The following is a 60,164-nucleotide window of genomic DNA, read 5'->3' as shown; positions in this document are numbered from 1 at the left end:
GGCGACCCCAAAATTCCCGCCGCGACTCCGCGCAGCCCGGGCGGAGCTCCAGGTGGTCTTGGGTCCGCGCCCCTTCTCCGGACCCCCAACCCTCCCAGCCCCACCCCGCTCTCTTCTTCGTGTCCAATGGGCCGCCGAGTTACAAGCCACTCCCTGATCCGACTTGGCTCCCACCGCCCGGACCCCCGCCCATCCTCGGCTTTCCCAGCTCGCAGCTACAGCGCGCCGCGGCCTCCTGTGCGAGGCCCACGCCTGCGGCCCCAGCTGATCATCGGGCGCAAGCTAGGGTTTTGCAATCCCGCCCCCGTACCCCTCACCCTGGGACAGCGCTGCCCCCTGCAAAGCCCGGCCCTGCCCTGCCCTGTGGCTTCCTCCCTCCGCCTCCCTGCGGCGGGCCCGGGCTCCCACGGTCCGGGGCACACAGCCCCATTGTCCCGGTTATCTGCACTTTGTTATACTGTATTTGATTATGCAGGACCAGATCCGGGACGCAGAGCTCCGGGAGGGCCGGGCTGGCGTGACTCAGCCGGGTGCTGCGGCCCAGCCCCAACTGCCTTTAGGTAGATGCTGCAGGGTGTTTGATGATGCAAGGAGGCCTTGAGGCCGGGCGCGGTGGCTCACACCTGTAATCCCAGCATTTTGGGAGGCCGAAGCGGGCGGATCACGAGATCAGGAGATCGAAACCATCCTGGCCAACATGGTGAAATCCCGTCTCTACTAAAAATACAAAAAAATTAGCTGGGCGTGGTGGCGTGCGCCTTTAGTCCCAGCTACTCAGGAGGCTGAGGCAAGAGAATCGCTTGAACGCGGGAGGCAGAGGTTGCAGTGAGCCGAGATTGCACCACTGTACTCCAGCCTGGGCGACAGAGAAAGACTCTGTCTCAAAAAAAAAAAAAAAAAAAAAGAGGTCTTTCCCCCGGTAAAACGGGGGAAAGGAGTGCTGCCCGTGCTGGCCTCTCCCCTAGCAGAGATGCACCCAAGGGCATACAGGACAGAGTTTATTAGAGGCCATCAGACCCCAGGCACCACCAGGATGTGGAGTCTGAGCTGCCCACCTCCTCCAGGAAGGTCACTTCGAGTCCACGAAGGGGGCAGGCAGGTGTGGGGGAGTGACCACAACCAAAGTAGCAAAAGCACCCCTGTCCCAGAGGTGGGAGACTAGGGTAAACCCCCAGGATCTCATAACCTGTATTGACCCTGAGTATTGACTCTGAGTGACCTCTGAGCCTGAGTGGCCCTGATGCTTGGCAGTGACCTGTGTCCAGTTGGGGGATTCCAGGACATTGCCCCCGAAAGGGTTTTAGGCCTCCCATAGGCCATGTATTAAACAGTTTTCTCCCAGTATTGAACTCCTGGCAGGCTGTTTGGCCACCAGGTGGTGGGAGGTAGGGAGATTGCATCCGTCTTCACAATCTGGGCTTCTTCCTTATTTAGCGTGCCAGGGTGGTCAGAGATGGTCCTCGGTTTCCTCAGGCTGGACGTCCGGGCAGCAGGTGGCCCTGGGTACAGCCTCACTGTCCAGTTTGGAGAGTAGCCGGGCTGTCTCCTGGGTGATCTCAAAATGCTTGGGCAGCGGGGTGCGGCGCAGGGGGCTGCCCTCAGGGGAGGCAGCTGCAGGGCTAGGCCTCCGCCCCCGCAAACTCCCTCTGGGCACTGATGTGATGGGGGTCTCCTCGCACAGCTTGGAAGCCACCAGGGCCAGACTGGACAACTGGTGGGTTACAGGCCTCACACCGCCCCGGGGATACTTCACTGGCTGGCGGCTGAAGTGGCCACGAGACTGTGTCCCCAGGAGTGAGTCCTCTGGGCCTTGGCTGGACACTGTGTGTGGGGTGGGTGGTCAGTGCAGAGTACCCCCAAGTTCTCTGGATATCCCCCCCAGGAGTCATCTTTTAGCCAAGTCACCCTGGGGCCAAGGCACCCCCAGAACTCCTGAGCCTCTCCCTAACATACTCACCTTCCCCTCCCCCATCTTTGGTGTCTTCAGCCACGTCCTCTCTCTGATCACTCTGTGGAGTTGGGATCTGCAGGGAGAAACCGACCCCAACACTAAAATCCCAGTTCTTTGAGATTCCTAGAGAGCTGAGGGCTTGTTCCTGCACATGCAAAGGGAACAGCCAGTGCAAAGGCCCTGAGGTAGGAGTGTGCCTGGTGTGTTCGGACGCAGCCCCACCCTGTAATGAATGAGGGAAGGGTGGTAGGAAGTGAGACCAAAGAGGAGTGGGCTCAGGTGGCTCTGCCAGCCACCCCTGACTTCGCACCTACTATGCACTGGGTATGGACCACCACTGAACTCCTCCTATGCACAGGGCATGGACCAGCACTGAATGTGTGCCTGTCATCCTTTGCAGTGTTGGTGTTTGGGGATAGACGATGCCCTTATAAGTGTACTGCTTGGCCAGGCATAGTGGTGCATGCCTGTAATCCCAGCACTGGTGGATTATCTGAGGTCAGGAGTTCGATACCAGCCTGGCCAACATGGTGAAATCCCGTCTCTACTAGAAATACAAAATTTAGCCGGGTGTGGTGGTGCATGCCTGTAATCCCAGCTACTAGGGAGGCTGAGGCAGGAGAATCACTTGGACCTGGGAGGTGGAGATTGCAGTGAGCTCAGATCATGCCCCTGCACTCCAGTCTGGGCAACAGAATGAGACTCCATCTCAAAAATAATAATAAGTGTACTGCTTGCCCTTCCAGCACAGAGCAGTGTCATTCACTGAGTCTGGACCGTGGGCTCCATGAGGGTGGGAAAATCGTTTTTTAGCAAACAGCCAGCCCAGGGAGTGGCTCAGCCCTCTCCACATTAGGACCAGATAGTACCTCTGAACTACCATCCTGGGCTGCTCTCTGCAACCTTACCAACCTTACTGTTCCATCCTTAGCTAAATGGTTGGCAGTGTCTACACATCAGACACTATGCCGAGCACTTCATGAGCCATTCCAGCTCTCAGACACCCACAGTTCACCAGCAGCTGCTTCCCAGCTCCGGGCTGCTGCAGGATAGATCCTTGCTCTCAGGAATGGCAGATGCAGCAAGATACCAGCAGCACAGGCCTTGGGCATGGACTGTTCTAGCAATCCGGAGCAGCGGGTGCTGCTGTCTTCCTGGTTCACAGCTGAGCTCTGAATCCAGACTGGTGACCTTTATTAAAGATTCCAGGCCGGGCACGGTGGCTCATGCCTGTAATCCCAGCACTTTGGGAGGCTGAGGTGGGCGGATCACCTGAGGTCAGGAGTTTGAGACCAGCCTGACCAACATGGAAAAACCTCGTCTGTACTAAAAATACAAAGCTGGGTGCAGTGGCTCAAGCCTGTAATCCCAGCACTTTGGGAGGCCGAGACGGGCGGATCACGAGGTCAGGAGATCAAGACCATCCTGGCTAACATGGTGAAAGCCCGTCTCTACTAAAAAAAGAAAAATACAAAAAACTAGCTGGGTGTAGTGGCGGGTGCCTGTAGTCCCAGCTACTCGGGAGGCTGAGGCAGGAGAATGGCGTAAACTCGAGAGGCGGAGCTTGCAGTGAGCCGAGATCGCGCCACTGCACTCCAGCCTGGGCGACAGAGCGAGACGCCGTCTCAAAAAAAATTATAAATAAAATAAAAATAAAAATACAAAAAAAATTAGCCGGGTGTAGTGGTGCATGCCTGTAATCCCAGCTACTCAAGAGGCTGAGGCAAGGGAATCGCTTGAACCCAGGAGGCGGAGGTGCCATTGCACTCCAACTTGGGCAACAAGAATGAAACTCTGTCTAAAAAAATAAAGGATTCCAACTGCGGCCAGGTGCGGTGGCTCACGCCTATAATCGCAGCACTTTAGGAGGCTGAGGTGGGTGGATTACTTGAGGTCAGGAGTTTGAGACCAGCCTGGCTAACGTGGCAAAACCTTGTCTCTGAGGCATGAGAATCGCTTGAACCCAGGAGGCGGAGGTTGTGGTGAGCCGAGATCGCACCACCGCACTCCAGTTGGGCGACACAGTGAGATTCTGTCTCCAAAAAAAAAAAAACAAAACAAAAAAGATTCCAACTGCTTACAGTCCCCTTTTAGGGTCATTAACTGCTCAGAACCTTCGTTGTTTCATCTGTAAAGGATTTTCACTAATACTATCTACCTCTCAGGACTGTGGAGAGGACAACAGGAAGTCTCTATAGTGTCCCCTGCATAGCAGGTGCGCATTCAGTGGTGGTCTGTGCCCTATGCATAGGAGGTGCTCTGTGGTGGTCCACATCCTGTGAATAGCAGATGCAAGGTCGGGGTAGCTGGCAGAGCCACCTGGGCCCACTCCTCTTTGGTATCACTTCATACCACCTTCCCCTCATTCATTACAGGGTGGGGCTGCGCCCTAAGACACCAGGCACGCTCCTACCTCGGGGCCTTTGCACTGGCTGTTCCCTTTGCCTGGAACACCCTTCATCTGAGCTCCATGTGGCCAGCTCACTCCTTCACGTCCTTCCAGTCTTTGCTCAAGTCCATCTGCTCTCTAAGACCTGCCCCCACCATCCTACTTAGTGCTACAAACTGCCCTCCACCTCCCACTGTGCTGCTCCCTGGTGTCATGTGTCTTACTCCACTTTTTTTTTTCTTTTTTTGAGACAGTCTTGCTCTGTTGCCCAGGCCAGAGTGCAGTGGCGTGGTCTCGGCTCACTACAACCTCTGCTTCATGGGCTCAAGCGATTCTCCTGCCTCAGCCTCCTGAGTAGCTGGGATTACAGGTACACACCACCACACCTGGCTAATTTTTGTATTTTTAGTAGAGACAGATTTCTCTTTGTTGGTCGGGCTAGTCTCGAATTCCTGACCTCAGGTGATCCGCCTGCCTCAGCCTCCCAAAGTGCTGGGATTACAGGCGTGAGCCACCACACCCGGCCATTACTCCACCTTTGCATGATCCATTACCCTTATCATCATCACCTCATCACATTTCAGATAACTGACTGTGTCATGTTTATGGTTTGTCTTTCCCCACTGAAACACAGGCACTGAGAGGGCAGGGTCTTTGGATATTTAGCTCATGGATGTATCTGCAGTGCCTATGACAATGCTTGGCCCATAGTATGTGTTCAATAAATATTCTGGGGCCGGGCACGGTGGCTCACTCCTGTAATCCCAGCACTTTGGGAGGCCGAGGCGGGCAGATCATGAGGTCAGGAGATCGAGACCATTCTGGCTAACACGGTGAAACCCTATCTCTACTAAAAATACAAAAAAATTGGCCGGGTGCGGTGGCAGGCACCTGTAGTCCCAGCTACTTGGGAGGGTGAGGCAGGAGAATGGCGTGAACCTGGGAGGCAGAGCTTGCGGTAAGCCGAAATCGTGCCACTGCACTCCAGCCTGGGTGACAGAGCGAGACTCCATCTCAAAAAAATAAATTAATTAAAAATAAATAAATAAATAAATAAATAAATATTCTGTTGGAGGAATGAATGATCACCCATGTTAGTACCTGTGCAGGGCTGTTCCCTCTTGTTACATCATCACTGCCCACTGCTCATTCCTCACTATTCCTTCCAGAATGAACACAAGTTAAATGAGGAAGGGAGGAAGAGAATGAAGGAAATTTTTAAAGGAAAGGAAGGAAGATGAAAGAGAAGGTAAGAGAATTGAACAGAGATAAGACCCTTTCCATGGCTGTGGGCCCAGTGGGTTCCTACCTCGGTGGGTGTGGCTGTGGGATGCTGCTCCAGGGCACTGTGGGGCTGGGGGTCTGGGCCGGGGTCCAGGCCAGGGTCCGAGGCTAGGACTGGGGGCTGGGAGTCCGGGTCAAGGTCCAGGGGTGGCGGTTGGGAGCTGGCTGTGAGGGGCCCAGGGGCTGGGCTGGAGTCTTGGGGCGGGGGCTCAGTGGCCTGGGGGAGCTCATCCATCCCAAAGATCTGCTCGTAGTGCACAATGAGGAACTCCACAAGCTGGGCCTGATGCCCAGAGTCCAGCAGGCAGGTGACAGGGATGGCACCGGCTGCCCGTGGGTTGTCCAGCGGCCGCAGCAGTGTTGGCCCAAACACAATGCCCAGGTTGTTGGCAGACATCTTGTTTTCCATAAACCGTGCAGCCACCCTGGGGATGGTGTGAAGAGAAAGGTCAGGGTACAGGGTGCAAGGTCATTGGTCTGAGGGTAAGGGTGGGACCCACAGGCCAGCCTAGTGGTGACTTGCCCATGTCACAGGTGTAAGTCGTCTGAGACCAGCAACCACATATCCAGAGCTGGAGGTCAGGGATTAGTACCCAAGGTTATGAATCATGGATTATGGTTGAGAGTTCAGAAAACACAGGTCAAAGGCCAGAGGTCAGTGTCAGGGGTCAGCCAAGGTAGTCAGTAGTCACATGTCCAGGGAAGAGGGTCGTGTTTCAAGGCTCAGGGACCCATGCACACCTGAACAGATGGGCCACCAGGTGCCGCAGGGTGTTGTAGTTAGAGTCAGGCAGCTGTATCAAGAGGGTCTTCAGCGAGCAGATAACCTCAGGGCTGGGGCTGGGGGTCCCAGGGTCGTCCCCAGGGTCTGCATGCAAGGTCTTAGCCAGAGAGATGAAGGCGTCGTAGAGGTGGAAGGGGATCACGGGGTCGGTGAGCTGGGGGTGGAACGGAGGGCGCAACACGAGTGTGGGTGGGCTGTGGAGGGCCCCTGCCCACGTTCCCCTCAGTGTCCTGAGCACCCACCTCCTGAAGAAATCGCTTGAGGACACTCGAGACATCATGAGGCGAGTTCCCTGACAGCTCCACCAACGCTCGGCCATTCTCGAAAGCCTGGCATAGCCGCTCCACGCGGACCCGGGACCCACTGACCCGGTAAATGCCCTGCAGGGTGAGGGTGAGAAACAGACGCCTGGTTCGTGATCAGGCCATTGATTCAGTCAGGTCACTTCTGCGGATGATAAAGGGTCAGGGCAGCACCTGCACATCCAGGGCGCGGTGTTCTATCTCAGCCGTGCACTTCGTGACCACAAAGGGTACCTCCTCCGGGAAGTCCCTGGGTAGCTGCAGGAAGTCGACCCCAAAGAGGGGTGTCCGTGCTGGTAGCCGCCTGTGTCCACAGAGGATCAGGAGAGTCTCCAGGCAGCGCTTGTGGCAGGTCAGAAAGCACTGCAGGGAAGGTCACAGGGACAGGGAGGTCATTAGGGACCAGTAGGGGAAGAGAAGGTTACAGGGATCCTCAAGGAATGGGGGCTCATGGGAGACATCAGGTTAGGGTCCTGGGGGCAGAAAGGCTGTAGGAAGCTCAGGTCAGGGAGATGATCAGGGATCAGCAAAGGTCATTTGGTCATTAGCCCGGGCCACACCTCCTCACACTCCGTCCCGCTGACCATGAAGGCTTCGCATTCGCGGCACTTGGCCGGGCCCCGCAGTCGCCGCAGCCGGTGGGTCTGAGCCGCGCTGGACAGCGTCCACTTCCTGAAGGGGCTGCCCAGCCCATTCTCCAGCCCGTCTCCCAGGTCTGCAGGGAGACAGGGTCAGGGGTGCCTGGTCCACCTCCTGCCCTGCCCTGTCCCATCCTGCCCTACCCTGCTTCAGCCTCACCAGGGTCTCGCTCCTCAAAGTCATCTGAGGACTCAGTGCCTGTGGACGAAGCCTTCACCAGCCGCCTCGTGCCAGCGCCTGGGGTCAGAGGAATCATGGGAGATTCCTGGGCTGTGGAGGCACTCTTAGTTTTTAGGGCTTCCAGAACTACCCACTAATTCCTAAGGGGTCAGAGGCCAGGAGGGGGATTGGACAGGTCAGTGGTTAAGGGTTGGAGAATTGGGTCAGCAGCCTGGGGCGTGGTTCATAAGCTGGATCAAGAGGTTGAGGAAATAGGCCGGATGCGGTAGCTCACCCCTGTAATCCCAGCACTTTGGGAAGCCAAGGCAGGAGGATCACATGAGGCAAGGAGTTTGAGACCAGCCTGGCCAACATGGCAAAACCTTGTCTCTACTAAAAATACAAAAATTAACCAGGCATGGGGGCAGGCACCTGTAGTCCCAGCTACTCGGGAGGCTAAGGCACAAGAATCGCTTGAACCTGGGAGGCGGAGGTTGCAGTGAGCCAAGATCGTACCACTGCACTCCAGCCTGGGCAACAGAGCAAGACCCTGTCTCAAAAAAAAAAAAAAAAGAAAAGGCCGGGCGCAGTGGCACACACCTGTAATCAATGCACTTTGGAAGACCTGGATCACCTGAGGTCAGGAGTTCGAGATCAGCCTGGCCAACATGGTGAAACCCCATCTCTACTAAAAATACAAAAATTAGCCAGTGTGGTGGTGCACACCTATAATCCCAGCTATTCCAGAGGCTGAGACAGGAGAATCGCTTGAATCTGGGAGGTGGAGGTTGCAGGGAGATCATGCCACTGCACTCCAGGCTGGGCGACAGAATGAGACTCTGTCTCAAATAAACAAATAAATAATTTTTAAAAAGATAAAAAAAGAGGTTGAGGAAATAGGTCAGGGGTGTCAGGTAGGTCAGAGGTGAAATGATAAAGATTGAGGGTCAGAGCTTGACCAGGGGCTGGAGGATGGTCACAGGTGGAGTGTGGGTCAGGACCAGGTCCTATCCCTACCTGGGCTGGAAGTGGGAGAGTCCAGGGACCGAGACTCGCTGCTGCCACCCACGCTGTCCACATCACTGCCCGGAGTGGGGCCTGGAGTCCCTAGGTGGGACAGGTCAATAAGGATGGTCCCTTGCTCCCAAACCCCACTCCTGTAGCCCACCTATGTGTGGGTGGAATGAACTCCTGGCACCACTCCCACCCAGCCCTCATTGCACTCACCTTGCCAGCGCCAGCCTGTGCCCGGATCCTCCCAAGGGCCTGGCTCAGCTGAATTCTCATCTAGCCTTGGAGGTAGAGGCCCAGAGAGCTTCTTTCTGATGTCCAGAGGGGAGCTGAGAAAACAGAGGTTTGAAGGTTTGAATCCCAGGAAACTGGCCTGTGGTGATGGCACCCAGGCATCATGTCTAGGTACCAACTCCAAGCACTTGGGTCTGCAGGCCCTGACACCCACGGGTATTGTGGCCCCTGCAGTACAGTAGCCCCAAATTCCTGCCCCTGCCCCTAGGACTGGGACAACCCATTTAACCTCCTAAGACCCCGGAGAGCCTGGAGTACTAAATTCCACTAAGGCTTTGCGTTCTCTGACCTCGAGTACCCAGCCTGCGGTGCCAACAGCCTGGCATCGCGATTCCAGGGCTCGTTCCCAACTCCCTGCTCCAGTGACCCACCTGTTCACGGAGGGAACGAACTCCTGGAAAGAGAAGGCGGGCGGAGGGGGCGGCGGGGCCTCGGGCCGCAGCGCCCGTACGAACTCCTGGTAGCGCTGGCCGGGCTCAAAGGGCGCACAGCACTCGGCCAGGGCCGCGAAGATACGGGGGCCATGCTCCGCCTGCGTGCCACGCAGCCCAAAGAGACCCAGGGTCACCTGCCGGGTGGAGACACCAGGTTGCGGAGGGGCGGGGCCTGGGAGCCTGGGGGCAGGGCCAGAGCTGGGGCGGGGTCAGGGTTTGGGACGCACCTGGGCGGCTTAGGAACTAGGGCAGTCGGCCAGGGGACCCAGGCGTGGTCAGAGCAGGGGCTGGTCATCCAGGGGACAGGATCTCATGGGGTGGAGCGGAGACAATGGGTCTGGGGGCGGGAACTGGCTGTCGAGGGAAATGGCCTAGTCCTGGTGTTCCCAGGGTGGCTTAGGGGCGAGGAGCGGGGTACTCAGTCGGGGCCCCAACGGGGTGAGGGGGGGATGGCCTTGGAGATGGGCCTCACCCGCCTCAGCACTTCATCCCCCTGAAACACCAGCTTGCGCACGTGCGACACGATTCGCTGCTTGGCGATCTCCAGGTCCTGCTGCCGCGCGTTGGCCTCGCGGACACAGGCCTGGTACAGCGCCTCGGCCTCCAGCGCCTGGGGAAACCGGAGGCCAGGGGCGGGGTGGGGCGCGTGTGGGCGAGAGCAGAGGGCAGGGGGAGCCAAAGCGCTACAGAGGCTCGGGGCCGGGTGCCCACCTTGGCCTGGGCCTCCTCCCGCGAGCGCCGCCTCCGCTCCTGCTGCTTGCTAGGTCCCGGCGAGGCCTGGGGGGACGGGTCCTCAGGGGACCCCTGGGAGCGCGCCCGCAGGTCCTCGCTGCGTTGCACATACTGCAGCTGGGCGCGCCGCAGTGCCTGCACCGCCTCATTCTGGGGGATCATCGATGAGGAGAACGTCAGCGTCCAGGCCTCTCTCTTAGCCTACCCCTCCACCCATTCCAAGCCTCACCATCCGCTTCTGCTCCTTCATCCACTGCTCCTTGAACTCCTTCCGCCACTTCTCAATCTCAGTCCGTTTGGCGGCGAGGGGCTGGCAAGGGTTGGGGATGGGGATGGAGACGCTGCCTTAGGGCGACCCCAGAAGCAGCCACCCAGTCCTTCCATTCCTGCGCCATGTGCTTTGCCGCCTCTGGACTCTTTTTTGTTTTTTTTTTTTGAGACAGAGTTTTGCTCTTGTTGCCCAGGCTGGAGTGCAAGTGGGCAATCACGGCTCACTGCAGCATTGAACTTGAACTCTTGAGTTCAAGCAATCCTCCTGCCTCAGCCTCTCAGATAGTTAGGACTACAGGCATGTGCACTAGGCCTAGTTAATTCAAAAAACAATTTTTTTTTTTTTTTTGGTTAGCCAGGTGTGTTCATTCATGCCTTTAATCCCAGCATTTGGGAGGCCAAAGTGGGCAGATCACCTGAGGTAAGGAGTTGAGTTCGAGACCAGTCTGACCAACATGGTGAAACCCCATCTCTACAAAAACACAAAAATTATACAGATGTGATGGCACACTCCTGTGGTCCCAGCTACTTGGGAGGCTGAGGCAGGAGAATCGCTTGAACCCGGGAGGTGGAGGTTGCAGTGAGCTGAGATCATGCCACTGCACTCTAGCCTGGATGATAAAGTGAGATTCTGTCTCAAAAAATAAAATAAAATAAAATAAAATAAAATAAAATAAAATAAAATAAATAAATAAAATTTTTTTGGTAGATAAAGACAGGGATCTCACTGTGTTGCCCAGGTTAGTCGAACTCCTGGACTCAAGCAATCCTCCAGCCTCAGCCTCCTAGTAGCTAGCACTACAGACATGTGTACCAGGCCCAGCTAATTAAAAAACTTTTTTTTCTTTTTTTGTAGAGACGGGAGTGGGGGGGTCTCACTGTGTTGCCTAGGTTGGTCTCAAACTCCTGGGCTCAAGCAATCCTCCCTCCTTGGCCTCCAGAAGTGCTGACATTACAGGCGTGAGCCACTGTGCCTGGCTGGACCCTTTTTCTGAGTCAGTATTCTCCTCCTGGGGTCTCCTCCAGACCTGCTCTCCCCAACCCCTGTGTCCAGAAGTCTCAAGTCACCCCATCCTTTCTGCTTGGAAGCAGAGATACCAAGGCTTTCCTCCTGAGAACACTCAGCACGTCGTGCCCCTCCCCACAAACAAAAACGAAGTTTTTGGCTGGGCGTGGTGGCTCACACCCGTAATCCCACCACTTTGGGAGGCCAAGGTAGGTGGATTACCTGAGGTCAGGAGTTGGAGACCAGCCTGACCAACACGGTGAAACCCCATCTCTGCTAAAAATACAAAAATTAGCCGGGTGTGGTGGCAGGCGCCTGTAATCCCAGCTACTCAGGAGGCTGAGGCAGGTGAATTGCTTGAATCCAGGAAGCGGAGGTTGCAGTGAGCTGAGATCGCACCATTGCACCCCAGCCTGGGCAAAAGAGCAAGAGACTGTGTCTCAAGAAAAAAAGTAAAGTGAAGTTTTGCAATTACACAGGAAGCCCAGCTTGAATCTTTGCTGGGTAACCTTGGGCAAGTTCCCGAGCATCCCTGGGCCTCAGCTTCCTCATCAGTGAAATGGTGATGTTGGTAGTGGTGCCTTCCTCCCAGCTTGCTGGGAGGAAGGACAGCAGGGTACTCTCTGTAACATTCCGTCCCGCCCCTTCACCTGGTAGTAGTCTCTTTTCTGCTGGGCCAGTGTCTCCATGGCCAGGGTTCCCAGGCTGAGATCATGCTCCAGAAACAGGGTGTAGATGTACTGCAGAGGCATGTGGCTCTGGGGGAGACAGAGTGGTGTAGGAGGATACTGAAGATCTGTGGGGGGCAAGGGTGAGGTTCTAGTGGGGGTTGGGCTCTCTGGGGGGTCTAGTGATGACTACCTGCTGTTGAATGGACACCTTGCCAGCTTCAGCGATCTTCATGGTGCTCTTAGCAAACTCCAGCTCTGGGGGAAGAGAGAGCAGGGCTCTAGGTCTAGCTGGGGTCTGGGGACTGCCTGGTGCCTGGGGCTGGATGGAAGGGGTCCTCACCATAGCTGGCTCTCTTTTCAGTCCAGGCAAGCAGTTCCTTCGCATAGCGGCTCCAGGTCTTGGCATATTCCAGGGCTGCGTCCACACCCCCCTTGGTCCGAATGAGCCGCAAGTCCAGTTCCTCCCCTGGGGAAAATGGATGGACCTCTGACCTTTGCACCCTAGTCTGCTATGGATGTCTTCCCTAAGCCCCCAGACCAGACCAGTGGCCCCTGTCCTATAGCCTCACAGCTCCCGAAATGCTGCTTTGGGATCACTTGTCCTGGTTGCAATTTTACAGATTCACTGTTTTTTGGTTTTGATTTTTGATTTTATTTATTTATTTTTTTGAGACAGTGTTTTGCTCTTGTTGCCCAGGCTAGAGTGCAATGGCGTGATTTCGGCTCACCACAACCTCCGCCTCCCAGGTTCAAGTGATTCTCCTGCCTCAGCCTCCTGAATAGCTGGGATTACAGGCATGCACCACTACGCCTGGCTAATTTTCTGTAATTTTAGTAGAGACGAGCTCTCTCCATGTTGGTCAGTGTGGTCTCGAACTCCCAATCTCAGGTGATCTGCCCACCTCAGCCTCCCAAAGTGCGGGGATTACAGGCGTGAGCCACTGCACCCAGCCTGTGTTTGATTTTTTTGGACAGGGTCTTGCTCTGTCATCCAGGCTGCAGTGCAGTGGCACGATCATATCTCACTGCAGCCTCAAAGTCCTAGGCTTAATCAGTCCTCCAGCCTCAGCTTCCAAAGTAGCTGGGACTACAGGCACACATTACCACATCCAGCTAATTAAAACATTTTTTTTTTTTCTTTTGGTAGGGATGGTGTCTCACTGTTGCCCAGCATGGTCACAAATTCCTGGCTTCAAGTGATCCTCCTACCTCAGCCTCCACCCTGCCTGGGGTCTCCTTGAGGGCTGGGACTGAGATCTGTTGTGTGTACTGCCATGTTCCCAAAACCTAAACAATGCCTCGCATGGAAGAGGGGGTCAGTGGTGATTTGTTGAAGGAAAGACTGCTTTCTGTCCCCACTGTCCTGGCCTCCAGACCCCCCTACCTGTGAGGGGTACAGGACCCTCTGGGGAGGGGCCGCTCCAACAGCTGGCTTCGTTGGTCTGTGGGGGAGGGAGACAGTATTCAGAAGCAAACAGGGCAGGGACCTGGCCTTCCTAAGGCCCCCTCTGCCTGAGGCCTTCCTCCCTATTCCCCTACTCCCCACTCACAGCAGTGGCTGTGGGGGTCTTGTCAGGTTCTGGGTCTTCTGAGAGTAGAGGGTCTCCAGCCAGCATCTCAAGGGTCCTGGGGGATAAAGATGTGTCAGGATGCCACCTTACACCCAGTCTGTCCTGCCAAGGGGTGCTGGGGACCTTAGGGTTGTTTGTGGCAAACATCACCTCTGTGGCATCTCTTGTATCTAGGAGGTCTGAAGAATGGTGTTTTGGGGGAATCAGGTGAGTTTTTTTAAAATGGGACTTGAAAAAGGGTCTGAAGGGCCCTGGTAACTTTGGGGTTCATAGAGTGGGATTATAGGGATTGCAAATGTATTAAGGGGTTACAAGAATATGTAGGGTTCTAGGACCACTTTGGGGATTTCCAGTCTATTTAGGGAGACACTTTTGGGATACCCAGGCATTTTGGAGGCTCCCATCCTAGATTTCTCTGGTTATTAGGTATGTAGGTCCAGATGTTACAGGTTCCAAATGGGACTTCAGGGCACCTAAGCGGTTAGGGGCTTGGGGCATCTTGGCAGGATTTGGGGGCGATCCAGGCTCAGACTCACACGTTCCCCAGTGAGATTTCGAGGTTGTCCAGGCTCCGGAAGATGTCACTGTACCTCTTCCTGCCCTCAGGAGCCGGGGGGAGCCCTGGGGGAGGGGAGTGTAATACATGGGCTAACCACTGCCTCCCTCCACCCACGGCACCTCAACCAGTCTCATTTGGAGGGGGTGGAAGAGAAAGGGAAAGAGAGAGAGAAAGAGAGGAGTAGGAGGGCTTGGTTGGGGCCAACTTGAGGAAGGCAGATGGACTCACACACCACCAGAGACCAGAGACAGCTGCTCGGGGAACAGAGACACCCACACCCTAGGTCTGCCTGCACCCAGAAGCAAACCAACAAAACAGATGCCCCAGATGCAACCAGGCTGTTCCGAGAAGAGAGCCGGCCTCACAATGGAACCACATGGACCCAGGCTAGACAGATGGAAATACACAAGGGACAGCCAGGCAGAGCCTGAGGCAGAAACACACATGGAGAGACTGAAGCCATGAGGGACATAAAGACCGAATGACACTCCACATACACAACACAGACACAAAGACGGCCGGAAACACCAAGTCGGACCCTGCCACATATCTGCTGCTGCCCCCCTGCCCCCTCTCCTAGGGGGCCCAGACCAGCACTGCCCGCTCCCCAGGGCTATAGAACAGCTCTGTGGGGATCCTACCGCGTTGCCCTCTCCCTCAGCACCCTGCCCCCATCACAAAAATCAGAAGCAGAAGCAGCCACTTCCCCTTCCTGGGCCCCCTCCCCCAGGCGTCTGGGTGAGGGATCAAAAGCGGGAGGGGGAATCAAGGGCTGGCGTCCCGAACCCCTCCAGGCATAGGGCTCCCCACAATGGAGGATCCCTGGGTCCTTCCCATTCAGGAACTCCTCTCCTGGCTTTCGGGACGGAGCGGGACAAGCGTGTCCCCTCAATGTAGGAAGCAGGGGATAGTTGGGGGAGACCCCTCCCGGATCCGCAACCCCCTACCCGGCTCTGCTGCGTCCATGTCTGGGCCCGGGGATCGCTCTGCGGGGACCGGGATGGGGATGGGGTCGCGCGCCGGCGGGGCCGAGCCCCGATTTCCTGCCGCCGCAGCTGCCGCCACCCGGGTTCCGCGTCGCCCCGCCCAGCAGAGACCACGCCCCCATACCGGACCACGCCCCCGTAGCCCGGAAGCCTTGATAGTGACCTCCTCTACCTGAGCCGCCTGAAACTGGGTCGGGCCAGGGCCCCCTAAGCGACCACTAGAGGCTGCAGTGCCCCTGAACTGGGCATCCTAAGACTTCATCTAGGCCATAGTTTCCCTCCCAGGTATTTGTGCTACCCCGAATCCCACGGAACCCCAGCTCCCTCCTCCCTGAATGGTTACAGAATCCACCCGTCCCGGAGAGCCCCTCTCAGGAGCTCCCACAACCCGCGACCCCGCTGATTCCCTTGCCCAGATTGTCTCTCAGAGCCCTGAAACCACCTGGGCCCCGCTGGAGCCATGGTGCCCCCTAGTGGAGGCCTGATATTCTGTCCGATTCCAACCAAAATTCTAATACTCTGGGGCTGACGAACCAGAGGCCAGGGGCCTGGGGGATGCTCCCTCCTCAAAGCTGGATCAGGTTCAAGGCCCCAATTCCAGCACACCAGGGAGCAGCCCTTTTAGGTAGAGGGTGGAGGTTTGTCCAGAAGCACCAGCTCTGGGGTTGCCACAAGCCGCTTGTCAGTTATAAAAATGTTCCCACACCCAGCACACTGGAATTTTGGGGCTGGAAAGAGACTTTAAAGTATGTTTATAACTTTGCGTCCTAAAGGCTTTGGCTGTTAAGGAGGCAAAGATTCTCTGACTGGCTCCGCGCTGCCTACTCTGCAATTCTCGAGTTGTGATGAGTGAGTCCATTGAAAGGAACAACACTATCAACCTAAGAGCCAAGCCAGGTTTCCAGGTCACATCCTGGCTGATGCTCAGCCAGAGCTCCCTGACTGTGACAGGAGATGGTAGAGCAGCGCAGGACCCCAAAGAGCGTGACAGAGTCAGGACTTGTAATGATGCACATCATATTCCTCAAGTCTCAGACACCACCCGAGAGGAAGGCATGCTGTTACGCATCACGGGAAAGAAAAAAATAACCACACATCCTAAGGCTTCTCTCAGCACCTGAGTTGTTAAAATGTGAAACAGACCACAGAAATGTGGGGGTTCTTGTTAAACTAGAAAATATGCACTGAATTCTCTGGGCAGGGACAAGTCCATGTTCAAGTGCCGAAAGTGCTTGAGAGATTCACCAACATCACAAGGCCTGTGGGGAGGGTGACCTTCCTCAGTGACCCTCTGTCCCCGAGCCCCCAGCAAACACAGTGTGGCACAGACGAAGTGGAGGCAGGGCTTTTTAAAATCTCAGATGCTGCTTTATTTACCAAAGGTGCTGGCTCGGGGCTGGTTCTGCTGGCCAAGTCAGCCAATGGCTCTGGGGGTCCCAGCTCAGTCTTCCAAGGGCAAGACTGTACAGCCTTGCTGTGGGGGGTTGGGGGCAGGGTTCCCTCCCGGGGCCCTGGTGGGGTTCCCGCCCAGCGGCAGCCAGGGTGGGCAGTGGGTACCAGCACTGCCGTCTCAGGAAGGCACTTTCAGCTTCGGGGTCCCCAGGAAGAACTGCAGGACACGGTCGGCCAGGAGCGCCAGGCAGAAGTCCAGGAGTAGGACCTGGGCGATGACCAGCTTGAACTGTCGGGGCAGGGAGGGATGGTGAACTGGAGACCTGCAGCCCAGCCCAGGGTCACTGCCACAGGAGGGACCCATCAAGCTGAGCCCCAGGGTCACCTCCACAGGGCCACTGACCTCCACAGGGATGTCCACGAGGCCAAACTGGCTGTTGAAGTCGGGCGAGGAGCCGAGGAGCAGGCCGACGATGGCCAGGAGTGAAACTGCCAGACTCCACACCAGGGGCTTGTTCTCCGGCAGGCTCTCCATGAAGGGCGGGCCCTGTGGGGATGAGGGACAGATGGCTTCATGGGGTGGGGCTGGGTGGGCACACACGGAGTGTTTGGGTGGGGCCCAGGCCTTACTTTGTAGTTGATGGCAAAGGTGGCCATCTGCATGGCCATGGCCATGATGTAGACAGTGCTGTTGACCAGGCTTGGCTCAAACTCCTTGTACAAGTCCACGAACTGCTCCTGCCTACAAGGATACACAGGAGTCAGGGCCCTCTCTCCTGCTCCAGCTCACAAACACTCTGTGGCTTCCTGCTACTCTGGCACAGAGCTAGTGATCTGCCTGGCCTAGTGCCTCTCCCTGGACTCCCTGGACAACCCCCAGGCTCTCCTGCTGATGTCTGTAGAGTCATTCTCCTGCTACTCTCAGCTGCAGGGACATCACCTCCTCCAAGGCAGCACTTACTTCTCGGGGCTCCGGGCCTGGGCCTCACGGTACAAGTAGACGAGGCTCAGGAAGTGCACAAAGAACTGGAGCATGACGGTGAGGATGGTGTACAGGTTGAAGATGTTAGGCAGGGGCCGTTCTCGGGAGAGGGTCTTGAGGGGCTGCAGCAGCAAGGCAGGTGGGGGAGTCAGGACCTGGCTCACTCAGGGCCACCCGGCCCACTCAACAGGCAATAACCTCCTGGGAGAGCTTGTGTAGAGCCGCCACCAAATCCTGGGGGATTCCATGGGTCGGCAGCAGTCCCCAGAGCCCTGCCTGCCTCTCACCCGAGCCCAGGGCTGCCTCCCTAGCCCTGGCTCCGCCATCCAGGCTCCCCGTGGCAGCCACAGGGGCCTGACAATCATGAAGCCCTCCCTGCCCTCCCTGGGACAGGCACAGTCCCGCCCAGCCAATCTCCTACCCCCTCCAGCCACCGGCGTCAGCCCATGCCTGTTTGGAGCCTGTATGCCCAGTTCCCGGCAGCTGGCCCCCCTGGTTCTTTACACCTCAGCCTGAGTGTTGGTGTCACACAGGCCTCCCCAGCTGTCCACCAGCCTGTCCTGTGTAGCCTGTGACCCGCTTTGTTGTTTTTTTACCCTCTTGATGATTGTTCATTGCTGGTGGGGCTCTGTGGGGCCCACCCCTGGGAACCCTGCCTGTGGACAGGTGTGGGACCCCAAGCTGTGCCACCTGGAGGGGTCTGGGTGCCTCAGTCCGCACCTGCCCTGCCGGCATTTCCTGAGCCATCCGAGCTACAGCCACCACCTCTGGGGCCCCGGGTCCTGTAACTTGGGGATGACAATTCCCATGCCTGTAACAGCCTGGCCCTGGCTGGCCCATGCATCCCTGGCCTTCCAGCACCTCTGGGGCCCACCTTGGAACGGGAGATGAAGAGGAAGCAGCCGGCCAGCAGCAGCCCCTGTAGAGTGGCCTGGAAGTCACTGAACTTGACCCCTTCCAGGTAGAGGACGCTCTGGCTGTAGGCCAGGATGAGGGCATTGAGCGCCAGGATCTTGAACATCTGTAGCGTGGTCACCAGTGTGCAGCGGCCCTGCTTGATCACGTGGCAGACTGCAGGGTGGTAGGGAGGCAGGTGTGGGTGTGGGTATGGGTATCAAGGGGGGAACGAAGGGAGGGGGAGCGGGGGCAGGCAACTCACTGCACTGGATGGACGAGAGCTTGGAGGTGAAGGGTGCTGCGATGCTGGCATCCCCCAGTTTCACAATGGGCGTGCTCTCGTCCTCGAGGTCTCGCAGCACCTGGCTCAGGCGGTCCTGTAGGGTAGGCAGTAGGCTGTCAGCCCTGGCCAGGATGGGGTGCAGCACCTTCCGTCTTGGGACTCACCCTCTGGGAGGTTGGCTGCTCCTCGGAGGGAGGGAGCCCCGACCGCTGCTTGGCTGTCCTGGAGGTGGCTCTGATGCCACTGCTGCTCAGGGTTGGGCTGTCCCGGGGCCGCCGTCGCCGCTCGACAACCCGCTCAGGGGCGTTGGCCAAGAGCGCCACACCTGGGGGGCAGGAGGGCATCAGACGCAGAAGAGCGGGCTCCACGGAGGAGCAGATTGGTGGCTTCAGAGCCACTGCTCCTGAAGCCCCCCAGCTGGCTCCCATGAGGACAGTTCCCAGACTTCCCATTTCACCTGACACCCTAAGGAGACCTCAGAGAGCGTCCATGTTGCTTTCTACAAACTACTTTAAGAAAACAAACCACCAACAACAAACGCCCACAAAAAATGCAATGAAAATACACACAACACTAGATGGCGCATCACCTGAGGTCAGGAGTCCGAGACCAGCCTGGCCAACATGGTGAAATCCCGTCTCTACTAAAAATACAAAAGTTAGATGGGCATGGTGGCTGGCGCCTGTAATTCTAGCTACTTGGGAGGCTGAGGCAGGAGAATTGCTTGAACCTGGGAAGTAGAGGTTGCAGTGAGCTGAGACTGTACTATTGTACTCCAGCCTGGGCAACAAGCAAGAAACTGTCTCAAAAAAAAAAAAAAAAGGGTTGGGTGGGATGCAGTGGTTCACACCTGTAATTCTAGCGCTTTGGGAGGCCAAGGTGGGTGGATCACTTGAGGTCAGGAGTTGGAGACCAGCCTGACCGACATGGTGAAACTCCATCTCTACTAAAAATACAAAAATTAGCCGGGCGTGGTGGCACGTGCCTGTAATCCCAGCTACTTGGGAGGCTGAGGCAAGAGAATTGCTTGCCTGAACCCGGGAGGTGGAGGTTGCAGTGAGCCGAGATCGTGCCATTGTACTCCAGTCTGGGCGACAGAGCAAGGCTCTGTCAAAAAAAAAAAACAACAAAAAACGACAGGGTCTTGCACTGTCACTTAGGTTAGAGTGGATCACACCACTGCCTTGAACTCCCAGACTCAAGTGATCCTCTCACCTCAGCCTCCCAAAGCACTGTGATTCCAGGCAGGAGCCACAGTACTCAGCCATGTGTGTGCTTTTGACAGACATCTGGGGCTATGAACCATCTTTACGGCTTCAGCTCTGGGTTTTCTGAGTCACTCTTCCAACTTGTTGCCTCTCTCTTGGCCTCTGGCCTCCACCCTGCTCTGTTCCTGGGATACTCGAATCCCTTCCTGCCCTCAAAGCCCCTGACCTTGCCACCCCCTCCCATCCCCTGCACTGCTTCCTCATAGGAATTAGCGCCCCCATGGCTGTCACCAAGGGCTGGGTCTGTTTTTCTAGCTCAGTGACATGTCCTCAACACCTGGCCCACAAAGGAAGGAACCACCCGAGCCCACAGCACTCACCCACATCAGCATGCTTCAGGGCGCCCACATCGTTGGTGCCATCCCCACACATGAGGGTCACGTAGCCCAGCTCCTTCAGGCTGGTGATGACAAACTCCTGTGTCGGCGGAAACAGGCTGAGCAGGGGCTGCGTGCCTACCTCTGTGCCCCGACCCCTAGGGCTGTACACATACCTTCTGCTTGGGGGCCACGCGGGCGAACACCTGCACATGGGGGATGAGGCGGAGCAGCTGCTGGGGGTCGGTGGCCTGCAGGTGGGCCAAGCCGTCGCCTGTGAGGCACAGTGCGTGCTCCAGGGCCAGTGCCCTTGGGGAGCCCCGGGCCAGGGGCAGCACGATGCTGCCGTCAATGGAGCGCCACTCGCACTGCCGGCCTGCGGGCAGCACCTAGGGTTAGGGCTGGGGGCTTGGCTTCCCTGGGCTCAGAAGCGCCCTCCCTCCACTCGGACCCCAGCACTGGCTAGTCTCTCTTCTCCGGAGCCCCCACCTCCCTAACCACGCAGGTGACCCCCAGCCCTGCTCTGGGCACTCCACAAAGAACGTCCCTCAGGTGTGCAGGGTGAAACTAAGAGCCTGGGGCCTGAGCTACTTGCCTGAGAGCATGGGACAGAGCCAGATTAGAACCCAGGCAGTCTGACCCCAGCTAAGCCATGCGCCCACCTCATGCAAGGCCCCCCAACCTGAAACACACAGAACAGGGCTATGGCGTTCTCCTTGGGAAACTCCACACCAGGCCCTCACCTCATTTATCCCTGCGCCTCTGGCCTCTCTGAAATCCTGTTTTCTCGGGGCTGGGCCCCCTCCCCACTCTGACAGGGCCCCCGAGTTCTCAACGTCCTCTCGCTCCACTTCCCCTTTCTTGACGGCTGGCCCTGGCTTGGATGCTGGGCACTGCGATGGCCGAGGGCGGCCCACCAGCCCTCCCGGCACTGGCCTGCTCAACCTGGACCGTCTCACCCTGAAGGGCAGCACACCTCCACCGGGGGGGCTGGTGCTGCAGCTGTTGCTAGACCAGCTTCACTTTTCAATCAACAGTCCTGCTCATCCGCTCCAGGCCACCTGCCCACAATCCCCAGGCCCCGGAAGACCCCAGTAGCTGGGGCTGGGACAGGGGGAGGCCTGGGACCAACAGAACAGAAGGAGGGCAGGGACCGAGTCCTCTGAGAGGTGGCCTGGAGGTTCTGGAAGCCGCTCTGGCCCAGCCCTGTGGCAACCCCACGCCATGTGGTTCTCCTTAGGGCCCTCTGTCAACACTCATGCAGGCCCTGGACTGTGCGCGCCCAGGGGGCTTCACCTCTAGCCCTGGGGCAGGTATCTGGTAAGCCCCACACCTCTAGCTGGGAGGGGCTGGATCTGTATGTCTGCCTCTTCATCAGTCTGAATCCAGGGCATTGCTCAAAGAGGTCACCAGGGACAGGTTGGAGTCATGAGCTCTGGAGTCAAGCTGTCTGGGTTCCAATCCTTAGCCATGGGGACATCAAGTGACCTGGGCAAGTGGGTTCACTTCTGAGCTTCTGTCCCTTCTCTACAAAGCAGGGGCCCTGAGAGCTGACCCAGCCAGCTTCCTCCTCTGTGGCGTGGGGAAGGCAAGCCACCCCGTGTGGTGCAGGGTGGGGTGGAGGGACCAACGTAGTAACACGCACGGAGTGCTCCGCCTGGGGTCTGGTCAGGCTGAACACTGGGCAAACTGTGCCATCAACTGCAGCTGAGGATGCCAGCAGTCCCTGTGCTTGGGAAGGGAGCACTCGGTACATGGGCAGCTTGCTGGGCCAAAAAGGGTGTGAGATGAGGATGATGCTGAGGATAGGGAGTAAGCGCAGTAGGAGCAGTATCTGCCCATGAGTGCACAGGAAACCTGAGCTGGCAGTCAAGACTGTCGCCTCATTATGGTAAATAAACACCTACACTCCACACTTCCCGGGACCTGTGACCCAGTGAATGCTCGCATGCTGTCCGAGGTGCCCAGTGGGCCAGGGTTGTGATTAGTGGTGCCACCGTGGTGCCAGGCATTTGAAGACACTGTGCTGCTGAGGCCTGGCATACAGGTGGGCTGTTGCGATGGGCGCTGTTCTTGGACTCAGGGTCCCCCTTCCCCACTGTGGGCCGGGCTAGGGCCTCACCTTTCTCAGAGGGAGGCTGCAGGATCAGCGTGTGATCCTTTTCAATGAAGTGCAGCTCCTGGGCCACATGGCATGCAGTGAGCGGGTTGTCTCCTGTGATCATGACCACCTTGGGGAGAGAGGGGCAGAAGCTCAGCAGGGCAGCCTAGGGCCAAGCTCTAGGCCAGAGACAAGGCTGCCAAGTCTCCTTCTAAGGCAGGCCACAGTGGGAGATCCTGGGCCTCTAACCGAGACCCTGAATGGGCTTCCAAGGGCCACAATCCACCCCCACCCAGGTCATTTTACACAAATGACACGTGTATGTGTCCTTCTGAAGACACCCTTAGCTTGGATTTGCAATACAAATGAACAACCTGCCCCTGAGGTGGGCCCTCTTTGCTTGGTAGCTGCCTATGGGGGTAATATTTCAATGAACAGGAGAATGGGACCATGACCTCTGGGCCTGGCGGGGACTAACCACATCACCCATCTGACCCAGAGTCATCATCCTTTGAGACAGCTCACTCGCCCCTTGTCTTTTAGCAAAAGACACCCTAAGTCCCAAAATAGAAAACACAAGCCACCAGAAGCCACCAGGACAGGCAGACACTGCACCCTACCCCTCAACTCCCCAGCCTCAGCTGCCTTCTCTCCAGGATGGCGGTGGATCAGGGAAGTGGAGAGAAGCGCCCCCAGCTTTCCATGATGTGGGGGGGGAGTGGTCTGTGGAAGTAAGAGGAGCCAGCATAGGCGGGTCCCAGAGTGTCCTTGGGCTAGGAGCAACGTTAGCACCTGAGCTATCATCTTGCTCAGCCAAAATGTGCAGCCTGTGAGACCTGGGTGCCCACCCCCACCATGAAGCTGTAATTGTCATCTCCTCGCCTCTATTTCCCATGCAGAGGGTGGAGCCAACCCGTCCCCATACCCGGTGGGACGCATTCTGGATCTCCCGGATCACGGCCTTGGAGTCAGCCTTGAGCGGGCAGGAGACCACGATGAAGCCGACGAACTTGAGGCTGCACTCCAGGGCCTCCCGCTTGACTTCCCGGGCCTGTGGACAGACGGGGTACCCTCACCATCTGTCCCTCCCTCTACCCACAGTCTGCATTTCCTGAGCTCTGACCATGCGCTAGGAACCAGGGGGATGATGGAAGGCCCTGTTCCCGTAGCGGGGACATGCGAGGGTTGGGAGGGGAGAAATGCCAGGAGGGTACCAGGCACGCTCGGGGGTGGGATCTGGCAGTGACTGGGGAGTCTGGGTCCCCCGAATGTGGCTCTATGTCCTGGTTGTGGACATGGGCACACCACAGAGTCCCTTGTGGCTCAGCTTCCAAGTCAATGAAGTAGGGACTCTCCCACTAATGTAGGAGTTTAGCCATGAACTTACTCCCCGGGGCTCCACCACATACCAGTGACTGGGCAGAGACCCCCTGGCCTTAGGGAGCTCACACTGCACCAGGGGAGATGCATGATCAAGAAGGTCACAGAAATCAGAGTACTGAGCGGACGAGAGAGGAGGTGGGAATGGAATCCACAGGGGTGTGGAAAGGCTCAGAAGTGCCCACTCTGAAGGCGATGACGACCTGTGCCACTGGGAAGGGGGCTCCAGGTGCAGGAACGGGGCAGAGCATGCAGGCTGTGAGCCGTGGCCTGGGCTCTGCACACAGCACTGCAACCTAAGGCTAAATTCTGGAAGGATCTGCAACTGTAGGATGCAAGCAGAACGAACAGGAGCCCAGGAAGAAGCCACGCCACAGATGTGCCGGTGGTGGAGGTGGAGGGTGGGATGTGTGGAGGATGGATGGTGAGAGGGCTAATGCCACCAAGCCCTGCCCAAGACCAGGGCAGAAGAGTAGAGCCAGGGACACACCAGGACTGGGGCGGGTGAGGCCTGCATGTGCTCTGCATGAGCCAGGACCGGGTGGTTCCCCACAGCAGGAGACCAACTGAGTGCCATTTGGGGTCTCCAAAGGTAGAAGCTAGAGGTGGGGCAAGGAGGACAAAATCGCGACCATTCAACTTGGTACTGTAGGGCACAGGAAGTGACTCAGGGAGGAGCTGACGGGCCAGGCACATGGTGAAGGCGGGTGGGGGAGCCTGGGCCCGTACCTGCTGGTGAGTGAGGTGTCCCAGCTCCTTGTACCCCAGCGCCAGGACGCGGGCTCCTTCCCGGGAGATCTCGGTGTGGATGTGGTGGTAGTCAGGCGGGCACTGGGAGAACTGCAGGGAACGCAGGGGGATGTCACGGGCTGCCCCGCGCCCCACCCCTTGCCCCAGGCTGGGGTCAGCTCACCATGGAGTGCAGGGTTTCGGGGGCCCCCTTCACGGCCGCGATGTAGCAGAGGTCAGTGGAGCCCAGCTTCTCGTACGAGGCAAGCACGGACATTCGCTTCAGGGCACTGGCAAAATGAAAGCGCTGGTGAATTTTCAGCCCCTGAGTTTTAATACTTCGGGGGAATACTTTCTCATCTGGAAACAAATAAGTACGAGTCCTGAGGGGCTTTGCTCCAAAGAGGCAGCCAAGCCCCTATCTCTCCCCCCGGCCTTCCCCACCTCCCTCCTGCCTCCCCCAGGGCCTGATCGGGGGCTGCGGGCTAGAGCAGGGGTTGGTCCAGAGCTGGGAGACCTGGGCTCGGAGGACCCCGGCACTGTGGCTTCCGCCAGGACAGGGCACATTACAACCCAGAGGAACACCCAAGGATGTGGCCTGTCCCGGTTCTAAGGTGAACCTCTGGCCATCTACCTCAGGGAGCATCAGAGCTGTAGGTCTGCCTGTCCCCAAGATCCTCTGAAGGGTGCAGCCCACCTGCCTAGGGCTGTGAGAGCCAGTGGCTCCCCCTTGCTGGGCCTGAGGCCCCAGCCCCTCACCTTTGGTCAGCGTCCAGTCCACGGCTGTCAGCATGGCCTTCTCTAGGGGGTCACCCACGAGGGTGCCGTCGTCCAGCTGCATGAGCGAGTGGCACGAGGCCAGGGCCCGGTGTGTTTCTACAGGGATGTTGGACACAGGAGTCACCTCCTTCCCGTCTCTGCAAGGACGGGGAACAGCTGGTTACAGGGTGCAGGCGGGTAGGGCGAAGCTACATCTCCATCAGCAGAAAAACCCCCATGGACATTCATTCTGTGCCAGTCACTGGGGGCCTTGGGCGCCAACTGTGTCTTTGAGACCCGCACCTGCTTCACAGATGCCCCCAGAAGCCAGGCATCATGCATGGGGGTACTGCGGTCGCATGGCTGGCGGGGGATGTTCCAGGCCTGAGCTGAGCCCCCATGCTGCTGCCACGGCTCACACCCAGGACTTTGTGGGGAGCCCCTGGAAATGAACCCCTGAGGCAGGGCCTCTGACGGGCCCTCACTGCAACGGCTTGGGGTGGATGGGCCACCTGTCTCTCGACTTCCCAGAAACCCCATCTGGGTGACCTTTGGCCCAGGCCCCCTGACACTCACCTCAGCCCGGCAACACCGCGCACCACCAGGCTGTCACTGGTCAAGGTCCCCGTCTTGTCAAAGCAGCACACCTCGACCTTGCCAGCAAAGGGGATCCGGAAGGGCTCTGTGCAGTACATGTCTAGGGGTGGGAGTGAGGTCAGGGGTCCTGCTTGGCCCCAGCCCACTCGGCCCCACCCCATTTGACACACTCACAGAGCTTGGCCAGGGCGATGAGGGAGGTGTTCACGGCCAGGGACAGCTCAATGGGCAGCTCAGGAGGCACGACCGAGGTGAGGATCAGGGTGCACTCCAGAAACAGCTTGTAGCGGTTCCGGCTGGGGTCCTTGGTACCTGTGGAGACAGGGCCTGCCAGCCTGGGGCCTCGGAGGGTGGGCGTAGGGGACCGCAGAGGCCGTGGCGCTTACCTTCAATCCATACGTAGGCGGCTGCAGCGATGGCAAACACCAGGAGGAAGAGGATGAAGATGAAGGTCTCCAGGTTGTTCGCAGTCACCCTCTTGACCCCGAAGAGGATGGTGCGCAGCAGCTTGCCCTGGAGGGATGGAGGGACAGTCTTTCTGCTGTCTCGGCTCCCTCCAGCACCTCAGGCCTGGGAGAGGGGGCCTGGTCTTGGGGTGGCCTCTGCACCCTGGCCCAGGTCCAGGGCTGTGCTGCCAGAGCCAGCCCATGGGGTAGATGTTCTGAGGTCTGAAAGGGTTGATGCCTTGGCTGTCCAACTGCCCTGGGGTCCACCCTCCCCAGACCTGACCCTGCACCTGGGATGTGTTGAATCCGGTCCGCAAGACGTAGGCCACACACCCGTTGTCTACCGCTGGGGAGAGAAGCAGAGTCACCGTCATGCCTGTCTCCTCGTCCTGACTCTCTCAAGATCAAGCAAACGGGCAAAGTGGGTGGGAGCCCAGATACCCCTAGATGCTCGTGAGGCACCTACGCTTCAGGCCCGTGGTGGCTTTCTGTGGGGGAATGTGCTGCACCACCTTGGTGCCCCCGAAGATGACATGTAGCCGGGAGTCGGCCTGGAGGTCCAGCACCCTGTCTGGGCTGAGGTCTTCGATGGGTTCCTGGGGAGAAAGATCATGAATCTGGATGACCAGGCCCACCTTGGTTCCTTTTCCATCTGAGTTCCTGGACAGCTGGACCTTGAGGCTGGAATGAGCCAGAGGGCTCCCCACCCAACCAGCACATTCCACCCAGCTCCCGGGTCCTCACCCTCACCCCGTCCTGTCTTTCCCCACTGCACTCACAGTACCTGTTCCCTGGGGCCTGCACCTAGCCTCGTCCGGGACCCACCCGCTCCAGGCTGCTCCCAGCCCACCTTGGTCTGACATCCCAGAGCACCAATGTACCCTGGATGGCCTTGGCTCTCTCACCTCCTTCCTCGCCCCCACCACCCAGCTCCCTAGTACACAGAGCTCATCCATGCTCACCCTGCCTCCTCCACCTGTGCCTGGGGGGGATCCCTGCCACCCCCTGGGCCTCCACCTCCTGGCCTGTTTCCTCCTGAGTAGTTTGAGGATCCCCACCCCCCACCAAGCACCTTCATCTGTGGCACGGACTCCCCTGTGAGCATGGCCTCGTCCACGATGCAGCGGCCTCGCAGCAGAAGCACGTCACACGGCACCAGGTTCTCCTGTGGGGAGCGGCCTGCAGGGCAGAGGTAGGAGGGTTGGCCAGAGGCCCTGAGGCTGGGGGTCCCACTGAGACTGAGCAGAACCCGGCCTCACCGATGGAGACAATGTCCCCTGGTACGATCTCATCACTGGCAATGGGCCTCCACTTGCGGCTTCGGTAGACCTGGGTGGGACACGCGTGTGTCAGCACAGAAGCCACATCTGTGCCGCGCCCCCCACCTGGGTCTCCCCAGCAGCCGCACCTGGATCATGTGGGGCTTGTTGCCCATCTTCCGGATCTCCGACATGTTCCGCATCTGCTGCTGCACCAGCGAGGCCTCGAACGCCACCAGCATGGATAGCGTGAAAACGCTGTAGTACCAGTACTCATCCAGGCACCAGAGCCCCACACAGAACACCTGTGGGATGCCAGCCCGTCTGTCCTTGCTCTACCTGCCCTGTTCCCATGAGCCCCTTCTTTCTGTCCACCGGCTCTGACATGTGAGGACGGGGAGAATCTTCCAGGTTTGGAAGTGGTGGGCAGGCTTGCTCCGGCTAGGAAAGCCCCAAGGGAGGAAATGGGGAGATGGGCCAGAGCTGCTGCCTTACCTGAAATACAAAGAAGGGGGCTGTGGCTCTCTCCTTGAAAAGCTCCGAGAAGTCAGGCACCACCATCTCAGCCCTGCAAGAGACCAGGCCCCATCCTGTTCCCAGGGCAAGGCCTCTGGGATGTGGAGCCTCCACCCTGACCCCTCCAACCTGAGCATGGCAGGCCCCTCTCAAGAAACCAAGAGCCACATGTGGGTGTCAGGAGCCCTGGCGAGCTTCCAGATGGGAGGATCCATTTGACTGTGGCTCTCCCTCATCCTGGCTGCGCCTGGGGTAGACACGCTGCCCGCCCACAGCCCTCGGCTCTGCATAAACCAGATGAAGCTCCTGAATCTGCAATATGCTCTTCCTGGCAGCCTGGGGCTGGTGTCAGACGAGAGCCCATCATCTGGTCGAATGACGCAGCAAGTAGAGAAGGAACCTCTGATTGAAGGATGGAGGCCCTGAAGCTACAGACAGCAGAAGACACTGAGACCCAGCCCCACCAAAGCTGAGATTTTCTACGATTCCTGAATTAAAGCCCCAGAATGGGTCAAGTAGGGTGGTTCATGCCTGTAATCCCAGCACTTTGGAAGGCCGAGGCAGGAGGAGTGCTTGAGCCCAGGAGTTGGAGACTAGCCTGGGCAACACCACGAGACCTTCTCTTTACAAAAATTTAAAAATTAGCTGGGGGTGGTGGTGCGTGCCTCTGGTCCCAGCTGTTTGGGAGGCTGAGGCAGGACGAATGCTTGAGCCCAGGAGTTCAAGGCTGCAGTGAGCCACGATCACACCACTGCACTCCAGCCTGGGTAACAGAGTTAGACCCTGTCTCCAAAAAAAAAAAAAAAAAACCACAAAACAAACAAAAACAAAACGCTCAAGAATGCAACAACTCGGGCCTAAGGGTGTGTTCTGCAGCACTCTGTGCTAGGGCCCAATCTGATCAGGGCGCCAGTCATGTCAACGAGGGTCATTCTTGCTCTGCCCTTTAACTGGATGGACGTCTTATGTATGGGATGTGAGAAGAGGAAACCAAAGAGCAATCCCGTTGCTATCAAACAATAAGCCCTTCCCTTGTATCTTGCTGGGTACCTTTGCGTGAGTAAGAAGAGCATGAAAGGGAACGTAGTTGCCACAGGTCATTAATGTGACTGGCCAACCTTGGGGTAGGGGAAGTCGCTAAATGTTTCTTACAAATCCTTGTATTAGATTGATAGTTGTAGTCAACATATTTGTAATCTCTGAACAGTGATTAAGTCAGGAAAGAGCTCCCTAGGTGGTCTGTGGGTTTCCAGGTTGAGGACCATTGTCACAAGGCCATGATGGGGTCTGGAGCCCAGTTCTCAGCTCCCAGCCACGTGTCAGCATTTGCAGTTTTGGTGAAGATGAAGGGATAGGGTGTGCATCGCACAGTGGCCATTTTACTCAGTACAAAAGACCAGACCTGGTCACTGTCTTCATCACCATTCCTGAAGCGCTGAGACGCACAGACACGAAATAGTGAGGATTGAAATGTTCAGGTTGGGTGCAGTGACTTACGCCTGTAATCCCAGCACTTTGGGAGGCTGACTTAAGAGGATCGCTTGAGGCCAGGAGTTTGAGACAAGCCTGGGCAACATGGCGAGACCCCATCTCTACAGAAATAAACAAACATTTTTAAAGAATTTAAAATGAAGCAGTTGCTGAGGAGGGGCCACAGGCCAGACTCCTGTGGAGAAACTTATACTCAGGGTCTCACACCTCAGGGCGCGGGCTTCCAGCTGCAGGCCCTCTGGGGTTCCTGCCAACAGGCAAGTTCAGGGGAGACTGGACTTAGAGCATGTTGCTCAAACGGCATCACATTCACCTGGGATGTTTGGCTAAAAGGGCAGATTTGGCCAGGTGCAGTGGCTCACGCCTGTAATCCCAGCACTTTAGGAGGCCAACATGGGAGGATCACCTGAGGTCAGGAGTTCGAGACCACCCTGGCCAACATGGTGAAACCCCTGTCCCTATTAAAAAATACAAAAATTAGCCATGGGTGGTGGGGGGGGCCTGTATTCCCAGCTACTTGGCAGACTGAAGCAGGAGAATTGCTTGAACTAGGGAGGCGGAGGTTGCGGTGAGCTGAGATTGCGTCACTGCACTTCAGCCTAGGTGACGGAGCGAGACTCAGTCTCAAAAAAAATAATATTAATAATAAATAAATAAATAAAAGGGCAGATGCCTCTGTCCCGTTTCCTAGGCATCCTGAATCAGGAGAGGAGCAGGACAGAAAGGCAAAGGTGCTACATGCAAATCAAGGACTCACTTGTTGCTCCCAAATTTCTTCTCAGCTGCTCGAATCTCTGAGTCTTCCTGGAAGCCTCTGTTGCTCTGATAGTATGAGAAGGCGTTTCCCACAGGAAAGGCCACGGGGACAAACTGCTTCTTCTCCAGGGCATCGTAGGAATACTTGATCTTCTGGAATTCGAAGGACAACACCTCGAGCCCGTCTTCACCCTGTGGCAGAAGATGTGTTCGCCACAGAGGCCCCTGACCTTGGGGTGTCAGCGCCTGAGAATCCCACTGAAGCCCCTCCTCCAGGAGCCCAGCAGGCAGTCCCTACCTCATTGCGGTGTAGGGCCACAAGCTCTGTGGAGCCATTGTTGGGGGTTGGCACCACCTTCACGAACGTTGCTTTGCTGGGGTCATACTCCTGACAGAGACAAAGAAAGCACTGCGGCTTAGCTCTTCTCAACCTACAGTTCCAAGACCTCCCCTGGGGAGGTTTTGGATGCAGCAGCTCTATGGGCATATTCTGAAACATGCCACTGGGCTCTGGTGCTGCCTCTGTCACTCCTTCGTCTATCATCAGGACAAAGGAGACCACCTTGCTGTGCCTCTGGTGCCATACTTAAAGCTGAGAGCACAAGGCTGTACGCGGTGACTCACACCTGTAATCCCAGCACTTTGGGAGGCCAAGGTGGGCGGATCACTTGAGGTCAGGAGTTCGAGATTACCCTGGCCAAAGTGGCGAAACCCTGTCTCAACTAAAAATACAAAAATGAGACGGACACAGTGGTGCACACCTATAATCTCAGCTACTTGAACCTGGGAGGCGGAGGTTGCAGTGAACCAAGATTGCATCACTGCACTCCAGGCTGGGTGATAGAGTGAGACCCCATCTCAATTAAAAAAAACCAACAAAACAGCCAGGCACAGTGGCTCACGCCTGTAATCCCAGCACTTTGGGAGGCCAAGGCAGGCAGATCACAACGTCAGGAGATTGAGACCATCCTGGCTAACACGGTGAAACTCCATCTCTACTAAAAATACAAAAAATTAGCCGGGTGTGGTGGCAGGCACCTGCAGTCCCAGCTACTTGGCAGGTTGAGGCAGGAGAATGGCATGAACCTGGGAGGCAGAGCTTGCAGTAAGCCAAGATTGCGCCACCACACTCCAGCCTGGGCGACAGAGCGAGACTCCGTCTCAAAATAAAAAGGTCGGGCGCAGTGGCTCACGCCTGTAATCCCAGCACTTTGGGAGGCCGAGGCAGTGTGGGGGGAGGGGGCAAATCACGAGGTCAGGAGTTCGAGACCAGCCTGGCCAATATGGTGAAACCCCGTCTCTACTAAAAATACAAAAAAAAAAAAAAAAAAAAAAAAGTTGGGCATGGTGGCAGTCACCTCTAGTCTCAGCTACTTGGGAGGCTGAGGCAGAAGAATCACTTGAACCCAGGAGGCGGAGGTTGCAGTAAGCCGAGGTTGTGCCACTGCACTCCAGCCTGGGCTACAAAGCCAGACTCCGTCTCAAAAACAAACAAAAACCTCCAAAAAACAAAACAAAAACAAAAACAACAAAAACAAAAAAGCTGGGAAGCTGGGTGCACAGACAGCACCAAATGTCCAGGACTCTGCTCTGCTGATGGTGACATGAACTCAAATAGGAAGAATGCTGCCAGGTACCCACCCAGTATGCCCTCAATTCACATGAGCCAAGCCCCCGCCCCCATCACAGGCCCCCTGGCCTTCTGCTCAGCTCTGCCTCTTCCACCAACCCTGCTCACTACGCTCTACAGCTCCACATGCACATGGGGCTCCACCGAGCTTCAGCCTCAGCAAAGGGCCTTCGCACGTGTTTTCTCTGCCCGGAATACACATTCACACAGCTCCTTTGCTGCCTCAGGCTTTTGCTGAAACATCACCTTCCCAGGAGCCCCTCCCGGGCTGCCCCATCTAAAGTTCCCGGCAATGTCCCATCCTGTCCTGATGTTAGAGGTCATCTCTCTTTAGCATCAACTGCTGACCATGAGTTCTCCCTCCCAGTAACACCACAAAGGCAGGGGGATTTGTCTGTTTTGTTCACTGCTGTTTCCCCAGCACCAAGGACACAGAAATGTTGAATGGAGCTCGTTCAGTGCTCCCTGGATCCCGTGAACCGCATCCATCCCTCTGTGGTTCTGCTAGACGGAGCCGCATGGAGACCCGGGAGCACAATGACGACCCACAGAAACAAAGCGCCATCCCACGGGTGGTTCATGGGCCTCCAAACCAGGCAGCAAATAATAATAATCACATAACTACAAATGTGATGTCATGGAAGAAAGGTACAAGAGGCTATACGCCATGCTGGCCCCAGGGAGGGCACTTTGCAGATATCATCTCCGTTCTCATGATGGCACCCAGAGGTAGGTGTTACGGTTCTCAGTTTACAGAACGGGGAAACTGAAACTCAGAAGGCAGAAGCGGCCCTTTCTGAGATCTGAATCAAACCCAGACCCGCCTCTCCTGGCTGATGGCTGTTCAGCTCCTCCCACTTCTCCAGCCCTGGAGAGGAAGTTAAGAGCTAAGCTGTTTAGCTGCAGGTCAAAAGGCAGCTGAAGTTTGAGCGGTGCCACAGTCCCCTTAACCTCTCCTTTATTTTGTCCCTCATTGGCATCTTTCACTGTACTACCTCAAAGCCACCAAGTTGAGCTCCTCCCCTGGGATAAATCTCTTTGAAGGACAGAACAGGTTCAGTCTCTCAGGAGAGAAGAATGAGGATTCTACCCACATTCAGAGCCAAAGAGGGTAGGGGACTTCTGTCTTTCTGTAGCCCTTGATGCTGTTCCCTTTTCCTCTTCTTGAGGCAAACACACTCCTGGGATCAGAGGGGAAGCGTCCTGATATACCTCAGTGTCCATGGCTGCAAACCTGCTGGTGTCACCTGAGGCAGGCCCAGAGAGATGGCACAGTCACTGCTTCAGGCCCAGGGCAGCTCACAGTCACCAACTCCTCCGACGACACTTGGTCATTCAGAACTATAGGTCAGGAGCGCGACCTTGCTTGCTGTTGTATCCTGAGCAGAACTATCACCACCCTCATTTTGCGAAAAGACATCATGTTAGTGACTCGCTCATAAACACTTCTGCCTCTCTTCAACATTGTAATTAACTGCATTTCATGCTCCTTTCCATCACAGTATGGAAGACCACTGAGCACTGGACAGCAAGACTTGGTTCAGTCTACGAACAAATTAAGCTTCATAGATGGGGGAAACCTATCCCAGTGGTCTCGCCTTACACTCTGAAAACCAAGGTAGGAGACAAACGAGAAGGAAGATAGGGCCATTTCCAAAACAACAAGAGTAGTCGCTAATATGGGAATTAGCATTAACAAGTCCTACCTGACCAGGGCGGCGTATGCTGGGCCCTGCGCTAAGCCTTTTACAAATATTACATTACTGAATCTAAATGACCATACCAGGGAGGACTTCAGAGAAAGGAAATAACCCGCACCAGGGTTGCACAGCAAGTCAGCAGCGGGGTCATGATTAAGCCTCCGCCGAAGTGTAGAGGGTGCCCCTGGGGACCCAGGCCCAGCAGATGGGTGGCCCAGGTCGGGATGGTGACCGACAGGAAGGCCGCAGCTGGGACCTACGGCGAGGCCCGACCGTGCTGGGGGTCGGGCTCGCGCGTACACACTTACCGGGGTGCAGGTGAGCGCGCAATGCGCGTGCACAGACCAATGCCCCGAGAGGACAGTGAGCGCGTGCGCGAGGCAGATGGTGGCAAGCACGAGAAGCGCGGCTTCGGGGATCTGCACCCAACTGCTGCCCCAGCCCCAGCAGCCAGCGGCTGCGGCACCCAACCAGGCCGGATAGAGCAGCCCGGCGAATGGCAGCACCGTGAGGCGCCGCAGCAGCGCCAACCGCCGGTACGGCCACACGGCAGCGACCAGCTCGTCACCGTTCGCTATGAGCGCCGGCCCGGCGGCAAGGAGCGCGCGCGGCTGCGGCCCGGGCTTGGGCTGCCCGTCAGGCCGGGCCCCGCAAGGCCGGGCCCCGCAAGGCCGGACCCCGCAGGGCACCGCGTTGCCCACCGCCGCCGCTGCCGCCATCTTTCCTAGCGCCCGCGCTCACTTCCGGGTAGAGGAACGCCTCACTTCCGAAGTTTTACTTCCGGTAAGCCCTGAGCGCCGCCATGGCGGCCTGGACTAGGAAGAGCCGGGGCAACAAAGCAGGCGGGCCCCGGCAGGGACTACTGCGGATGCCGCCATGACAGGCTGTGGCCGGAAGAAGAGGCACGGCGTCGCCATGACAGAGAGGGACTGAAAGACCTAACGCTGCCTGCCTCCGCTGCCACGCCGGACCGAGACCGGAAAAGAAAAGGCCGGCAAGGCGAGCTGGGCGCCACCATGACAAACTGAATCAAAAAAAGCGAGCCCTCCTCCGTGACTACACCAGCACCATCTGTCACGAGGGGCGGAGCCTGCACCCTGCAGAGGCGGGGTCGGGAGCTCCGGCGTTCCAGAGGCGGGGCCTGTTGCGAGGGCGGGGCTTGTGAGGGGCGGGGTCAGGGACCGCCCCGGAACACAACCACAACCGGACCAGATAGGAATTATAAAAACTAGCCGGTCACGGTGGCTCACCCCTGTAATCCCAACACTTTGGGAGGCCGAGGCGGGCGAATTACTTGAGGTCAAGAGTTCAAGACCAGCCTGGCCAACATGATGAAACCACGTCTCTACTAAAAATACAAAAATTAGCTGGGCGTGATGGCACATACGTGTAATCCCAGCTACTCGGGAGAATGAGGGAGGAGAACTGCTTGAACTCAGGAGACGGAGGTTGCAGTGAGCCAAGATTGCTCCTCTGCACTCCAGCCTGGCCAACAGAAGAAAACTGTCTCAAAAAAAATGAAACTACATCTCTACTAAAAATACAAAAATTAGCCGGGCGTGGTGGCACATGCCTGTAATCCTAGCTACTCGGGAGAATGAGGCAGGAGAATTGCTTGAGCCTGGGAGACGGAGGTTGCAGTGAGCCAAGATTGCTCAGCCTGGCCAACAGAGCAAGACTGTCTCCGAAAAAAAAAAAAAAAAAAAGAATTACAAAAGGTTACTACTTTAACATAAAAAATGAAAATTTGGTGTTTACTTGAAATTACATAGTTCTATATTATTAACTGTACTGTTGCATAAACGCAATTTGAACAAAACCACAATAGGACTACTTACCAGTACCAATTAGTAGGATTAAACAATTAGTATGTGTGACAAATAGTAACAATATTTTATGTTTCTTTTTGTCCTCTAATATGGCAAATTTATTTAAACTTAAAATTTATTGGATATTTAAATTTTGTAGCTTATATTGTTCCATATTCTTTTTTTAATTTTTTTGAGATGAAGTCTCACTCCGTGGCCCAGGCTGGAGTGCAGTGGCGCGATCTCGGCTCACTGCAAACTCCGCCTTCCGAGTTCAATCGATTCTCCCATTTCAGCCTCCCAAGTAACTGGGATTACAGGCGTGTGCCGCTGCACCAGCTAATTTTTGTACTTTGTTTTTTTAGATGGAGTCTCACTCTCGCCCAGGCTGGAGTGCAGTGGCACGATCTCAGCTCACTGCTACCTACGCCTCCCGGGTTCCAGCGATTCTCCTGCCTCAGGCTCCCGAGTAGTTGGCTACAGGTGCGGGCCACTACGCCCAGTTAATTTTTTGTATTTTCAGTAGAGACGGGGTTTCACTATGTTGGCCAGGTTGGTCTCGAACTCCTGACCTTGTGATCCACCCGCCTCGGCCTCCCAAAGTGCTAGGATTACAGGCGTGAGCCAGCGTTCCCAGCCTAATGTTTTGTATTTTTAGTAGAGACTGGTTTTGCCATGTTGGCCAGGCTGGTCTTGAACTCCTGGCCTCTAATAACCTCGCCGCCTCAGCCTCCCAAAGTGCTAGGATTACAGGTGTGAGCCACGGTGCCCGGTCCTTGTCTTTTGTTTTGTTTTCTTGGGACGGAGTCTCACTCTTGCCCAAGCTGGAGAATATGCCTGGCTGCATATTCTTAAGATACATGACTTTGTAAAAGGAGAAAGGAAATGTAATAGGACTTAATAATCAGATAGTATTGAATAAGATAATCTTCAGTAAAAATAGGAATGACATGTTTCAGTCCCATTATACAGTTCGGTATACTTACTTTTTCAGTTTTTTCTCCAATATTTCCCATGCAAGGTCCAACCTTCTGCTCTTGGAGTCTGGGACTGGACCCCTTTCTGGTAGCAATACCTTTATAGAATGTTTACTCCAGGCCAGGCAAGGGTGGCTCACGCCTGTAATCCCAGCACTTTGGGAGGCCAAGGCGGGCATATCACGAGGTCAGGAGCTGGAGACCATCCTGGCTAACACGGTGAAACCCCGTCTCTACTAAAAATACAAAAAAATACAAAAAATAAAAATTAGCAGGGCATGAGGGAATGTGCCTGTAGTTCCAGCTACTCAGGAGGCTGAGGCAAGAGAATCGCTTGAACCTGGGAAGCGGAGGTTGCAGTGAGCCGAGATCGTGCCACTGCACTCCAGCCTGGGCAACAGAGCCAGACTCCATCTCAAAAAAAAAAAAAAAAAAAAAGAGTGGTTTACTCCAGTTTCTCCCTGCATTTAATAATTTTGTTCCCTTTGGGTGCTGATGAGTTGATCGGTGCAGCACAGCAACATGGCACAAGTATACATATGTAACAAACCTGCACGTTATGCACATGTACCCTAGAACTTAAAGTATAATAATAATTAAAAAAGTAATAATAATTTTGTTCCCTTTAAGGCTTGTTTTTATTTTATTGACTGAAAACGAGTAGCCTGAGAAGTAAAGTGTAGGAAGCCTTGGCCATGGGACTAATAGCCTCATCTTAAATTCCTGATCTCTGGAGGACATCAGGGTCTCCTACCTCTTCCAGTGACCTGGGAGTCTCCCCAGCTCCAAGGCATGGGGATGGCTTCGTTGAACATGGAGTCTGGAATTCCATGCGCACTCATGTGACCAGTGTTCTGGAAAAAGAAGCAGGAAGGGGCTGGGCGCAGTGGCTTACACCTGTAATCCCAACACTTTGAGAGGCCAAGTGAAGGGGTGGCCTGCCCCTCCACACCTGTGGGTGTTTCTCGTTAGGTGGAACGAGCGTCTTGAGAAAAGAAATGAGACACAGAAACAAAGTATAGAGAAAGAAAAGCGGGGGCCCAGGGGACCAGCGCTCAGCTTACAGAGGACCCACTCCGGCACCGGTCTCTGAGTTCCCTTAGTATTTATTGATAATTATCTTTACCATCTTAAAGATAAGGGAGTGGCAGGACAATAGGATCATTGTAGGGAGGAAATCGGCAGTAAACGAACAAAAATCTCTGTGACATGAATAAGTTTAAAGGAAAATGCTGTGCCTTGAGATGCATTTGTAAACATCTCCATAAACCTTTTAGCATTATTGTTTCAGTCTATCACATGGGGAGAAACCTTGGACAATACCTAGCTTTCCTAGGCAGAGGTCCCTGCGACCTTTGGCCGTGTATGTGTCCCTGGGTAGTTGAAATTAAGAGAATGGTGATGACTTTTAACCAGCAAGCTGCCTTCAGGCACTTGTTTAACAAAGACACATCCTGCACAGCCCAAAATCCATTAAACCTTGAGTCACCGCAGCACATGTCTCTTGCAAGGACAAGGTTGGGGGTAGGGTCACAGATTAACAGCATCTCAAATACAGAACAAAATGGAGTCCCTTATGTCTGCTTCTTTCTATATAGACACAGTAACAGCCTGATCTCTCTTTTCCCCACAGCCGAAGCGGGCGAATCATGAGATCAGGAGTTCGAGACCAGCCTGGCCAACATGGTGAAACCCCATTTCTACTAAAAATACAAAAATTATCTGGGAGTGGTGTAGGGCGCCTGAAATCCCGGTTACTCGGGAGGCTGAGGCAAGAGAATCGCTTGAAACTGGAAGGCGGAGGCTGCAGTGAGCTGAGATCGTGCCACTGCATTCCAGCCTGGGCGACAAGAGTGAAACTCCGTCTCAAAAAAAAAAAAGCAGCAGCAGCAGCAGGAAGGACCCACTGAGTACAGGAAGCTGATAGGGCCTGCTCTGGAAAACCAGGAGCTGTAAGGTCAGCCGAGAGAAAGGACAAAGAGACCTGAAGTCAATCATGTAAGTTTTATTAACCTGCTGGGCTGCCCCACCACAGTCAGAGGAGGCAGCCCTGCTTACAGACTACAGGACTTTATAGGGCAAGGAACTGAGTCGAGGTGTGAGAACTGAGTCGGAGGTGCAGGTGTCCTGACCGCATCCTGGAGATGTTTTTGCCAGCTTTGTTATGCAAGGTGGACAGGTGTTCTGACCGCATCCTGCAACTGTCTGCCATTTCAGCTGAAGTCTTTTGAACAGTTACTGGAAGGGTCAGTGGGGAGGGGGTCTACTTCTAGCCCGGGGGGAGTTGTGTGGAGGTCACAAAGGACTGTATTGTAAGACTTATGGGGGAAGGAGGGGAACAGTCTGGTTGGGTTGACCCTAACAGGAACAAGTTCTGCTTCCATGCAAGCCCAAGTCTAAGGTCCCAGAGATAGTCCCGCCCTGCGAGGGGCTGCAGGTAGTACCTGTCTGTCACACCCCACACAGCTAGGATTCCGATCACTTCTCCTTGCCGCTCAAGCCCCAGGGGCGGGGCCTGGGGCGCCATTCAGTCGGAGGCGCTGTGGGGCAAGCTGTCCAATCAGGTGCGCCGAGAGGAGGGGCAACTTCCAAAGCCGGAAGCGATCAGTTTTCGCGCGGGCCCACAGGCGGGTCCGGGTTTTAGTCCCTCGGTGAGGCCCCTGGTGCCCCGGGTACCGCAGATTCTGTCCTGTGGGACCTGCTCTGGCTGCTCCAGCCCCAGGGAGGACCCAGGAAACCCAGAAGCCGGAAATGGTGAGCGTGCGGAGTCGGGCGTCCAGAGACCTGAGGAAAAGCTGGTCCGAACCGGCAGTGGCGGGACCCGGGGCTCCCCGCGGCGACTGTGGGGTCTGGGACCCGAGTCCCCCAGGTGGAGCTTGACCAGCCGCCGGGACCCCGGGTGTCATGTCCCGGCCCCGGAGCCCTCTCAGGGCAGCTCCGCGCCCGCAGCCCCGCGTCTCCCCAGGTTGTGCTGGGGCCACAGGAGGGTCTTGGGGGGATCCTGCCTCGGGTGTGGGGTTCGTGCGGGAGGAGCCGTGGCCTGTGGGGTCCCCAGTTCCTCCTCCCTTAGGCGGCCCCCGTTTCCTTCGGAGTCTTCCAAAGGTGTGGGAAACTGGGTTTCAAACCCACGACCCCGTCCCCCAGCCTCGCTCCTCCCAGGACTGCAGTAAATCCCTAAATTTCCCCGCATTCCTCAACCCTAAGTTCTCCCTCCACTACATTCGCTTCACATTATTATTATTTTCATTATTTCTATTATTTTTGAGACGAGTCTCGCTCTGTCGCCCAGGCTAGAGTGCAGTGGCACAATCTCGACTCACTGCAACCTCCCCCTCCCGCGTTCAAGTAGCTGGAATTACAGGTGCCTGCCAACACGTCCAGCTAACTTTTGTATTTTTAGTAGAGACAGGTTCACCACGTTGGCCATGCTGAAGTCCTGATCTCAGGTGGTTTGCCTGCCTCGGTCTCCCAAAGTGCTGGGATTACAGGCTTGAGCCACTGCGCCCAGCGTTTTAATTGTCATCTTTTCCAAGGAGCCCTAGATGGCACTTCTTAAAAGGTTCGTTTTCCGTTTGTGAACATTTCACATGCGAACAAAGCAGAAAATAACCCCCAGACACTCCGATATTTAAAAAATCACTGTGCCTGCCTTCTTTTTACCTTACCTAGGCGCGGACACCTTGTCAGACTGTCTTTGGGTGGAGGCTCCTCTTGGGAACTTCAGAGGGTATTGGGTCCTCAGCCCACCCTCCTATCTTACTGGTCCTGGGTTTCAGGACCGTCCAGGGATTTGTTCCAGCTGCCCTGGGAAGAACGGGTGAAAAGTCTGTCCTGGTGTGATTAATCTTTCCTGGTGGTTTGATGAGCCTCCTAGGGAGGAGTTCTTTCTTTTGAAAATAAATTTCCTTAGGAAATTCCAGAGGGAGTCCCTGCTGGCCCTTGGGGGTGGGGTGGGGCCAGAAACAGTAGAAAGAAACTTCCTTCTGAGGCAGCTCAGGCTGGAATGCAGTGGCACAGTCATGGCTTACTACAGCCTCAACCTCTGGGGCCCAAGCAATCCTCCTGCCTCAGGCTCCCAAGAAGCTGGGACCACAGGCATGCGCCATGCCTGGCTAATTTTTTTTTTTTTGTAGAGAAAAGGTCTCACTATGTTGCCCAGTCTTCTCTGGAAGTCAAAAAGGATTCTCCTGCCCAGGTGGCTCACGCCTGTAATTCCAGCACTTTGGGAGGCTGGGGCAGGAAGATCTCTTGAGCCCAGAAGTTTGAGACTAGCCTGGGCAACGTGGCGAGACCCCATTTCTACAACAAATACAAAAATTAGCTGGGTATGGTGTCGCATGCCTGTAGTCTCAGCTACTCAGGAGAGTGAGGTGGGAGAGTCACCTGAGCCTGGGAGGTTGAAACTGCCGTTAGCCGTGATTGCGCCACTGCACTCCAGCCTGTACTACACAGTGAGACCCTTTTTTAAAAAAAGGAAATCTTCCATTATGGATGCAGAATATGAATACATTCCCACAAAAAAAAGGCATGGTAGGCCGGGCATGGTGGCTCACGCCTGTACTCCCAGCACTTTGGGAGGCAGAGGCGGGCAGATCACGAGGTCAGGAGATGGACACCATCCTGGCTAACACGGGGAAACTCCGTCTCTACTAAAAATACAAAAAAATTAGCCGGGCATGGTGGCGAGTACCTGTAGTCCCAGCTACTCGGGAGGCTGAGGCAGGAGAATGGCGTGAACCTGGGAGGCGGGGCTTGCAGTGAGCCGGAGATGGTGCCACTGCACTGCAGCTCAGGCGACAGAGTGAGACTCTGTCTCAAAACAAAAACAAAAAAGGTATGGTAGATACACAGAAATTACTAATTTACAAAGATTCACCAGCACATCAGCTCGTCTCCTTTGCAGGCTGGGGAATTTGTGATGGTGGATAACTGTTCTGTTTTGTGTTATCTGGATTTGACAGATTAATGCTGAGTCCTTTGGGATAAGTTTGGCAACATTTAGAAGTAGTCAGATATGATCTTTTGTTTACTGAATGGTTTATTACGGAAAAAATACTGAATGACATCTGAAAGTGATAGATACTCGTCTCTTTTCCTAAGGATACTATTCCTACTCATAGGGCTTTCTCATGTTCTCATGTAATCACAGTTATTTCCCAGAGTTGCTGCCCCCTAATATTAATACCATCACCTTGGGTGTTAGGATTTCTTTCTTTTTTTTTTTTTTTTTTTTTTTTTTTTTGAGGCGGAGTTTCGCTCTGTCGCCCAGGCTGGAGTGCAGTGGCCGGATCTCAGCTCACTGCAAGCTCCGCCTCCCGGGTTCACGCCATTCTCCTGCCTCAGCCTCCCAAGTAGCTGGGACTACAGGCGCCCGCCACCTCGCCCGGCTAGATTTTTGTATTTTTTAGTAGAGACGGGGTTTCACCGTGTTAGCCAGGATGGTCTCGATCTCCTGACCTCGTGATCCGCCCGTCTCGGCCTCCCAAAGTGCTGGGATTACAGGCTTGAGCCACCGCGCCCGGCCTAGGATTTCTTTCTTTTCTTTTTTTTTTTTTTTGCGACGGAGTCTTGCTCAGTTGCCCAGGCTGGAGTGCAGTGGCGCGATTTTGGCTCACTGCAAGCTCCGCCTCCTGGATTCACGCCACTTTCCTGCCTCAGCCTCCCGAGTAGCTGGGACTACAGGCGCCTGTCACCATGCCTGGCTAAATTTTTTTGTATTTTTAGTAGAGACGGGATTTCACCATATTAGCCAGGATGGTCTCTGTCTCCTGATCTCGTGATCCACCTGCCTCAGCCTCCCAAAGTGCTGGGATTACAGGCGTGAGCCACCGCGCCCGGCTGGGTGTTAGGATTTCAATGTGAATTTGGGGCTGCTGGAGTGCAGTGGCTCCATCTCAGCTCATTGCAAACTCCACCTGTCAGGTTCAAGTGATTCTCCTGCCTCAGCCTCCTGAGTAGCTGGGATTACAGGCACCGGTCATCACGCCCGTCTAATTTTTGTATTTTTTTTAGTAGAGATGGGGTTTCACCATGTTGGCCAGGCTGGTCTTGAACTCCTGACCTCAGATGATCCGCCTGCCTTGGCCTCCCAAAGTGCTGGGATTACAGGTGTGAGCCACTGTCCCTGGCCTTTTTTTTTTTTTTTTTTTTTTTTTTTTTTTTTTTTTTTTTGAGACAGTCTTGCTCTGTCATCCAGGCTGGAGTGTAGTGGTGCAATCTCAGCTCACTGCAACTTCTGCCTCCCTGGTTCAAGCGATTCTCGTGCCTCAGCATCCCGAGTAGCTGGGACTACAAGTATCCGCCACTATCCCTGGCTAATTTTTTTTTTTTTTTTTTTTTTTTTTGAGATGGAGTTTTGCTCTGTCGCCCAGGCGGAGTGCAATGGCGCAGTCTCGGCTCACTGCAACCTCTGCCTCCCAGGCTCAAGCGATTCTCTTGCCTCAGCCTCCCGAGTAGCTGGGATTACAGGCATGCGCCACAGCGCCCAGCTAATTTTTGTATTTTTAGTAGAGACGGAGTTTCACCATGTTGACCATGCTGGTCTTGAACTCCTGACCTCAGGTGATCCATCCGCCTCGGCCTCTTAAAGTGCTGGGATTACAGTTGTGAGCCACCATGCCCAGCCTAATTTTTGTATTTTTAGTAGAGACAGGGTTTCGCCATGTTGGCCAGGCTGGTCTTGAACTCCTGACCTCAGGTGATCCACCTGCCTCAGCCTTCCAAAGTGCTGTGATTACAGGTGTGAACCACTGTGCCTGGCCTGATATTTTTCAGTGTATACTTTTTTCATCATAATCATTTTATTCATGAGACATTTTCAGACTTCAACAAAAATTTCAGTAGGCTTTGTTATTTTCTAAAAATTTACTTCAGCGGCTTGTAACTAGCAATTCAAGATGAACTGAGGGCAGGAACACTGGCAAACACCTGTAATTCTAGGTACTTGAGAGGCTGAGGCAGGAGGATCAATTGAGCCCAGGAGTTCAAGTCCAGCCTGGGCAACATAGTGAGATGCCCATCTCTTAAAATAATGTGTGTTTGTGTGTACATATAAAAATTATATGTATGATTTTGTATATGTATTTATAAATTATAGGTATGATTATATATTTATAAATTTATTTATTTTTTTACTTTCGCGACAGAGTCTCGCCCTGTTGCCCAGGCTGGAGTGCAATGGTACAATCTCGGCTCACTGCAACCTCCGCCTCGCAGGTTCAAGCAGTTCTCCTGCCTCAGCCTCCTAAGTAGCTGGGATTACAGGCGTCCTCTACCACACCCAGCTAATTTTTTGTAGCTTTAGTAGAGATGGGGTTTCACAATGTTGGTCAGGCTGGTCTCGAACTCCTGACCTCATGATCCACCTGCCTTGGCCTCCCAAAGTGTTGGGATTACAGGCGCGAGCCACCATGCCTGGCCCTATTGTTTTTGCTATTTTGGGTTTTTTGAGATTCTATATACATTTTATTTAATTAATTATTATTTTTTTTTGAGACAGTCTCACTCTGTTGCCCAGGCTGGAGTGCAGTGGCGTGATCTTGGCTCTCTACAACCTCTGCTCCCCGGGTTCAGGCGATTCTCCTGCCTCAGCCTCCCAAGTACCTGGGATTACAGGCACCTGCTACCACGCCCAACTAATTTTTTGTATTTTTAGTAGACACAGGGTTTCAACATGTTGGCTAGGCCAGTCTGAAACTCCTGAGCTCAGGCGATCCTCCCACTGCGACCTCTCAAAGTGTTGGGATTACAGGCATGAGCCACTGTGACTGGCTGGTATTTTTATTTCTGAAAAAAAAACAAAAAACAGACATGAGATTTTGATAGGGATTGTATTGAATTTGCAGATAGTTTTGGGTAGTATTACCTTCCAAATAATGTAGAGTCTCTTTTTTCTTTGACACAGAATCTTGCTCTATTGCCTAGACTGGAATGCAGTGGCACGGTCTAGGCTCACTATAGCCTCCGCCTCCTGGGTTCAAGCGATTCTCCCACCTCAGCCTCCTGAGTAGCTGGGACTACAAGTGCATGCCACCACGCCTAGTTTTTTTGTGCATTTTTATTAGAGATGGGATTTTACCATGTTGGCCAGGCTGGTCTCAAACTCCTGACCTTAGGTGATTTGCCTGTGCCTGGCGTTTTTTGTTTTTTGTTTTGTTTTGTTTTGTTTTTTTTGAGATGGAGTCTTGCTCTGTCCCCTAGGCTGGGGTTCAGTGCCATGATCTTGGCTCACTGCAACCTCCACCTCCTGGGTTCAAGCAATTCTCCTGTCTTAGTCTCCGGAGTAGCTGGGATTATAGGCACACGCCACCACACCTGGCTAATTTTTGTATTTTCAGTAGAGACAGGGTTTCACCATGTTAACCAGGCTGGTCTCGACCTCCTGACTTTGTAATCCTCCCACATTGGCCTCCCAAAGTGCTAGGATTGCAGACATGAGCCACCACACCCAGCCAAATAATGTAAAGTCTTTGAACACATGAACACAAGATATTTTTCAATTCGTGTCTTTAATTTCATTTAGCAACATTTTGTTGTTTTCAGTGTACAAACAGTCTTTTGACTTCTTGGTTTTGTAATTCCTAAGTGTTCAATTCTTTTTTTTTTTTTTTTTTTTGAGACGGAGTCTGTCACCTAGGCTGGAATGCAATGGTGCAATGGCGTGATCTCAACTCACTGCAACCTCTGCCGCCTGAATTCAAGTGATTCTCCTACCTCAGCCTCCCAAGTAGTTGGGATTTCAGGTGCCTGCCACCGCGCCCGACTGATTTTTGTACTTTTAGTAGAGATGGGGTTTCACCATCTTGGCCAGGCTGGTCTTGAACTCCTAACCTTGTGATCCACCCATCTTGGCCTCCCAAAGTGCTGGGATTACAGATGGGAGTCACTGCGCCCGGCCTATTCAATTCTTTTTGGTGCTATTGTTTGTGGTATTGTTTTCTTAATTTCTTTTTCTCATTATTCATTTATGGTGCATATAAATGCAACTGACTTTTTTGGTCTTGAGACAGTCTCCCTCTGTTGCCCAGACTAGAGTACAATGGTGTGATCTCGGCTCACTGCAACCTCTGCCTCCTGGGTTCAAGTGATTCTCCTGCCTCAGCCTCTCGAGTAGCTGGGACTACAGGCATGGGTTACCACACCTGGCTAATTTTGTATTTTTAGTAGAGATGGGGTTTCACCATGCTGGTCAGGCTGGTCTTGAACTTCTGACCTCAAGTGATCTACCCACCTCGACCTCCCAAAGTGTTGGGATTACAGGCGTGAGCCACCGCACCTGGCCCCATTGTTTTTCATACATTGAACCATCCTTGCATTTTCTGGATAAATCTCTCTTGATCATGTCATATAATCCTTTAAATATGACAGGTATGATTTGCTAGCATTTATTGAGGATTTTTTGCATTGATATTCATAAAGGACATTTGTGGTTTTCTTTTTTGTAGTGTCAGCATAATTTTGACTTCATAGAAGGAGTTTGGAAATGTTTCCTCTTCAGTTTTGGAAGAATTTGAGGAGGATTGATAGCAATTCTTTTTTAAATATTTGGTGGATTTCAGCAGTGAAACTCTTTGGTGTTCTGGGTTTTGTATTTGTTGAGGTTTTTAAAATTATTATTATTTTTGAGATGGAGTCTTGCTCTTTTGCCCAGGCTGGAGTATAGTGGCATGATCTTGGCTGACTGCAACCTCTGCCTCCTGGGTTCAAGCGATTTTCCTGCCTCAGCCTCCTGAGTAGCTGGGATTACGGGCATGCACCACCATGCCCAGCTAATTTTTGTATTTTTAGTAGAGACAGGGTTTCACCATGTTGGTCAGGCTGGTCCTGAGCTCCTGACCTCATGATCCGCCTGCCTCAGCCTCCCAAAGTGCTGGGATTATAGGTGTGAGCCATCGCTCCCAGCCTATTATTATTATTTTTTTGAGACAGAGTCTTGCTCTGTCGCCCATGCAGGAGTGCAGTGGCGTGATCTCGGCTCACTGCAACCTCTGCCTCCCAGGTTCATGCCATTCTCCTGCCTCAGCCTCCTGAGTAGCTGGGACTACAGGCGCCTGCCGCCATGCCTGGCTAATTTTTTGTATTTTTAGTAGAGACGGGGTTTCACTGTGTTAGCCAGGGTGGTCTCGATCTCCTGACCTCATGATCTGCCCGCCTCTGCCTCCCAAAGTGCTGGGATTACAGGCGTGAGCCACTGCGCCCGGCCAATTTATTAATTTTCTTAATTTATGTTATTTTTTTGAGACGGAGTTTCACTCTTGTTGCCCAGGCTGGAGTGTAATGGCGTAATCTTGGCTCACTGCAAGCTGCGCCTCCCAGGTTCATGTGATTCTCTTGCCTCTGCCCCCCAAGTAGCTAGGATTACACGCGCCTGCCACCACGCCCAGGTACTTTTTTGTATTTTTAGTAGAGATGGAGTTTCACCATGTTGGCCAGGCTGGCCTCGAACTCCTGACTTAAGGGGATCCACCCGCCTTGGCCTCCCAAAGTGCTGGAATTACAGGCATGAGCCCCCGTGCCCGGCTGTTTTTTTTGTTTTTTTTTTTTAAATTTATTACTATGTCAATCTCCTATTACTACAGCTCTATTCAGACTTTTTGTTTTTTCATGACTCAGTCTTGGTATCTTGTGTATGTGTAGACATTTGTCCACGTAATCAATTATCTAATTTGCTGAAGTATTCTGAAGGACTTCTGAAACTAAGCCTGAGTTGTACAGTTGTATAGTTTTTTGTGCTCTGCTGTATGTATGTATTCTGCTGCTGCTGTTGTGAGTGTAAGGGTTGAGGTGAGGGGAAGCATTCTATTGACCTATGACTTAGCCTCATTTAAAGATAATAGGCCGGGCACAGTGGCTTATGTGTGTAGTTCCAGCACTCTCAGAGGCGAAGGTGGGCAGATCGCTTTAGCCTAGGAGTTTGAGAGGAGCCTGGGCAACACAGGGAGATCTTATCTCTACAAAAAATACAAAAATTAGCTGGGTGTGGTGGTAGTAGGGGATGAAGTGGGAGGATCGCTTGAGCCTGGAAGGTTAAGACTGCAGGGGCCATGACTACCACTGCACTCTAGTCTGGACAACAGAGTGAGATCCTATCTCAAAAAAAATATTATATCAATCTTTATTTATTTATTTATTTGGAGACAAAGTCTCACTCTGTCACCCAGGCTGGAGTGCAACAACAGAATCCTAGCTCCCTGCAGCCTTGAATTCTTGGGCTCAAGCAATCCTCCTGCCTTAGCTTCCCAAGTAGCTAGGACCACAGGCACCTGCTAACATACCCTGCTAATGTTTAAAAAATTTTTTTTCGGCCGGGCGTGGTGGCTCAAGCCTGTAATCCCAGCACTTTGGGAGGCCCAGATGGGCAGATCACGAGATCAGGAGATCGAGACCATCCTGGCTAACACAGTGAAACCCCGTCTCTACTAAAAAAATACAAAAAAAAAAACCAACTAGCCGGGCGAGGTGGCGGGCGCCTGTAGTCCCAGCTACTCGCCTGTAGTCCCAGCTACTGGGGGGGTGGGGGGGGGCAGGAGAATGGCGTAAACCTGGGAGGCGGAGCTTGCAGTGAGCTGAGCTCTGGCCACTATGCTCCAGCCAGGGCGATAGAGCGAGACTCCGTCTCAAAAAAAAAAAAAAAAAAAAAATTTTTTTCTGGAGATGGCCTTAACTTTTACTTTTTTTGTTTTTTGAGGTGGAGTCTTGCTCTTTTGCCCAGGCCCACCACACCTGGCTAATTTTTGTATTTTTAATAGAGACTGGTTTTCACTATGTAGGCCAGGCTGGTCTTTAACTCCTGACCTCAAGTGTTCTGCCCCACTACTCTACAATATCTGCTCTATTATTAACTAAGTTTTCATATGAATACTGGCCCATTGAAGACTCTCTTCTTTTCTTTTTTTTTTTTTTTTTTTTTTTTTTTTTTTGAGACGGAGTCTTGCTCTGTCACCCGGGCTGGAGTGCAGTGGCCGAATGTCAGCTCACTGCAAGCTCCGCCTCCCGGGTTTACGCCATTCTCTTGCCTCAGCCTCCCGAGTAGCTGGGACTACAGGCGCCCGCCACCTTGCCCGGCTAATTTTTTTTGTATTTTTAGTAGAGACGGGGTTTCACCGTGTTAGCCAGGATGGTCTCGATCTCCTGACCTTGTGATCCGCCCATCTCGGCCTCCCAAAGTGCTGGGATTACAGGCTTGAGCCACCGCGCCCGGCCGACTCTCTTCTTTTCCTTTGATCTATTTGTTTATCTCCGTGCTAATAGTATGCTGTCCTGAATGTGATGGTTTGGAAATCCTTGGTGTTTGTTAGGCAAGCCATCCACCAGCTATTCAGGAGACTTTGGCAATTATTAGATGTTAATTCCTGCACACCAGGCGGTGGGAGGTTTGGAAACTTAGCTTTTGTTGACCTAAAATGTCTGTTTTGAGGATTTTTTTTTTTTTTTTTTTTGAGACAGAGTCTCGCTCTGTTGCCCAGGCTGGAGTGCAGTGGCATGATCTCGGCTCACTGCAATCTCCACTTCCTGGGTTCAAGTGATTCTTCTGCCTCAGCCTCCCAAGTAGCTGGGACTACAGGCATGTGCCATCACGCCCAGCTAATTTTTTGTATTTTTAGTAGAGATGGAGTTTCACCATGTTGGCCAGGCTGGTCTCAAACTCCTGTCCTCAAGTAATCCGCCCACCTCGGCCTCCCAAAGTGCTGGGATTACAGGTGTGAGTCACCATGCCCAGCTATATTGGGTATTTATGAAATTTTATAAGGATATCATTTGGAAAAAGGGACATCTTATTGAGGTTTTTCTAGGAACACGTGTCATCTTTACACTTACTCCATTCTACTTTGATAGAAATTTAAAAATTCTTCCGTGAGGACGATTAAATATTGATTATGAGTCTTATTTACTACTTGATTAAATTTGGTCTAGAGTAAACTGCTTGCAACCTTCAGAATATTCTCTCTTGGTATAACCACATGGGATGAGCTCAATTCCCCAGTGGACAAGTTGTGACAACAAGTGTGACATGTCTACTAGGAAAGCTCATTAAAGACTCAGTGCCCAGAGTGTTTTTTGGGGGCTAGTCTCCTAGGCACCGCTGCTAGTTTGGAGCAAAAGAGTAGGCTTTCAGAAGGAAAACAGTTCAGTCAGTACCATCCTGTTTGTCAATAGTAAACCGTTTAGCCACAGTGAGCCACTTTGTCACTTAGGTTGATGGGATCCCTCTTGTAGTCTAAGTTCCCCCTGATAGTAGCAAAGGTTGAACTTGGTGAACAGGCCTTTCTAAGGATACCCAGACTCAGGACTGCTGAAAGGAGTGCTGTCTGCGCACCAGGTGGTGGCAGTTTGTTGTGACGGGTACTAGAGATCCTCTCTGCAAAGAGCATTCGGGGCAACGCAGCAGCACAACTGACTCCCTGGACCCACCACGGAGAGGGTGTTCCTCCTCTGCAGCTGGCTCTCTGAGTAGGTCAGTTCTCACACCGGAACTGCTGTGAGGGAGGAAGTGCATGTAGATAGAGAGGAGGAGGCTGATGACTCAGTCATGGAGTGAGTGTTTGGAGAACCCGGCGTCATGGGATCACTCATGTATTGAGTAGAGATCCCCAGTGCTGAGTCTCACCCCTCCTCCTCCACCCCTGTGGGATGTTTCAGGACTCAGTGGCCTTGGAGGATGTGGCTGTGAACTTCACCCAGGAGGAGTGGGCTTTGCTGAGTCCTTCCCAGAAGAATCTCTACAGAGATGTGATGCTGGAAACCTTCAGGAACCTGGCCTCTGTCGGTAAGAAGGACAACATTTCCTTTCTTAGTCAATTAGAAGACAAGTGTGCTTTGGTCACCAGTGTGGTTGCACAATTTGGAATGTGGAAAGAGAATATGTTGGTAAATAAATCGGGCATCGTGGGCCAGGTACAGTGGCTTGCCCCTGTAATCCTAGTGTTTTGGGAAGCCACGGTGGGAGAATTGCTTGAGTCCAGGAGTTTGAGACCATCTTGGGCAACATGATGAGACCCTGTCTCTTTTAAAAAAAAAAAAAAAAAATGGTGGGGGGTGGGCAATTGTGGTGGCTCATGCCTATAATCCCAGCACTTTGGGAGGCTGAGACGGGTGGATCACCTGAGGTCAGGAGTTTGGAACCAGCCTGGTCAACGTGGCGAAACCTCGTCTCTACTAAAAATACAAAATTAGCTGGGTGTGGCAGTGCATAGCTGTAATCCCAGCTACTCGGGAGGCTGAGGAAGGAGAATCACTAGAACTCAGGAGGTGGAGGCTGCAGTGAGCAAAGATTGTGTCACTGCACTCCAGCCTGGATGGCAGAGTGAGACTGTGTTTCAAAAAAAAAGAAAAAATCAGGTATTGTGGCAGTGTTTAATGAACTTAGAACCTAGTGATTTTTCCGTAATTTTAAGTAATTCGTAATGATTTCTCTGGGTCTACGTTTTAGGAATCCAATGGAAAGACCAGGACACTGAGAATCTGTACCAAAATCTGGGGATTAAGCTAAGGTAATCTGCACTCACAAGAGGAAGAATGTAATAAAGATTCTCTTGAGGGAATCTTAGCACGTCAGGAAAATTAAAAAAAAATACAAGACAAATAAGTACAATGTTAGATTTTTAACTGATTATTAGAAGATTGCCACCAAAAATCTATCCTTCAATGTAATATAGATATTGAGTGTCTGGACAGGGTACTAAGAATCTGTGACATGGATGTCACTGTTTGGATAATAGCTATGGGGAGCTGGGTAGCAGAATCATCAATACACTTCCTTTCTAATAATTCTGACCTGGCCGAAAACCTCCACTTTTCCTGATTTGGGTAGCAGCATAAGTCTTAAGACATGTCTATTAATAGAAAAGCGTGAATAAACCATGCGCTTGTCATTTTTCATAGAAGTCTGGGGGAGAGACTCTGTGGACGTAAAGAAGGGAGTGAACACAGAGAAACCTTCAGGCAGATTCCTGATTGTCACCTGAACAAGAAAAGTCACACTGGAGTGAAACCATGCACATGCAGCGTGTGTGGGAAAGTCTTCCTCCGTCATTCATTCCTGGACAGGCACATGAGAGCTCATGCTGGACACACAAGATCCGAGTGTGGTGGGGAATGGGGAGAGAAGCCCCGTAAACAGAAACAACGTGGGAAAGCCTCCATCTCTCCCACTAGTGGTGCACAGCGCATAGTAACGCCAACTCGAAAGAGACCTTGTGAATGCAGGGTGTGTGGGAAAGCCTTTAATTCTCCTGATTTATTTCAAATCCATCAAAGAACTCACACTGGAAAGAGGTCCTATAAATGTAGGGAAATAGTGAGAGCCTTCACCGTTTCCAGTTTCTTTCGAAAACATGGCAAAATGCATACTGGAGCAAAACGCTATGAATGTAAATACTGTGGAAAACCTATCGATTATCCCAGTTTATTTCAAATTCATGTTAGAACTCACACTGGAGAAAAACCTTACAAATGTAAACAATGTGGTAAAGCCTTCATTTCCGCAGGTTACCTTCGGACACATGAAATCAGATTGCACGCGCTGGAGAAATCCCACCAATGTCAGGAATGTGGGAAAAAATTCAGTTGCTCCAGTTCCCTTCACAGACATAAAAGAACCCATAGTGGAGGGAAACTCTACAAATGTCAGAAATGTGCCAAAGTCGTTAGATCCCCCACATCCCTTCGAGAACATGAAAGAGGGCACACCGGAGAAAGACCTTATGAATGTAATAAATGTGGTAAAACCTTCAATTATCCCAGTTGTTTTCGAAGACATAAAAAAACTCATAGTGGAGAAAAGCCATATGAATGTAAAAGGTGTGGTAAAGCCTTTGGGTCGTGCAGCTCCCTACGAAGACATGAAATAATTCACACTGGAGAAAAGCCCTTTGACTGTAAACAGTGTGGTAAAGTCTTTACTTTTTCAAATTACCTTAGGCTTCATGAAAGAACTCATTTGGCTGGGCACAGCCAGTGCTTTGGCAGGAGGTAGGTGGATCACCTGAGCCCAGGAGTTTGAGACCAGCCTGGGCAACATAAGGCCCCACATCGGCCAGGTGCGGTGGCTCGTGCCTGTAATCCCAGCACTTTGGGAGGCCGAGGCGGGTGGATCACCTAAGGTCCAGAGTTCGGGATCAGCCTGGCCAACATGGTGAAACCCTGTCTCTACTAAAAATACAAAAAAATTAGCTGGGCATGGTGGCGGGCACCTGTAGTCCCAGCTACTCGGGAGGCTGAGGCAGGAGAATCGCTTGAACCCAGGAGGCAACCTGGGAGGTTGCAGTGAGCCAAGATCATACCATTGCACTCCAGCCTGGGCAACAAAAGCAAGACTCCATCTCAAAAAAAAAAAAAAAAAGAAGGCCCCATATTGTGTGGTGGCTGACGCCTGTAATTCCAGCACTTTGGGAAGCCGAGGTGGGCAGATCATGAGGTCTGGAGATTGAGACTATCCTGGCCAACATGGTGAAACCCCATCTCTACTAAAAATACAAAAATTAGCCCAGTGTGGTGGCGTGTGCCTGTCATCCAAGCTACTCGGGAGGCTGAGACAGGAGAATTTCTTGAACCAGGGACTTGGAGGTTGCAGTGAGCTGAGATCGTGCTGCTGCACTCCAGCCTGGCGACAGAGTGAGACTTTCTCTCAAAACAAAAAAAAGTCCCCATATCTCCAAAGAAAAAAAAAAATTAACTGGGTGGGGTGGTGCATACCTGTAGTTCCAGCTGCTCAGAAAGCTGAGGCGGGAGGATCGCTTGAGCCTGGGAGGTTGAGGCTGCAGTGAGCTGAGATTGTGCCACTGCATTCCAGCCTGGATGACAGAGTGAGACTGTCTCAAAATAAAAAAAAAGAAAGAAATAGTTCTCATTTATACAGGAGATAAATCCTATGAATGTAAGGAATATGGGAATGCATGCAGTTTCCAAAGATATGAAAAGACTAACTGGAAAAAAATCCAAAGACCTCAGATATCCCAGTTCTATTCACAGCCATAAAAGGACTAATACTGGAGAAAAATTGTAGAAATGTACAGAATATGGGGAAACTCTCATCGCTACCATCTCCATTCAAAGACACATGTCCGTGCACAGTGGAGATGGATGATACGAATCGAAGAATACACACTGGATGGAAATGTTAGTAGTTTGGAAAATACAGGAAATTCAATTTTAACAATTATTAAAATTCACATGGGCTGTGCACAGTGGCTCTTGCCTGTAATCCCAGCACTTTGGGAGGTTAGGGTGGATGGATTGCTTGAGGCCAGGTGTTCGAGACCAGCCTGGCAACATGGAGAAACCCCATGTATACAAAAAAATACAAAAGTTAGCCAGGGATGATGGTGTTTGCCTGTAGTCCCAGCTACTTAGGAAGCTGAGGTGGGAGAATTGCTTGAGCTTGGAAGGTCAAGGTTGCAGTGAGTGGAGACTGCGCCACTGGACTCCAGCCTGGGCGACAGCAAGACCCTGTCTAAAAAATCGTGAGAACACCCACTTGAAAGAAATCCTATAAATGTAAGTAGTTTTGAAAGCCTGATGCAAATTAATAATTATATAATGCTCAAAAACTTAATCATGAATGAGTTATTACACAAAGTTATATAGCATTTGTCAGTGGTTCATTCTTTTTTCTTTTATTTTTTATTTTTTGAGATGGAGTCTTGCTCTGTTGCCCAGGCTGGACTGCAGCGGCACAATCTTGGCTCACTGCAACCTCTGCCTCCTGGGTTCAAGCAGTTCTGCCTCAGCCTCTGAGTAGTTGGGATTACAAGTGCATGCCACCACGCCTGGCTAATTTTTTTGTATTTTTAGTAGAGATGGGGTTTTGCCATGTTGTTCAGGCTGGTCTCGGACTCCTGACCTCGTGATCCGCCGTCCTCGGCCTCCCAAAGTGTTGAGATTACAGGTGTGAACCACTGCGCCCAGCCTTTTTTTTTTTTCCCCCGAGACACAGTCTCGCTCTGTTGCCTAGGCTAGAGTGCAGTGGCACGATCTTGGCTCACTGTAGCCTCCGACTTCTGGGTTCAAGCGATTTTCCTGCTTCAGTCTCCGAAGCATCTGGGATTACAGGCGCACGCCATCATGCCCAGCCAATTTTTTGGTATTTTTGTAGAGACAGGGTTTTTCCACGCCGGCCAGGCTGGTCTTGAACTCCTGACCTCAAGTAATCCACCCTCTTCGGCCTCCCAAAGTGCTGAGATTATAGGCATGAGACACCACGCCCATCCCCTGTGGCTCATTCTTTGGATTATGGGTTTCCACTTTTGCAAGGAAACCTGAGAATTCCACAGATACTCTTTAAGCAGTGGTACCTGAGGTTTAATAGGAAGTGTTTTTATCTTAAGTCAATTAATAAAATTTTTTTCTATCCATTTTAGTTTTCGTTTTCTTTTTCTATCCATTTTAAAGAGTGTTGGATCTGTGGGTGAATTGAAATTTGTTTCTAATATGTAAGCAGATTTAATTTTTATGTAGTGTTTAATTGTTCTGTGATTCATGAGCCACTACAAAATGAGTCTTTTGTTTGTTTGTTTGTTTGTTTTCGAGACGGAGTCTTGCTCTGTTGCCAGGCTGAAGTGTACTGGCATAATCTTGGCTCACTGCAACCTCCACCTCCTGGGTTCAAGTAATTCCCATGCCTCAGACTCCCGAGTAGCTGGGATTACAGGCGCACGCTGACATACCTGGCTAATTTTTTGTATTTTAGTAGAGACAGGGTTTCATTGTATTGGCCAGGATGGTCTTGATTTCCTGACCTTGTGATGCACCCTGCCTTGGCCTCCCAAAGTGCTAGGATTACAGGAGTGAGCCACCGCGCCCGGCCCATGAGTCTATTAATAGAGATTTCTTACTGGTGTTATGTGGCAGGTTCTGCATATTCCTCACCCATCATATGTATTCCACTTTCCTTTCTTATGGGGAAAACGCGTCTTTTTTATGGAGAAAACTACTCTTTTTGGCATGATTCAATGTTTACTTCATTTTCTTTGCTAATAAGGACTTGGTATCAATTTATCAGTATGTAAAGTTTACCAGAGTATTGTCTCATGTGACTCATTCTCATTTTTTGCCCTTTACTCTTTGTTGTTATTTCTGAGTATTATTTGGATGATTCATTTTGACTTAAGGACAGCCCTGTGATATGACAATATTTTTATCTAATCTGATGGAGAAAGCATTTAGTCTCCTGATCAAGTATGATGTTAGCTGCAGGTTTTTAATAAATGCCTTAATTCAGTTTGAAGAAGTTCCCTTCTGTTCATTATTTATTGAGTGTTTCATCAAGTGGTATTGAACTTTTTCAAATGATTTTTTGCATCTATTGGGATGATCCTGTTGTGTTTTTTTTTGACACAAAGTTTCGCGCTTCAGCTGGAGTGCAGTGGTGTGATCTCGGCTGACTGCCACCTCTGCCTCCCGGGTTCAAGCGATCCTTCTGCCTCAGCCTCCTGAGTAGCTGGGATCTCCACACCTGGTTAATTTTTTTTTTTTTTTTTTTTTAAATATTTTTAGTAGAGACGGGGTTTCATCATGTTGGCCAGGTTGGTCTTGAACTCCAGACCTCAAGTGGTCTACCCACCTCAGCCTCGTAAAGTGCTGGGATTACAGGTGTGAGCCACCGTGCCCAGCATATCCCACAATTTTTTTTTTTTTTTGAGACAAAGTCTTGCTTAAAGTTCAAAATCAGTAAATTGGACACACTTCATGACTATTATTATTTTTGAGATGGAGTATCGCTGCTCTGTTGCCCAAGCTGTAGTGCAGTGGCTCAATCTCTGCTCACTGTAACCTCTGACCCCCAAGTTCAAGTGATTCTTGTGCCTCAGCCTCCTGAAATCTCAGCTGTGATTATAGGCGTGTGCCACTACGCCCAGCTAATTTTTGTATTTTTAGTGGGGACAAGGTTTCACCATGTTGCCCAGGCTGGTCTCGAACTCCTGGCCTCATGTGATCCGCCTGCCTCGGCCTCCCAAAGTGCCTCCCAGGCATGAACCTCTGTGCCTGGCCTCATTCAAGTCATTGAATGTGGGGGGAGAGGTGGAGAAAATCATTTGTGCTGAGTCTGTGGATGTTATATGCCAAGGAAGAGGCCCAGTTGATAAGAGGGCTCAGGAGAGCCTTGTGAGAGCTTGGTCAAGGACTGAATCTTTTGCCAGTATGTAACGTTATATACAGCACGTGACATATACAGGTACCTATGTATATTGGAGACTGCATTAAGGGGATTCTGCACAGCTGAAGCCCTGTCGTGTGGACACCGAGTTGGGGTGGTCACACTTGAGAGTTTGGGATGTTGTTGATACTAAGAGACCCAGGGACAGCTCTGGCCTCTGAAAGGACCATTGAATTCAACCCCTGGAATCCACCCAGACCTTGAGCGTATTTTCTCCTTGCATAGCATCACTCCCCCATGACCTGTCGGGGCAGCTGTGTTCACTCCTCTGCGTCCTCTACCTCACGTCCTCCTGAGCACTTGGTATTTCTACTCTGGTGACAAAAGGTCCCAGTCTCAAGTCTCCTCTCAGGTGACACTGTGACTCGTGCCTGTAATCCCAGCACTTTGGGAAGCTGAGGCAGGCAGATTGCTTGAGGTCAGGAGTTTGAGACCAGTCTGGGCAACACAGTGAAACCCCATTACTATAAAAAATACAAAAATTAGCCAGTTGTGGTGGTGCACACCTGTAGGCCCAGCTACTTGGGAGGCTGAGGCAGGAGGATCGTTTGAGCCAAGGAGGTCAAGGCTGCAGTGATCCATAATCGCACCACTGCACTCCAGCCTGGGTGATAGAACCCTGTCTCAAAAAAAAAAAAAAAAAAGAAGGCCAGGCACAGTGGCTCACACCTGTATCCCAGCACTTTGGGAGACCTAGGTGGGCAGATCACCTGAGGTCAGGAGTTCAAGACCAGCCTGACCAACACAGTGAAACCCCCATCTGTACTAAAAATACAAAAAACTAGCCGGGCGAGGTGGCGGGCACCTGTAGTCCCAGCTACTCGGGAGGCTGAGGCAGGAGAATGGTGTGAACCCGGGAGGCGGAGCTTGCAGTGAGCTGAAATCCGGCCACTGCACTCCAGCCTGGGTGACAGAGCGAGACTCCATCTCAAAAAAAAAAAAAAAAAAAAAAAAAATTAGCCAGCCATGGTGGCACACACCTGTAACTTCAGCTACTCGGGAGGCTGAGGCAGGAGAATCTCTTGAACCTGGGAGGCAGAAGTTGCAGTGAGCCGAGATTGAGCCACTACATTCCATCCTGGGCAACACAGTGAGACTCCGTCCCAAAAAAAAAGAAAAAAAGTCCAGTGGTGGCCAGACACATGGTGGGCTTGGGAACGGAAATGCTGGGTGCCCTCCATGGTGTCCTGCTAAGATAAGTAAGCAACCAAAAGGAAGGGGCCCCAGGTGGGGGAAGACGCAACAATTGTTCTGAGAAACAGCTAATCACAAAACAACTCAGGGGCACAATGACCTCCCCCATGACCCTATAAAGTTTCCCTCCAGCCCCCACCTCTTGGCAGACAGCTCCTTCTCTGCTGTGCTACCCGTTGCACTTGCAATGTATTTTCATACTTTCTCTATTAAACTTGCCTTTCTTTACCCACAACTGTCTTGGTAAGTTTCTTTACTGCCCCTGAAACTGGCTCTAGCTAAGTGCACCCAAGACATACTCCAGCCTGGGCAACAGAGTGGGACCCTGTAAAACAAAACAAAACAAAAACCCAAAAGATTAGCCTCTTTAGGCTCTCAAGGACAGCATTTTTTTTTTTCATTGCTAATGAAAGAGAATCCAAACTTTCTGTGAAGCAAAAGTCCCTCACTTCTTGGTGTGTTCCAGGAGGTCCACTTTTTAGACTTGGAGGATTCAGCCATGAAAGAGCTGACTGCTGTATTTGGTGGAGGTGAAGGGACTCCAGCCCAGGGATAAGTGCCTCCCCGATCTGGGATCTGGGATCTGGGATCTGCTGGCCTCAATGACCCTCAGATGCAGTCGAAGTGGGTGAACACAGCCTGGAAGCTCAGGAGGCCTGAATGGAGGGGAGGGAATAGCACTGCTCTAAGCTCAGGCCTGCTGATGGGGACGGGACCAGCAAGGCTCAGCTCTTTGCCTCTGGGCAGGTTTGGAAAAGGTCCTTGGGATGGAGTGACTCTTATGACCTCTTTCAGGGACTCCAGCGTTTTTAGCACCTCCTCCATTGCCTCTTGTTTAGAGTTTTTGAACCTCTCCTCTTGCAGTTCTTGACAGGGAAGTTAAGTCTTCCATCAGCATCGAGTTGATCCTCTTCATCTTTCTGTAAGCATCTGTAAGGCTGGTTTTTTTTTTTTTTTTTTTTTTTTTTTTTTTTGAGACAGTCTCGCTCTGTCGCCGAGGCTGGAGTGCGGTGGTGTGATCTCAGCTCAGCTCACTGCAACCTCTGCCTCCCGGGTTCAAGCAATTCTCTGCCTCAGCCTCCCGAGTAGCTAGAATTACAGGCACCCGCCACCATGCCTGGCTAATTTTTGTATTTTTAGTAGAAACAGGGTTTCTACTATCTTGGCCAGGCTGGTCTTGAACTCCTGACCTCCTGATCCACCTGCCTCAGCCTCCCAAAGGGCTGGGATTACAGGTGTGAGCCACTGCGCCCAGCCAAGGCTGGGTATTTTTAAAGATGCCTTCTCTAGCCTGGCATTCTCCAAAGATGCCTCCCTCTCTGCATACTCTTTTGGCAGCACTTGAGCTTGGCAAGAGTTGGCATTTCTCCTCAATCTGAGCAGCCACGGCTTCCGCAAGCTGCTTTTCATGTCTTCCATAAAGTTGACTCCTAACAGACTGAACAAGTCTCAATAAAAACAGGGGACATGACCAGACATGGTGACTCACGTCTGTAATTCAGCACTTTGGGAGGCCGAGGTGAGCGGATCACAAGGTTAGGAGATCAAGACCATCCTGGCTATCAAGGTGAAACCCCGTCTCTACTGAAAATACAAAACATTAGCCTGGCGTGGTGGCACATGTCTGTAGTCCCAACTACTTAGGAGGCTGAGGCAGGAGAATCACTTGAACCCAGGAGACAGAGGTTGCAGTGAGCCAAGATCGCACCACTGCACTCCAGCCTGGGCGACAGAGCGAGACTCCATCTCAAAAAAAAAAAAAAAACCAGGAGACCCACTAGTAAGCTGATGAGATGTGGACGCACCAGTGTCACCCCCTTGAGGCTGTGGAAAGTGAGCTGCGGACTCAGGTCACAGGGCAGCAGCTCCACCACCACCTTGCCCAGGTTCCCAAGGGTCAGCCCAGAGCCCAGCTCCACAGAGGATCACAGCCCCTCCGTGGCACTGCAGCCACCACAGGACTGTACCCAGTAACCATGGATCCCAGTATCACAACAAATTCCAGATAACCCTCAACATTCTGCCTGGAACCCAGCCAGCAACAGGCATCCTGGATTGGTCCATTATACAGCTTGTACTGGGCAGTGGGATTTGTAAATGAAATGGGCCTGCCTCCATTGCTGTGTAATCATTCTCTCCCCCTCTTTCTTGTACTTATATAAAATTAAAAGATAGTGAAATGAGGCTGGGCTGCGGCGGCTCACACCTGTAATCCCAGCACTTTGGGAGGCTGAGGTGGGTGGATCACTTGAGACCAGGAGTTCGAGACCAGCCTGACCAACATAATGAAACCCCGTCTCTACTAAAAATACAAAAAATTAGCCCAGTGTGGTGGCAGGCGCTGTAATCCCAGCTACTTGGGAAGCTGAGGCAGGAGAATTGCTTCAACCCAGGAGGTGGAGGTTGCAATGAGCCGAGATTGTGCCATTGCACTCCAGCCTGGGGGACACAGTGAGACTCTGTCTCAAAAATTAAAAAATAAAAATAA

The 60,164-nt window shown here is 53.0% G+C and overlaps 3 protein-coding genes across 9 annotated transcripts; 1 reads left to right on the top strand and 2 right to left on the bottom strand.

The window, feature by feature from the left end:
- Positions 1-985: 985 nt before the first annotated feature.
- Positions 986-15,148, bottom strand: GMIP (GEM interacting protein). 3 transcript variants are annotated; one of them, XM_007995902.3, is made up of 21 exons: positions 15,004-15,148; positions 14,034-14,118; positions 13,477-13,552; positions 13,311-13,368; positions 12,267-12,392; positions 12,117-12,181; positions 11,906-12,013; positions 10,209-10,289; positions 9,959-10,129; positions 9,720-9,857; positions 9,185-9,381; positions 8,736-8,848; positions 8,526-8,615; positions 7,509-7,586; positions 7,271-7,425; positions 6,885-7,073; positions 6,651-6,788; positions 6,366-6,562; positions 5,650-6,049; positions 1,958-2,024; positions 986-1,821 (listed from the first exon to the last, which is right to left on the bottom strand). In XM_007995902.3, exons 1-21 carry the CDS (start codon positions 15,020-15,022, stop codon positions 1,448-1,450), a joined length of 2,925 nt encoding a protein of 974 aa, XP_007994093.1. In that variant the 5' UTR covers positions 15,023-15,148; the 3' UTR covers positions 986-1,447. The 3 variants fall into 3 exon arrangements, with proteins under 3 accessions (XP_007994093.1, XP_007994094.1, XP_007994095.1); XM_007995903.3 differs by lacking the exon at positions 7,509-7,586; XM_007995904.3 differs by lacking the exon at positions 7,509-7,586 and having other exon boundaries at positions 8,526-8,606.
- A 1,240-nt stretch (positions 15,149-16,388) lies between these two features.
- On the bottom strand, positions 16,389-34,588 carry ATP13A1 (ATPase 13A1). Of its 4 annotated transcripts, none has more exons than XM_037992426.2 (26): positions 33,854-34,586; positions 30,514-30,603; positions 30,217-30,440; positions 27,948-28,020; positions 27,602-27,757; positions 27,453-27,522; positions 27,266-27,372; positions 26,660-26,789; positions 26,484-26,539; positions 26,134-26,260; positions 25,922-26,059; positions 25,727-25,847; positions 25,151-25,308; positions 24,576-24,751; positions 24,392-24,502; positions 23,208-23,333; positions 22,304-22,412; positions 20,358-20,557; positions 20,185-20,281; positions 18,761-18,921; positions 18,576-18,690; positions 18,291-18,487; positions 17,396-17,538; positions 17,065-17,176; positions 16,838-16,981; positions 16,389-16,723 (listed from the first exon to the last, which is right to left on the bottom strand). In XM_037992426.2, the coding sequence occupies exons 1-26, from the start codon at positions 34,262-34,264 to the stop codon at positions 16,613-16,615; spliced, it is 3,663 nt and encodes a 1,220-aa protein (XP_037848354.1). In that variant the 5' UTR covers positions 34,265-34,586; the 3' UTR covers positions 16,389-16,612. The 4 variants fall into 4 exon arrangements, with proteins under 4 accessions (XP_037848354.1, XP_007994090.1, XP_037848353.1 ...); XM_007995899.3 differs by having other exon boundaries at positions 30,217-30,407; positions 33,854-34,585; XM_037992425.2 differs by having other exon boundaries at positions 16,838-17,176; positions 33,854-34,588.
- Positions 34,589-38,896: 4,308 nt separating this feature from the next.
- Positions 38,897-55,546, top strand: ZNF101 (zinc finger protein 101). Of its 2 annotated transcripts, none has more exons than XM_073016761.1 (4): positions 38,897-39,084; positions 39,731-39,889; positions 49,969-50,095; positions 51,211-55,546. In XM_073016761.1, exon 4 carries the CDS (start codon positions 51,380-51,382, stop codon positions 52,301-52,303), a length of 924 nt encoding a protein of 307 aa, XP_072872862.1. In that variant the 5' UTR covers positions 38,897-39,084; positions 39,731-39,889; positions 49,969-50,095; positions 51,211-51,379; the 3' UTR covers positions 52,304-55,546. The 2 variants fall into 2 exon arrangements, with proteins under 2 accessions (XP_072872862.1, XP_007994087.3); XM_007995896.3 differs by lacking the exon at positions 39,731-39,889 and adding an exon at positions 50,759-50,819 and having other exon boundaries at positions 38,899-39,084.
- The last annotated feature ends 4,618 nt before the right edge of the window (positions 55,547-60,164 follow it).

The sequence above is a fragment of the Chlorocebus sabaeus genome, chromosome 6 (genome assembly GCF_047675955.1).
Source record: "Chlorocebus sabaeus isolate Y175 chromosome 6, mChlSab1.0.hap1, whole genome shotgun sequence".
Lineage (NCBI taxonomy): Eukaryota > Metazoa > Chordata > Mammalia > Primates > Cercopithecidae > Chlorocebus > Chlorocebus sabaeus.
This window is presented reverse-complemented; position numbering and strand designations above follow the sequence as displayed.

Coding starts and splice junctions, on each gene's coding strand:
- GMIP (XM_007995902.3), bottom strand. Junction 13,369..13,476: donor AGACCCCCACAGCCACTGCT/GTGAGTGGGGAG, acceptor CCTCCCCCACAG/ACCAACGAAGCCAGCTGTTG. Junction 12,393..13,310: donor GGGTCCTGTACCCCTCACAG/GTAGGGGGGTCT, acceptor CATTTTCCCCAG/GGGAGGAACTGGACTTGCGG.
- ATP13A1 (XM_037992425.2), bottom strand. CDS start 34,264: ATGGCGGCAGCGGCGGCGGTGGGCAACGCGGTGCCCTGCGGGGTCCGG. Junction 27,758..27,947: donor CCCCCTTCTTTGTATTTCAG/GTAAGGCAGCAG, acceptor GGCATCCCACAG/GTGTTCTGTGTGGGGCTCTG. Junction 25,309..25,726: donor CGCGGTGTTGCCGGGCTGAG/GTGAGTGTCAGG, acceptor CCGTCCTTGCAG/AGACGGGAAGGAGGTGACTC.
- ZNF101 (XM_007995896.3), top strand. Junction 50,096..50,758: donor CAGGAACCTGGCCTCTGTCG/GTAAGAAGGACA, acceptor TCTACGTTTTAG/GAATCCAATGGAAAGACCAG. Junction 50,820..51,210: donor AATCTGGGGATTAAGCTAAG/GTAATCTGCACT, acceptor CATTTTTCATAG/AAGTCTGGGGGAGAGACTCT.